This window comes from Microcebus murinus, chromosome 6 (genome assembly GCF_040939455.1).
Source record: "Microcebus murinus isolate Inina chromosome 6, M.murinus_Inina_mat1.0, whole genome shotgun sequence".
NCBI lineage: Eukaryota > Metazoa > Chordata > Mammalia > Primates > Cheirogaleidae > Microcebus > Microcebus murinus.
The window spans coordinates 60123548-60195636 of record NC_134109.1 but is presented as its reverse complement, the minus strand read 5'-3'; the positions used below and the strand labels follow the sequence as shown (position 1 = coordinate 60195636).

Below are 72089 nucleotides of genomic sequence, written 5' to 3'. Positions count from 1 at the left end.
AAGTGTGCAATAAATATATGTTAAAAGAAGAAAGGGAAAGAAGGAAAGGGTGATGCAAAGAAGGAAGGAAGGAGAAAGAGAAACAGAAGTCAATTGTTAATCTTACAATTTTTTCTATTGAAGACTGTTTATGAGCTTCTATTTGGGTGTCAAACACTCAGACCCACACATTCTCTGCCTCTTCCCCCAGGCTCAGCTTGCTCTGAGGGCCAGGGTCTCAGAGCACTGTGAAATAGTTGTTTACAACTTATGGAGAGAAGGTAATAATTGCCTCTTGCTGCTGTTCCCCTTACCTTAAATATTTCCTCCTCTAACTTCTCCTTAAGGTGAAGTTCAATTCCTTTGGGTTCTATGAGCCTTCTTTTAAGCTTCTAGTGTCCTGGCTGTTCCTTTCCTCTTGGCTTCTTAATTTTCCACAGGGAAGAGCCTGAACGGAGGATGGGAGGCAGGAGGGAAAGGAGGTGAGTGCTTAGAAAGATTTTACCTGAAATAATGGGAAAAAACATCTATAGAAAGAAGGAAACAGCTACAAAGACACTGGGGCAGGCACACAACACGACGTGTACAGGGAGTTACACATCTATGGAAAGACAGAACTGTAAAACTTTTGCTGCTCCTCACCTCCCAGGGCTTCTTCTTGCCTTTGATATTAACATTATTCTCCATTGAATTGCTTAAAATTTTTTCTTAACTAGCCCAGTAAATTTCCACTGCTTTCAAACTATTTGTTAAAGGGGCCTTGACCTTTTTATTTTTTCCTGAGACAGAGTCTCGCTCTGTTGCCTGGGCTAGAGTGTCCTGGCGTCAGCCTAGCTCACCTCAAACTCCTGGGCTCAAGCAATCCTTCTGCCTCAGCCTTCCGAGTAGCTGGGGCTACAGGTATGCGCCATCATGCGCGGCTAATTTTTTCTATATATTTTTAGTTGGCTAATTAATTTCTTTCTATTTTTAGTAGAGATAGGGTCTCACTCTTGCTCAGGCTGGTTTCGAACTGCTGACCTTGAGCGATTCTCCCGCCTCAGCCTCCGAGAGTGCTAGGATTATAGGTGTGAGCCACCACACATGGCCTGGCCTTTTTCTTTTGAACATTTTAATAACATTTGAACAAATCAGAATTTTCCATTTAAAAACAAAAAGCACACAATGTTCATCCAGTGACGTACATAAAACACCAAAGCCCACTTGTCAGAAGAGATTTGAGAGTTGGGTTTAAGTGAAACTGGTATATATTGCAACTCTTCCAGCACATAATTTGTACAGTGGTGATGTCCTTTCAAAAGTTAAAGTTATGATGGTGAAGAGTGGCTTCATCACTTATAACAGCCACCTAAGGAAGAAAGGCACTTTGCTTCCAGACGTGCCAGCAGGCTCAATATTACCATTTTAATGCACACATTCTTCTGCTTTAGACAGTAGCTAAATATTTTCTCTGGGTTCCTGTGGATTTCCTTTTGCTCCTTGTGATTACAGAATGGCAATCCAATTTGGGTATATGTTTATTCTTACACACACACACACACACACACAATGTATTATCTAAAGAAATGGAGATATTTTCTTACTAGAGGTTTACTATCAACAGGATCTTGGGCACAATTTGTCAGTGGTTTAGGTTATTCTCGTGTTAACTTGTCCAAATGTAAGCTGGATGAAATATCAAATATCACTATTGTGAAGTCACTTCCTCAGGGATTACCCTATGTGGCTGCCAATTTTAACCACCTCTTCTCAGTCCTCACCCTAATCAACCTCCACATGGCATTTGACACAGTTACAATTCACTCTTTCTTGAATCCTTCTTGATCTATAGCTTCGATGACACCACTGAGTCAGCCCTATTCCTACACAGAGCAGAAGTCAAGCTAATGTGGGTGGAACTGGGTTTGAAGGTTCTCGAACCTACAAATTGCCCATGTGGGAATAAAAGACATGTACTTTTTTGTCCAAAATGCATCTGTAGGCCTGTGCCTGAACCTGGATCATGATGGCATCCTGTCCCTCCCCAAGACGAGGGAACCAGAAGGAAAGAGAAAGGCCTAAGCAAGCCATGTGGGGGAAGGAGGTGACACGAGTCAGTGTAGCTGCAAAGGCTCTGTTCTTCTGTGGCAGCTACGGCTGAGGTTCTAGTCTCCAGTCCCCAGCTCACAGGTGCCAAGTGATGGGCAGGGGCTCTACTAGGGTTTCCACAAGACCTGTCACCTGATATGGTCAGAACTTCTTCAGTCCGCACTGCTCCTCGCTGGATACCTTCCAACCTTGGTTCTCTGGTCTCCCTGGGAATTCCAGAAGCTACTAATACCCTATACAAATCCCTTTCTATTACAATTAGCCTTCATGATTATGTTTTCCAAGATTAAGAATCCCGATCCAATACAGTTATTTAAAGTCTTATTCAATGACAAAGATTTTATTTTTGGCTTTTTATAAATGGGAGAAGCCATCACTTTACAATTATTATTGAACAAGATTATCTTATATATTGAAAGAATTGTTTATACTGGGAGGTTTTGTTTATACCTCTTATGTTTCTATCAATGGGTATTCATTTAGATAGCATTAGTCACTGTCTTGCTATTAATCATAAAAGAGTTTTAAAAACTTTGGGTATAAAGCCCTATTAACACCTAATGTATTTTCATAATAATAGCTACATCTTCAGTGCCTATTAGGTGTCAGCTACTAACATATTCACAGTATCTGATATCTGATTAATTCTCACAATCACAGAAACCAAAGTTCGAATTACACAAGTTGTTGGCAGATTTGGTGTTGTAACCCAACTCTTTCTGACCTCTTGCCTATACTGTGTTTCTCCCTGACCAAAAATCTCACCATATGCTGAGACACACACTCTGGTCAGGGCTTAGGCCTTCAGTTGACACTACGCTATCAATCAGCCAAGCTGGAATGGGGCACCATGCCCTCAGGGACACAGACTTCTCCTATCTTGCTATTCCTCTGTGGGTGGCTTCCATTCCCAAGGTTACCTTATGGCCCACAACAGCTGCTGGAATGAAGCTAACACATCTACACTCCTGCCAACAGAAGGAGAAAAGGAAGAAGAAAAACATACACAGTTCCTTTAAGAACGTCTCCTCCTGTAAGTTGCATTTACTACTTCCACTCACATCCATTGGCCAGAACACAGAGGCCCACCAGAGCTGGAAGGAGAGCTGGGAAATACAGTTTTTATCCTGGGCAGAAACTTGGTTTCAATTATTGAGGAAGAATGGGAGGACAGGCATCAAAGGATAATTGCCAACTCAGAGATCAGAGAGTGATATAAATGGTCCATTTGGTTTCTTAAACAATTCTAACATTTGTTTTGTGGAGGAAAAAAAAAAATGCCAGTTTGTCTTCTGGAAAAAAGGTCAAGTCTAGGAGAAACAGGGATGAAGACGACTCTGTCTTACTATGTCAAAAGACAGAAATCCTACAGCTTGCCTGTCAGCAACTAAGCTTTCTCAAATACCCACTCATTATATTTTCAGCTTTTCAGGAAATCCTCTCTTTTAAGATGACTCCAAAGCGACCTCTCTGCAGGAATTAGACTCAGGAGGAATCTTCAGCCCACAGGGACCAGCAGGCTGGTCAAACTCAGTGACAGAAGCTAAGCGCAGGGCAGAGGTGACAAACATCTCAAGTCTTAGAGCCATCATTTCATCTCCGTGTAGTGATTTACCCTGGACTTTACCTTCCCGTCCCTTCACTTTTATTTTTTTTAATAGTCATAATCACTCTTCATGAGCCAGCTCATTCATTCATTCATTCACTCAATAAACATTAAGCATTTTTTTAGGGACTTTCTCAGGGAAACTCACCATCTACTGGTTAGACAAACCCATGAACAAGTAATTGTGAAATCATGTGGTAAGTGTTATACAGAAGAATAAAAATGTCCTGTGGGAATCTAGAGGATTTCTAGAAGACGTCACATAGGAGGAAGTAGCATTGAGGTCATTCTTGATTCATCTTTGAATCCTCAGTGCCAGAAATAGAGTAAATATTTTTTTAATAAAAATCTTAGTTATCCTTTGACACTTGGTTCTTATACTCTTCATGATAAGAATAAAACTCTTCTCTTTGTTCTGTTGCTCCAAAGAAGCAGTCACCAGGAAAGAGAGCGGCTCTTTCCGGGTACATCCAGGCAGGTGAACAGTAGGTAATCTCCTCCCCGCCCCCCACCAACACACAAAATGTTTCTTTATTCATTCTATTTAAAGATTCTGTAAAATCTCCTATTATTGTGCATTGTTTGTGCATTATTACAGTAAGAACATCCATATAAAAGGGACTTCTGCTGGAATTCAAATTCATTTCTGATTTTAAAACCTACTCAAATACAAAAAACAAGAAATATTATAAAGATTCGTTTGTAGGTGACTGTTAAGTATTTAACATATGTGAGTTTCTTTCTTTTCCTTGGTTAAGATAACAATCTGGTCAAAAAACATAACTTGGTTGGAAATAAATAAAATTTCCCAGAATGTATTTTTGCCCATTTGACATGATTGAAGGGCATCTATTTTTAATTTTAACTCACTTTAGCTCATTTGTGTTTATTCTAAGCTGCCTATAACAGTAAGTTAGAAAATGTAGATGTTCGGTAGTAGAGAATCAATTAAAGAAATTATAAGTTACAAAATAGTATGTAAAACATACACAAAAGTTATAAAATATAAATTGATTATTATAAATTGAATTTCCTACTATTGAACAAAATGTTTCATTTTATGAAAATAAAACAGGTTTAATTTGTTAAAGATAAATCAAAATTTTTTCAAAAATCTCAGAACATTTTCTTTTGTTTTACTAAAGAATTTTTCTATTTCATACAAAAACAATGCGTCCTCATGTCTGTAATTTATAAGGGGATAAAAATGTAAAGATAATCCATAATTATACATATCAGAAATAATCAGTTAACAAATTAGCATGTTATTTTTTTCATATATATGTGGTTTTTACAAAAATAGAATCATATCAGATGTACTGTTTTACAACCCTCCAAAAATTATGTAGCCCTTTCCCTATCATACTAGCATGGAAACATAATTAATGTACTATATTTATCCTCAGAATGATTTTTAAGATGGTCTAGAGATCAGTACAGACCATGGGGTACAGTGGAGGGAGCTGGTGAACTCCTGAACTCCTGTAACAGATTAAGGATCCACCCTGAGGTTTGAGTCCCGAGTCCTACTCTGCACTGGATATGCTAGAAGCAAAGGCACAATCCTTCTCAGCCTCCAATTCCTTGCCCACAGCAGGGGAATAATCATACTTGTATCCCACAAATGCTCTAACAAAGGAGCTCAAATTTTTAATAGCCTTTGAATTTTGGAAAAATAGCATCATAGTATTCCATTGTCACCTGGTCATTATTGATATTATTATTATTGTTATATTACCTGGCTTTGAACTTGAAGCTCTCCTTTTTAGAATACCTTAGCTGATTGGCCCCATGACACTTTAATTACTCCTGAATTCTGTTGTCATTTTTGTTGCTGTTTAAAGAGTTTATTTATTTTAACTTGCTTGAATAAGTATCCTTAATTCTTTTTCATGGACTTTTTTTTTTAATAAATTCTTATGTGGACAGTATACTATTTCAGGGCAGAGGCTGGTCTTACTTTCTTTTGGTATTTCCTGCCCCATCTCTCTGCTGCCCACGGCCCCCGCCCCCCAGATGCACACCATAGTGACTTTTGCAGTGCCCGTGTCTATGGTGGATACTCTGGGTGTGGGGACATTGTTGTCCCACACAAGCCTCCCTCTGTGGAGGAATGGGAGATACAGGCCATTGAGACTCTTATGGGATGTTGTCTAGATGGGAGTTGCCAATGCTGGGAAGCAAAATATGCTGCCAGGAAAGACTGATGCAGCCAGTAACCCCTTGCTCAAGGTTGCCTGAGGCCATTTCATCAGTAACCTCTGCTAATCTGTAACACAAGGACTGAGAAAAGGAAAAAAAAAAAAAAATGAACATTAAACCACCCTGTCCCCAGCCTCTGCCACAGCCTTTATAATGTCCAGTTACTTAAGCACGACCATTCCCTTCCTTGCTCATTTAAGCCTAATTCTCTTTATCAAATACCAAGAAATCTACTTGTGGGCACAACCAGGATAATCTTCTAAAATCCAGGTGCTAGCCTCATGAGGACACACGGGATTTTTCTAAACTAAATAAGATTTTTCCTCCTCTAACTCTATATGTTTCGTGTTCTTCTAATTTTAATTATTCTTCAAAAAAATCTTCTTTTTTCCTTCTCCATGAATTCCTTTTTTATGAAATGAACTCAAGTCACCTTTACTAAGAAAAAAGTCCATGAACCATGCAGAGCCTCACTTGGGAATTCACAGGCAGGCGCTGAGGTGGCGGGGTCTTTCATAAATACGTCAGGACTTCTGTCCTTCAGGACAAACAAACCTGGCCCTCTGTCCCCTTCTCCTCACTCACAACCTTTCAGGACCAGCAGAGGCCCGAGCTTTGAAAATAACAGGCGAGAAAACAGGTGTCTTCCGGAGAGCCCGGTGCTTCCCAGATGGGAGAAGCGATTAAAGGGACAGGAAGTGTGACCGCTCCTTGGCAAAGCCAGGGACAGATTGAGAAATGTGCTGTTCTTATGAAAGTGCCAAGGTCATTATTAAATGGATGGAAGCTATTGTTCATAAAAGGCGCTTGCACAAATGTGAAACTCTCTTTATGGCCTGTTTAAATTTATCTCGAAACAAAGGGTTGTCAATGACGAGTTGGACTGCTTCCCCATCATGATTTTAATCTTGCACAAACACCACGTAAATTCCCCGGCTTTATTCTGGGTGCTCCCCAAGTGGCAGCTGACATCTCCTCCCTCTGTATGTCTGTGGCAGAGACCCCATTTCAAAAGACCCAAAAGTAAAAAGCAACCCTACTTTAGAAACTAGCCCCTAATTCTTCACCATGAAGCTTTAGAAACAATAACAAAAACAAAGTTATTAAATATATTTTTCCTCTAGGGTTCTGTAAGGGTCCAACCAATTTAAAAACAACACTTTCCAGTCACCTTCCTGCCCCCTCCTTTCCCCAGGGTGGATTCTTTATCGCACTGACCTCAAAACCTCAGGCTGGCAGGAAAGCTGCCTGGATTCCCCGGGGCACGTGGGGGCCAGTGCAGGAAACTACACAAGATCTGGCCTGTGTCACTCCTGGTCAAGTCTGGATTACTCAGGCTCCTTCTTACAAAGGTTGCATGTTACAGAATCTGGTCCCAGGTCTTGGGAACCACAGTGACTCCTGTCCCTAACACCTGGGTTGAGTGGAAGGTTCCCTAATGCAAGAAGCATAAAGAGGCTAGAGCTTCTGCTTTTAAAAAATCAAAAAGAAACAATGAAGACCTAAAGATGTCATTGTCAAAGTGGTTCTAATGTCAAAACTTAAGATTTGACTGGGTGCAATGAGGACAAGGCAGGAGGATTGCTTGAGGCCAGGAGTTTGAGACCTGCCTGAGCAAGAACGAGACCCTGTCTCTACAAAAAAATAGAAAAATTAGCCGAACGTGGTGGCGCATGCCTATAGCCCCAGCTACTCAGGAGGCTGAGACAGGAGGATCACTTGAGCCTAGGAGTTGGAGGTTGCAGTGAGCTATGATGATGCCACTGCACTTTAGCCAGGGCAACTGGAATGAAACTGTCTAAAAAACAAACAAAATCTCATGATTTTTTGCACCATCTGGCATTTATAGTCTCCATTTACTGGGAAGATTTAAGTGTACTCCCACTTACAGGCATAAATTGTACTGGCTCAGAGGTTCCCAAACCCAGCTACCCATCAGAACCCACTGGATTGCTTTTTCTGAAACATTAATTCTTAGGTCCTCAGAATGACTAAATCAGAATTTTCAGGAGTGGAACCTTGGATTCTGAATTTTCCAGAGCTCTCTGGAGGGGCCTAGTTGCAGAGTCATGTTCAGAAATGGCTGTGTTAGATGACATTCCATGCATCCTTCCCCAACCTTAGAGATCTATATGAGTTACCGAGTTTACATGGAAAGTATGGCCTGCCTGCACACTCCCAGACACACACACTAAAATGCACTTCCTTGGGAATCAATAAGAAAAAGAAAATGATAAAACAGAAAAACAAATTCATTCCTAATACAAGTAAAGACATTGCAGCTCTGGCCTCCACTTCTGCCCAAGGCAACTCTACTCCAGCTCACGATACACAACACTGAGCAGAGAGAGAGAAAGGCAGCTAGTTGCAAGACTGATGCTAGAAGTAAGTTCCACTTCATAGACCTGTGCCACAGAGGTACAGCCCCTCCCATGACCCACTGTCTACAAGGGTGCCCCATACGACTCTTGAGCTGTTAACTCCTGATTGAGTCTGCGAGAAACAGCATGGCCCTCTCACCTCCTTCAGCCCATGCTCAATTCACATACACATCTGCTGTGCCCGACACGAAGGGCTAACCTCCTCCAGAGAGTGAACTCTCCCAGTGGAACTGCCTCTCACTTTAACCCAAACCCACGTGGTTCTCCTGCCACAGCACCCAGACTTCAACCCCAAATCAGTACCATGTGGCATGCATGGGGCAGGCTCAATTTATGCTTTAGAGACATCTGTACAGTTTGTGACCAAAGAAAGATCAGGAATTCTATCATTTGCAAACTGAACTGGACCCTCTTTTCTACCCCATAGCTAAAGTTCATTTCTCAGGCCTCTTCCAAAAAGATGACCAGAAAAAGAAAAAAGAAAGAAAGAAAAGGAAACATCAAATGCTCTGAATAGTAAAAGTACTATTACAGAATGGAACAGACAGAAGTTCATTCCCCTTTCCTCCAGGAGCCCACCCTGACCCAGCACGTACATATTTATACACTTAAGGTAAGTGTATAAAAAATGCAAGACCAACAATATTCTTTTGCCCCATCCCTTAAAGAAGCAGCAGAAGGTATGACAATAAAAAAAAATTACATTATTCAACTTGAGCAGTACAAATCAATATCCATCCACAAAGCTGATTTTAACATTAAACCAAAGAAAAACAGTAATAACAGTAATCGTCTAACCTTGGATGGTTCTATTGTTTCATTCTGTAACAGCAACTTGAAAAACAAATTATTTTATAGGCACCTGGCTCATTATGCATTACAAATTAAATCTTCATTTATCTATATGCTCCAAAAAGTACCTATCCATCGCCACCACTTAAAAACACATTGCCCTTCTTTCTAGCCTTGTTAATTTCCAGATGCTAATTAAATTTAAACTCATAAAAATATCTACTTAGCATGCATGACAAGATCATCCTTCAATATCCATTACCCACTGTACATTCCAGCGTATTTACCCACTGTTTCCTGTTTGCATTCTCATCTACATGCCTCGCTTTCAAGGGACAGACTAGGGATTTAACCTGGAATTCAATCTCTCTTCCATTTCGATTCCACCCAAGTTGTCCCCTCCGCTTGATGCCTTTGTAAGCAACTTTCTTTCAAATTATTGCTGAGAAGAATGACTTCCAGATAATAGCACTTAAATATGGAACAGCAGGATGACAAAGAAATACGGAGGAGAGCTATATTTCAGCCCCTTTTCACCAGGCCATTACACAAAAAGAGAAGACTTTCGATCTCTAGAGATCCACAGTCACTTATTTATTGCCATAAGAAGGCTGACAGACAGTCTGAAAGCCACGCAGATAATGAATGGCATTGCTCACGACCAGCACCTAACATAAAACATGCCACCATCCCACGGGGGCGTCCCAAAGGCCTGAGAGAGGATTGAAAGGATTGCCCAGCAGGAAAATGATATTCACAGTCTGTTTTCTCACTAGTGCAAAGTCCTCACTGGTGGACAAATAGCAGAAGAGAGAGGGAGGAGCCCTTCCTCATGATGGCCCTGCTGGGCTCAGCCCTCTACCCCTGCAGCGAGGTGGCTCTGCTGTGGCCTGCGGTCCCCAGCCGCAGGGGCGCTCCCCTCTCAGAACTGACTCTGCCTTCGGAAGCACAAGCTTCCTTGCCCATTTTTACAGAGAAAGGCAGTGCACCGCCACAGGTACAGTTACTCTCTGCATCGGTGCATAAGCAAAGGCTCAACACGGACAAAAACAGGCTACAGTACCCACCTTACCTTCTTTGCACAAAAAAAAAAAGGTAGAACTTCTGAGTCACAGATCCGCCACGACAAAGACAGCCCTAGTCCTTTAGCCTTGATTATGAAACTCAATAAACTTTTCTGTAAGAAGCCAGGTAGCAAATATTTTAGGTCTTGTGGGCTACATAAAATCTGTCTCATATTCTTTTTCTTCTTTTTCTTCTGTATTTTTTTAAACCTTTTAAAAATGTAAAAACCATTCTTAGCTGGGAAGCCATCCAAAAACAGGCCACAGGCCAGATTTGGCCTATGAGCTATTATATAATTTGACAACTCCTATCTTATTAATAAAATGCAAAGTACAAATTATTTGAGTTCCCCAGACTCATGTAATATACAGACCCCTTTTAAAGAAAAATGTCAAGAATGGAGGTGGAGCAAGATGGCCAAATTGAACCTTCCAGCAATCGTCCCCGTGCAGGAATACCAAATTGAACAACCATCCATGCAAAAAACACCTTCATAAGAACCAAAAAGTCAGGTGAGCGATCACAGTACCTGGTTTTAACATAATATCAAGGAAAGAGACAGTGCAGAGGGTAGGAAGGACAGTCTTGCATGGCCTACAACACGCCTCCCCCATGCCCCAGCAATGCTCTGCAGAGAGAGAATCTGTGGGCCTGGGGGAGGGAGAGCAAAGTGATAATGATTGTGGGACTTTGCATGGAGCTCAGTGCTACCCTGTCACAGCAGAACACAACACAGGGCATAATTCTGCCAGCCCCCACAGAGGGAGCATTTAGACTAGCCCAGGTGGGAGGAACCCGAGTTCTAGCTGACTCCACCACCAGCTAACTAGAGTGGACGAGGGTCTGGAATAAATTTGAAAGGAAGTCGGGCCACAAGAACTGCAGTCCTTGAGCAAGCCCTGGTGCTATCTGGGCTTGAAGCCAGTGGGCTTAGGGTGCACACAACCCAGTGAGGCACCAGCTGTGGTAGCCAAGGGACTCTTGAGTCACCCCTCCTCCACTCCAGGCAATGCAGCTTGGGGAGAGACTCCTTCCACTTGGGGGAAGGAGAGAGAAGAGTACAGAGGATTTTGTCTTGCAACTTGGGTACCAGCTCAGCCACAGTAAAATAAAGCACCAAGTATGTTCCTGAAGCCCCCAGTTCCAGGCCTTATCTCATGGATAGTGTTTCTAGACCCATCCTGGGCCAGAAGGGAATCTGCCACCCTGAAGAGAAGGACTCCAGTCCTGGTAGGATTCACCACCTGTTGACTAAAGAACACTTGGGTTTTTAATAAACATCAGCAGTAGCCATGCAGTAGTTACAACAGGCCTAGGGTGAGACCAGGTACTGTACTGGCTTCAGGTGTGACTCAGTGTCAGCTGTGGTGGCCACAGGAGTGCCCACATCACCCTTCCCCAAACCCCAGACAGACCAGCAGAGATTCCTTCCAATTAGGGAAAAGTGAGAAAAGAGAATTAAAGACTCTGCCTAGTAATCCAGGGAATTCTCCCTGATTGTACCCAAGCCTACCAACGCAGTGCCTCTAGGAGTCTGCAAGAATCACAGTGTTACTAGGCTTGGGGCAGCCCTCAGTGCTGATACAGCTGCAGTGACCAAAGACCTAAATCATAACATTCAATTCCCATGAATATGTGGAAAGCCTTCTCAAGAAGGACAGATATAACTAAGCCCAGCCTGCAAAGATTGGAATAAGCTCCTAAGTGTTCAATGCCCAGACATCAACATCCACAAGCATCAAGAACATCCAGGAAAACACTGTCTCACAAAACAAAGTAAATAAGACACCAGCGACCAATCCCAGAGTCATAGAAATATGTGACCTTTTAGATGGAGAATTCAAAATAGTTGTTTTGAGGAAGTTCAATGAACTTCAAGATAATACAGAAAAAGAATTCATAGTTCTACCAGAGAAATTTAACAAAGAGATTGAAATAATTTTTAAAAATCAAGCAGAAATTTTGAAGCTAATATATTCAATTGACAAACTGAAAAATACATCAGAGCCTCTCAACAGTAGAATTAATCAAGTAGAAGAAAGAATTAGTGAGCTTGAACAAGGGCTACATAAAAATACGCAGTCATAGAAGAAAAAAGAATGACACACCTATAAGATCCAGAAAATAGCCTCAAAGGGGCAAATCTAAGAGTTATTGGCCTTAAAAAGGAAGGAGAAAGAGAGAGATAATGGTAGAAAGTTTATTCAAAGAAATAATGACAGAATTTTCTAAACCTAAAGAAAGATATCAATATCCAAGTACAAGATTATAGAAAACCAAGCAGATTCACCCCAAATAAGACTATCTCAAGGTATTTAATAATCAAACTCTCAAAGGTCAAGGATAAAGAAAGGATCCTAGGCCAAACTAGGAGGATTGCTTGAGGTCAGGAGTTCAAGATCAGCCTGAGCAAATGTGAAATCCCATCCCTATAAAAAATAGAAAAGTTAGCTGGACATAGTAGTATGTGCCTATAGTCCCAGCTACTTGGGAGGCTGAGGCAGGAGGATCACTTGAGCCCAGGAGTTTGAGGTTGCAGTGATCTTTGATGGCATCACTATACTCCAGCCCAGGTGACAGAGCAAGATTCTATCTCAAAAAAAAAAAAAAAATAGAGAGAGAAAGAAAGTGAAAAAGAAGGGATCCTAAAAGTAGCAAGAGAAAAGAAATAAATAACATATAAAGGAGCTCCAATATGTCTGGCCCCAGACTTCTCAGCAGAAACCTTACAGGCCAGGAGAGAGTGGAATGTCATATTCAAAGTGCTGAAGAGAAAAAAAATTCCATCATAGAATATTATATCCAGCAAAAATAATCTTCAAACATGAAGGAGGAATAAAGACTTTCCCAGACAAACAAAAACTGAGGGATTTCACCAACACCAGACCTATCCTATAAGAAATGCTAAAAGGAGTTCTTCAATGTGAAAGAAAATGGTGTTAATAAACAAGAAATTATCTGAAGATATAAAACTCACTGGCAATGGCTGGGCACGGTGGCTCACGCCTGTAATCCTAGCACTCTGGGAGGCCGAGGCAGGCGGATTGCTCGAGGTCAGGAGTTCAAAACCAGCCTGAGCAAGAGCGAGACCCCGTCTCTACTATAAATAGAAAGAAATTAATTGACCAACTAATATATAGAGAAAAAATGAGCCAGACATGGTGGCGCATGCCTGTAGTCCCAGCTACTTGGGAGGCTGAGTCAGGAGGATCGCTTGAGCCCAGGAGTTTGAGGTTGCTGTGAGCTAGGCTGACGCCACGGCACTCACTCTAGCCTGGGCAACAAAGCGAGACTCTGTCTCAAAAAAATAAATAAATAAATAAATAAAACTCACTGGCAAGAGTTAAGTACACAAACAAATACGGAATACTACTAAAACATTGGAGAAACACTCCAGGACATTGGTCTGGGCAAATATTTTTTATGCAATGCCTCAAAAGCACAGGCAATCAAAGAAAAATGGACAAATGAGATAACATCAAGCTAAAAAGCTTCTTCCCAGCAAAGGAATGATCAACAAAGTGAAGATATAACCCACAGAATAGGAGAAAATATTTGCAAATTACTCTTCTGACAAAGGATTAACAAACAGAATGTATAAGGAGTTCAAACAACTCAATAAGAAAATTCAAATCCAATTTAAAAATGGGCAAAGGAACTGAATAGACATTTCTCAAAAGACATATGAATGGTCAATGGGTATGTGAAAAAATGCTCCACATCACTAATCACTGGAGAAATACAAATCAAAATGATGATGAGATATCATCTCACCCAGTAAAAATGGCTTTTATCCAAAAGACAGGCAACAATGAATGCTGGCAAAGATGTAGAGAGATGGGAATCCTTGTACACTGTTGGTGGGAATGTAAACTGGTATAGCCACTATGGAGAACTGTATGGAGGTTCCTCAAGACGCTAGAACTAGAACTACCATATAATCCAGCTATCCCATTGCTGGGTATATATTCAAAAGAAAGAAAATTAGTATATTGAAGAAATATCTTCACTCCCAGGATTATTGCAGCACTGTTCACAATAACCAAGATATGGAATCACCCTGAGTATCCATCAATGGATAAAGAAAATATGGTATATACATACAATGAAATATTATTCAGCCATTAAAAATAATGACATCCTGTCATTTGCAACAACATCAATATAAGTAGAGGACATTACATTAAGTGAAATAAGCCAGGCCCAGGAAGACAAATTTTGTATGTTCTTACTCATATGTGGGAGCTAAAAAATTTTTAAATTGAACTAATGGAGATAGAGAGCAGAATGATGGTTATCAGAGGCTGGCATGGTTGTGAGAAGTAGGGTGATAAAGTGAGGATGGTTAATGGGTACAAAATACAATTAGATAGAATAAGATCTAGTATTTGGCTGCATAATATGGTGACTATAGTTAACATGATTTATTGTATATTTTAAAATAACTAGAAGAGTGGAATTGGAATGTTACCAGTACAAAGAAATGATAAATGCTTGAAGTGATGGATACACCAATTATCCTGATTTGATCATTACACATTGTATGCCTGTATCAAAATATCACATATACTCATAAATATATACAAGTATTATGTACCCATAATAATTAAAAATAATTTTTTAATTTGTAAAATCCTCATTGTCCTCTAAGAATATATTCTTATACATACTCCTGGGTACCACAAATCCCAAACTAGGAACAGCATTAAAATTGACTCTGTGACTTTCAGGAATCTCATATCACCCATGTAGATAAACATACAATGTAAACTAGCAGTTCTCAGTTATAAAGCAATGGCCAGAGAATTTAAAATAGGCTTATATTAATGTTCGTAGATTGTCTTAGAAATGAAAATCAACCTTTAAAAGTTATTAGCTAAAATATAGCTGTGCTCGCCCAGAACTCTACAGCCAATACCACACACTGAAAGTATAATTTATAGAGGAGAGAGGAAAGCTATATTACCACCATTGGCAAAACTGTAGTTAACATGATCATGAACTCACCGGGGAAAAATGTGGGACAAAGTAATAACTGGAAGTGTCAATCACCCATTTCTTTCTTCTCTCCATCTTTCCCCATCTTGCTCCACCCCACCTCCCACTTCCAACATGTTTGAATTGACTGACATTCCTTGGAGATATGAGGAAGCGGGGGTGGTAGTAGTTTGCATGTTAGTGTAGAAATCAGAAAACCAACGCATTAAATTCTCATCTTCTATGTTCCAAAAACCTTGATCCATATAAAGGAATGGCAATGATTGGAAGTCAATGGAGTAGATTTTCCACCAGCCCCTCATTCTAGACTAAAAAACTCTGTGAGTTAAGATAAGAAAGGAAGTTTAGAAAGAGGGGTAAGGGTCTTAGAAAGTTAGACATAAGCATCAAAGGGGATCAGGTGACTGAGGAAATCTAACTTCAAGTTTGGGTATCCCAAGGTAGCTGATTTGCGCTCTGATTCCTGTCTAGAATTTTGAAAGTTTCATAGATGTGCCCTGCCCATAAGTGTATAGGGTGGGGCTAGGAGCAATAGAATAGACATAGGGATGATACATATGTTGGAATTAGCCAACAAGCACTTCAAAAACAGCTACCCACAGATCCAATAAACTCTACAAACCCATAAGCACAAAAGAAACCAAATCTATTCATATCATAGCCAACTGCTGAAAACCAAAGAGAAAACTTTTAAAGCACCCAGAGGGAAAAAAGATGCATAACATTTAAGAAAACAACAATAAAGATTACAAATGACTTGTCACAAGAAACAATGCAAGTCAGAAGACAATGGAATGATGTCTTTACAAGTGCTTAAAGAAAGAAAGAAAAAATCTCAACCTGGAATTCTATACCCAGTAAAATATTCTTCCAAAATAAAGGAAAAATCCAGACATTTTCATATTTGAGATAATTGGTTCCCAGCATACCTATGCTGCATTTAGAAATGATAAAAGAAGTTCTTCACTCATGAATTGGTAGAATCAACATTGTTAAAATGTCCATGCTATCCAATATGATTTGCAGATTCAATGTAATCCCCATTAAAACACCAATGTCATATTTCACAAATCTAGAAAAAAATAATTCTATGCTTCATTTGGAACTAAAAAAGAGCCCAAATAGCCAAAGCAATCTTAAACAAAAAGAATAAATCTGGAGGCATCACACTACCTGACTTTAAATTATACTACCAGGCTATAATAATGAAGACAGCATGGCACTGGTATAAAAGTAGACACATAGATCAATGGAACAGAATAGAGAACCCAAATATAAAACCACCCACGTGTAACCAACTCATCTTCAACAAAGCAGACAAAAATATACATTAGGGAAGCCCTATTCAATGAATGGTGCTGGGAAAACTGGATAGCCACATGCAGAAGAATGAAACAGGACTCCTGTCTCTCACCATATACAAAAATTAATTCAAGATGGACTAAAGACTTAAATGTAAGGCATGAAACCATAAAATTTCTAGAAAAACATGTAGGAAAAACTCTTCTAAACATATACCTAGGCAAAGAATTTATAACTAAGAGCCCAAAGGCAAATTCAGCAACAACAAAAATTTGGAAAGACAAATGGAACTTGATTAAATTAAAAGGCTTTTGGACAACAAAGGAAATAATCAGCAGAGTAAATGGATAACCTGCTGAATAGGAGAAAATATCCACAAACCATATATCCAATAAAGGGCTAATATCCAGAATCTACAAAGAACTCAAACAAATCAGCAAGAAAAAACTAAGTAATACCATTAAAAAGTGGGTAAAAGACATGAACAGAAGTTTTTCAAAAGAAGGTAAACAAATGGCCAACAAACATATAAAGAAATGCTCAACGTCACAAATCATCACAAAAATGCAATTTAAAACCACAATGAGGTATCACCTTACCCCTGTCAGAATGGCCATTATTAAAAAGTAAAAAAATAATTGATGTTGGCATGGATGCAGAGAAAAAGGAACACTTACACACTGTTTGAGGGACTGCAAATAAGTATAACCTCTATGGAAAACAGTTTGGAGATTCCTCAAAGAAATAAATGTAGACTTACCATTCAACCCAGCAATCCCACTACTGGATATCTACCCAAAGGAAAAGAAATCATTTTATCAAAAAGACACCTGCATTCATATGTTTATTGCAGCACATTTCACAATCGCAAAGATGTACGTGGAATCAACCTAAAGTGCCCATCAATTCATGAGTGGATTAAGAAAATGTGGTACATTTATATCTACTCAGCCATAAAAAGGAACAAAATGATGTCTTTTGCAGCAAGTTGGATAAAACTGGAGACAATTATCCTAAGTGAAGTATCTCATAATTGGGAGCTAACCAATGGGTATACATAGGCACAAAGGGATGTAAAGGTCACTGGAAATCAAGAAGGGGAGATAGGGGAAAAGGAGAGGGGTAAAACCTACTTATCAGGTACAATGAACACTATTTGGGTGATGGGTACTCTAAAAGCGCTGACTTAAGCATTGTAAAAGGTATCCACATAACAAAAACATTTGTACCCCCTTAATATTTAAATTTTTTTTAATTTCTTCAGAATGAAAGGAAATGATACCACATAGAAACTTAGTTCTGCGTAAACAAATGAAAAATTCCATAAGTGATAAATATGTAAGTATATAGGAGCATTTTTTCTTGTTTCTTCATTTCCTTAAAAGACAACTAGTCCATTAACAGATAAATGGATAAAGAAAATTATCTATTCAATGAAATATTATTTAGCCTTAAGAAAGAATGTCCACACGAGTAGAGTTTATATGAAAATTAAAAAAAAATAAAAATAAAATAAATAAAATAAAATAAAATAAAAACAAAAAAAAAAAAGAAAGAATGAAGTTCTCATAAATTCTACAATACTGATGAACTTTGAAAACATTATGCTAAATGAAATAATCCAGACACAAAGGACAAATATTATATGATTCCACTTGCATGAGGTACCTAGAATAGGCAAATTCATAGAGACAAAGTACGTGAAATGTTTTCAGAGACAGGAGAGATGTAGGGATGAGGACTTACCACTTAATGGCTACAGAGTTTCTGTTTAGGATGATGAAAAAGTTTTGGCAATAGATGGTTGCTGGTTGTGGTTGCACATCATTGTGAATGTGATTAACGTCACTGAAATGTACACTTAATAACAGTTTAAATGGCAAATTTTGTTATATGTATAGGGATGTGTCACTTAACTACAAGGATATGTTCTGAGATATATGTCATTAGGCAATTTTGTCATTGTGCAAACATCACAGAGTGTACTTACACAAACCTAGATGGTATAGCCTGCTACACAACTAGGCTATATGGTCTAGCCTATTGCTCCTAGGCTGCAAACCTGTACAGCCTGTCACTGTACTGAACACTGTAGGCAATTATAGCACAATAGTAGGCATTTGTGTATATAAACATAGAAAAAGAATTTTTCAGCCATCATTAAAATCTTATTGAACCAATGTTGTATATGTAATCCATCATTGACCAAAACATCTTTATGTGATACACGACTGTACTTTGAACTGAAGAATATTAGGAAGACTTCAGAAGCAAGGTCTTTCTAACCTTGTTCCATCCTTCTGTCTCTCAACCCTCTCTCTCCCACAAATCAAGTCATAGAAACCAGAATTCCTCTTCCCTAAAGCAGCTCATACAAACTTGAACTCTTCCCTAAAGCAAACCATAAAACCTAATCATCAAAGGTCACTCTCTCCTTTCTCCCTTGAAAACTCACATTCCAAAAGTGTCCTGCCCCTGAGGGGTGGGGGGAGAAATGCTACACAAAGAGGCCAAGAAGAATCTGTGCAGACAGGCCTTGCTGGGTTTCCCCCCTCAGCCTATCACTGTTAGATCATACCCTTTCATCCAATCACATTTCTACATGTCTGTCCATTCTTCGTTGAATTTAAGCATAAAAATAGACGATTTTCCCTGGGTCTTTGGGTCTTCATTTCTGAAGTCTCCCATGTCATGTAAAACTTTGCTTAAATAAATTTGTTATGCTTTTTCCTAGTTAACCTGCCTCTCGTTATTGGAGTTTGGCCATGACCCTTATGATAGGTAGGGAAAGATATCACAGCTTTCTACCCCTATAGCAGTTTGAGTTGGGTTTTCTTTCCCTGACCAAAAGGGTTCTAAATGAATTATTCCTAGGGGGAGGGGTCTTATAACCTGGAGAGTAGATATATTTGCAAGTTACATTCTCAGAGGGGCAACCACTGTTAGCAGGAATTTTATTGCTTAAATCAGAGGTCAGCAAACTTCTCATGAAAAGGTCCAGAGAGTAAATATTTTAAGTTTTCCGGACCACATGGTCTTACTTGCAAATATTCAGCTGTGCTATAGCACAAAAGCAGGAAATATGTAAAAGAATGAGTGTGGCTATGGTCTGATAAAACCATGAACACTGAAATTTGAATGTTATATAATTTTCATGTCACTTAATATTATTCTTTTGCTTATTTTTTAACCATTTAAAAATGTAAAACCCATCCTTAGGTCGTGAGCTATACAAAAACAAATGCCCAACAGGCTGAATTTGCTGACCTCTGGCTTGGATTCTTATCTCTAGGTGAGGCATGATCCTTTATTGCCCTCCCATTCAGGGTAGGAAAGGTAACAGGTCTCCCTGGCTTCAACTATAATGAGTGCAAATAAAGTGGAAGAGACTTTCTAGGTTTCCTCCAACACTATGATTGAATAGGAAAACAGCCCAATGGGAAGGGTAAAAAAAAAGTGCCTTATCTATCTTCTGAATTCCAGGTGTGTTTGGGATAAACTGTGAGTAGGGGTGTATTCTTTCCGAAAACAGATTCTTCCTGTCATCCCCCTCCAGGAACTGCAAGGCTTAGACTGTAAGATTATAATTCTTTCTTAATCCTAAATATTCTTGCAGAGTGAGATCCACAGAGGTACCATTCCAATCTCTCCACTATGTGAAGACATTGAGGGGAAAGATCTTCTTGGTTAGGAAGCAGCAGAAATTCTCTGAAATAGTGGGATAACCATCAAACCTTAGGGGAAAAAGTCATGAAATAGATGAAGAAAAGAGAAGTACATATCTTTCCTCCTTAAAATTAGACCATAGGTCGTGAAGAAGGAAGATCATCACCTAACACAGGTTCTTCTGAAGTAGTTGCAGGGTCCAAAGGGAAAATTCTCCTTGGCCCTCTGAAGTGGCACTGAATAATCAACTCATGAAAGGCAGATTGATTGGAGAAAAGGCATACAACTTTATTTAACATGAATACCCTGGAGCCTTCAGAATGAAAACCCAAAGATAAAGAGGAAATTGTCCATTTTTATGGTTAGGTTCAACAAAGTATGGACAACTGTGTAGAAATATGATTAGACGAAGAGGGCAATGATTAATGCTAATAGACTGGATGGGAAATCTCAGCATGGACTGTCTAGATTCTTCTTGGCATTTCTTCCTTCTGGACATGGGGCAGGACCCTCTCTGGAATGGGGGTCTAATGACCTGCAGCCAAACAAGATAGGTCGGATCATTTTTTATGGCCAGTTTTTACACAAAAAGGCAGAGGGAACGTTAAAGGAATATTTTTAGGTTCTATGGTTGGCTTTGGGGAAAAGAGATTCTGGCTTCTATGACCTACCTTGGGGAAGACAGGCTCTAATTTCTATGGCTAGCCTCAGGGGACAAAGGGATTGAGAGACAGGAGGGCAAGAGAATGTCACAGAAAAACTTTTGTTTCTGAGGGTGATTCTGAGGCCTTCATCTTAGGGTTTTTTTTTCTGGGCCCCAACACAGTTATAAGTCTTAGGGTGATGCCTTTGACTTAATCAGAATAAGAAAAGAAATTGGGGGGAGGGGGGGACAAAGGCTGCATATTTCAAAAACATAGGATCGCCAGAATTAAGAAATAAAAATATACCCAGTTAAATTTGAATTTCAGATAAACAACTGTCAACTGAAGAATGACGAGGTTCATAAATTTGGAAAGGAGAGCTTTATTTCTCGTATGGGGTTGCAGCCTGCAGTCTGGCCATCTTGCAGGCTGAGAAGCACAGCCTCCAGCTAGAAGCTGAAAAGCAAGCATTTCCAGGAAAAAGTAAAAGGGAACAGGAATTTATGCTGAGCAGGGTGGCTGAATATACATATTTAACAAGCTATAGGAGGAGTCATGAATATTTATGAAAGGAGAAACATGCGCATGCGCAATTGAGCTCCATGCAGCTTCATGGGACCTATGTTCTAAAAATGACTAGGTTGGCATAATCCAAGGGTGGAGTTTTGGGCCCTCTGAGGTCAAAAGGTGAGGCAGAGGACACAAAACCCCTCTCTGCACAGCCCCTATGGACTGGTCAGAATCACTGCCTGGTCGGTGGTCTCTTATCAGGAAAGATGCAGGTCGCTTGTGCTGAAACCATAAAAAGGGAGGAGCAGTCATGAGGTTGGTTGAAATTAGCAGTAGAGCAAGTCTTTCCAAAGAGTTGGTTTCTGTTTAACTCTTAGGGAAGAAAGCCTAATGGCAGTGAGGGAGGGAATGGTTATAAGAAGCCGCGTCTGACCTCCTATCTCGTCATAGTTGGAAACTCATTTTTAAGGTTTCTCTGGGATTCTGTTGGCCAGAAGGGTGACTGTTCAATTAATGGGATTTTATTTTTATTTCTCACAACAAATGCTTTTTTAGTCCAAGTATGCCCCAAATATTACATCCTATATTCTCTCTGGCAACCTTACTGGCTGTGGTGAGGGAAGAAACTGAAGTCTCCCAGCTCTGTCTGCAAAGAGGGAAGTGGGATTCTGGGAAGCATCAGCTTCTGGGGGGCCCCAGATGGCTACCAGGATCCTCTGGGGACTCATCAGTCCCCAGTTTTTAGTTCTGATCTCTCTTACAAGCGTGGAATAAACACTTGCCATTTTGTAAAGGCACCATGGTAACTGTGAGGCTTTTATGCCATGTGGGTAAAAGCGTGTGGCCCTCAATACCTTAGAAGAGTGTGGAAGGTAAGGAAGGCTGTGCCAGTAAACTTCACCCATTTCCTCTGTCTCTTTGTCTGTCTACCTCCTCTCCCCTCCCCTTTCTTCTCCCTTCTCTCCTCCTCTCTCATTCCCTCTCTCTCTCTTCCTGCATTTTGGATATGGTCTTAACTAGTTTCTGCTTAAATCCTTTCTCAGATAAAGACTTGAAGAACCTCAAAAATAGCTACTTGGATGGTTAAATTCCTTTTAAATCCCCACCGAGTTCCAAAATAACACTGATTTCTTCATTGACTGAAACAAGGATTTCCCTTCCTCCAGCCCTGCACTAGCTATTCCCAAACTATAAATGTTCAATTACTTCCTAGACAGCAGATGTGCATTTTGCTTCCTCCGTGCTATATATTTTCTGTGGTTTGCATTATCGTTCGCTAAATACACTCAGACACTCTATTTACCTCTGGCCGCAACTCTGAGACCTTTATGTGACTTTTCACCCTCTAGGAGCAGCCCAGATAAATCACTACTCAGCCATTTAGCACACAAAGAGAAGATTCCAATTTTCCAAATAAGGCCATTTATTTAATTTATCTGGCTGCTAGGGAGTTATGGAAATGATGCTCATGTAGACTGGGAAAGACCACCACAAAGCCCTTCAGGTTTTATCTCACCTCTGATGGGACAGTCCAAATATTCTTACCACTTCCTCTTTTGAAAATTTATGAATCTTCTATTCTTTTGACTAGGTGGTAAATTCATGAGTGTTCATTATACTGGTATTCTGTATTCCTTACACGGAAATTATAAGTATTCTTGGCATCTGTTCATTTTTTAATACAAAAAAAATATTTATTCGCAATTCCACACACCCCCACCCCCAAAGAAAGAAATAAAATGCCTTAACCTTTATGTCAACTGGCAAAGCTATCATTATACAGAAAGCTAGTCAGATAATATGCGATTCTTCACTGGTGGTTAAATTTATTGTATATCCAAAAGACAGATCAATCGCTGCACTAGGAAATTGGAAACCTGAGTTCTGATCCCAGCTTTGCCCATAGATAAGGCCATCATTAGTCAATAAGTTCCTCAAATTCAGGAATTGTGTCCTGTCCCCTATTTCTCTCTAGTTAATTTTTAACAAATAAATTAAACATGATCTATTAACCTAAAATGTGTAATGTTATAGATATAGATGAAGTCCCCCTTAGAGCTATTCAGTCCTTTCCCCACCAAAAATACTATTATAATTTGACATGTATCTTCACCAAGCTATTTACCCACACCATAGAAAATATATATATATATATATATATATATATATATATATATATATATAGTATTGATTTTTTTGTGTGGTTTCTTTTTTTTCACATAAGTAGTCATAGAGTACATATAACTCTACAACTTGCTCTTTTTATTCTATATTTTTTAGGTCAATCCATGTTGATACGGATAGGTCTAATTTTTTTCCTCTGAATTTCTATGTAATATTTCACCATATAAATATACCACTTCCTATCTATCCACTCCTTGAAAAGGAAGCTTTAGACTGTCTCCAATTTTTCTTGATACAATGCTACAGTCAACCCCTTCATATTCTCCCATACACGTGTGCCAGTTTTTCTAGAGCAGATACCTAAAGGGAAAACGCTGGCTCATAGGATATGAACATTTCCATTGTAAGAGGTAATATCGAATTGCTCCCCGCCCTAAAAGTCAGGGATCATTATACCTTTTCCACCAGAAGCACAGATTAGCCTTTTTCCCCACAACTCAACAACACTCAATATTAATACTTTTCATTTTTGCCATACTAGTAGGTAAAAATAAAGTAGCATCTTAGTTTACATTTCTTCATTAGCTTAGTGAGAATTAATATTTTATAAAATGTTATTTAGCCTTTTATGTTTTCCTATTGTGTGAACCCCATATTTATATCATCTACTTATTTGTTGGTTTATTTGTTCTTTTCTTATTGATTTGTAGATACTCATCCTCTGTTATACCTGTTGCTTTTGTTCATTTTTTGAAACACCAACAGCTAGCAGAATGTCTGATCCTTAGTTAAGAGATGGTAATTATTTGTTGAATACATGAGAAAATTAATGTGGCATAAAAGCCATATATTAAACAATCACTCTGTGGCTCCCAAAAGGGCTTATGGCACTTCTATCATTTAACTATAAAGAGCAGGTAGAGTAGGAACATTAACTGAGCCTTTAAATAGTGTGCCCTACTCAGTTTTGAATCCCCAGTTCTTAGGACCAGGCCTTCTATAGAATAATCACGTAATAAATGTGGAATGAATTAAAGACCAGAATGGAAGAAATCCAAAGAGCCTCCACCCTCTCACATATTTGAGAGACCAATTTCCCATCCCATAATAAGTTAACAAAAATTGTAATAAAACCTGGCATGCAGCCAGTACAGAGGAATGTATTCCATCTCTGCTCCATTCAAAATCTCTTAATCTCCACAGCAAAAAATAGAAAATGAGGTAGCCAGAGTGGATACCTCACAAGAAAAGCGAATAGAAACAAAATGAATACTCCAAACCTCTTGACTGAATGTGGGGAATTCAAGCTAAAATCAGATTGCTTCAGTCTGCTGTTTCTTCCACTAGAGGTCAGGGAAAGGACTGAGGGGCCAGGATTGCTCTCTTCCCACTCCTCTATTCCTGCCTTCCCTCCCCCACCTCTGTCTGCTCAACACTCCTTTTTTTTTCTTTCCAGATTATTGTTCTTTTTAATAAAGTGTTGATCCCTGGATTTTCCTGGATTGTCATAATTTCTGTTGAAAGACTCACAGCAGAAATGCCACCCACATTCATATACATATAAATATGTTTCTTTTCTTCTGCTTTCTTGCTCCATCAAGGCTCTGTGGAGCTATTTGGTTTAATTATTTCTGGCACTTTGCCCATCAAAATGTGCAATTCTTCAAAAGGATAGAAATGACAGTGAATCTGCCTCCTCCCGAGCAATTGAGGTTTTCATTTGAATCCTGTTGTCTTGGAAACAAGTGAATTTCATTGAACATACACCCCCCCACCCCCACCATGGTGGTTAAAGCATCAGCTAGAGGCACATTCCCCCACAAGGCATTCCCTGCCTTGTCCAACTCACAGGTTGGTTGGCTCCTGGAGTGGAAACAGAACCTAAGCCAAGCCTTACCTTGGATCCTATCCACGTGGTTCTAAGCAAAATATATGACTTTTTGAGGCTCTATTTCCTTAAGAAAAAAAATGGAAATAAAAGCAGCACCTTTCCAACTGTCTCAGACTCACTGGGAAAATCGAAAGAGAAGATAGATATGAAAGAGCACTTTAGAAACTGTACAAAAACTAAACAAATATAATCACATACATGAATTACTGTTTTCCTCTAAAGTAAATCATTAGATTTCAGCTCAGAGATGTATAAATAAGTTCTCTGGGTATTATCTTTTCCTAAGGATAAAACAGACCACCCTTAAAGACCTACACACCTGTGAGCTGAAAATAAGCATTTGTAACCAGTGGTTTACTCACATTTTAGTCCATTATGCTAAATGAAAAGTAACTCCACGCGGACAGGAGGCAGAGGTGCGTTCCTGCTGTGGCTGACTGCTCCGTGTGTAGTCCTAGGCATAGCCTATCATTATTTCCTTTCAGTCATCTCTTGCTGCGTAACAAACCACCTCAACACTTACATCTAAGCAATCCTCCTCTTCTGCTCATAATTTTATAAAACAGAAATTCAGAAAGTTCTTACTTTCTGGGCAGTTATTTTATGTTACTTGTGGTGTCAGCTGGGGTGGCTTGGGCTATAGGGTCTACTTCCAAGATGGCTTCTTCATTCACATGTCTGACTTCTCACTGTTCCTTGGCCTTTCTTTCTCTCCACATGGTGTCTCAACTTGCAACACCTATCCATATGGTTGAAGGTCTCACAGCATTGTGGCCTCAGGATAGATGCTCTTATGACGTGGTGTCTGGCTTCCAAGAGGCAAGAAGCAAAAGCTACTAGGCCAGTTAAGGGCTATGCCCAGAAATCACACAGCATCACTTTTGCCATGTTCTACTGGTCAAAGCAGAAACAGAGCCTATTCATATTTAAGAGGATAGAGAAATCAACTACACCTCTTGATGTAAGAGTGGCAAAGACACTTTGCAGAAGAGTATGTGGAATGGGAGATACTGTTGTGACCATCTCAGAAAGATGCACTCTGCCATAACTTCCTTGCCACTTGTCATCCCTAGCAAAGCATCTCCCAACTCAACTACACCAGGACTAAAAGTACTAGTCAATAAAGCACCAGTACTAAGACTTCAACCATTTCACGTTCTTATCATCAGAGCTTGGAGCTATCTAGGAGCCAAGGGAGCACCTGCACATCAGATACAGACTCCTAAGACACTCAGTCTGGATCACTCACATCTGGAATCACATGAGGTACCCCAGTCCTCTCCACATCTAAGCACATTTCTAGGCACACCTTGAACACAGAAACCAGCCTGGTACCATGAAAATGCAATACCAAAGACCATGTGTATGTCTTGCTACACACATTTAACATGGGTATGATCTTGGGTTAATTACTTAGCCTCTCTGGGTCTCAGTTTCCTCATTTGGACAATAAATTCCTCTACCATTTTACCTTCCCATAATTATTGTTGTTATCAAATAAAATAATGTACATAACCTGCTGCTTAAGTTGTAAAGCAGTATATCAATGTCAATTTTTGTATCAGAGAGGCAATAGAGGCAGATCCTAGCTTTGCCTCTCCATGGATTTGTGACTCTAAGTGAGTTTAATTAAATAATCTGTGCCTCCATTTCATCTTCCAAAAAGTCTGGTTTAATATGCCAGATTTTAAGCTATATCATAAGTCAGCATTTACATGAGAAAGCCCAAACTACCTACCAGAAGAAAATGAATGCATATTGTAGCCACCATGGGGTAGACCTGTGGGTGTATTTTTTTCATTTAAAATATTAAGCCAACATGGGATAGCTAATAGAGTAAGATACATCTTCCATAAAATAGTACATATAACATATGTGGCTTAGAGAGGGCTCTGGAGCTAGATTTAGGGATTTATATCTTGATTCTACCTTTGATCAGCTGTGTAATCACAGCCAAATACCTAACTTCTGGCCTCTACTTCCTCATCTATAAAATGAAGGTAATGATGTCACCTTCCTCATAGGGTTTTTTTTTTTTTCAATTTTTCCTGGGAAACACTTCCAAGTTGCCTTAGGAAGTGCTCCCCCTCATAGGGCTTTTAAATGACTCAATGCATTGCAAACAGTATATAAAAACATAATAAGCATTAATAACTGTTAGCTATTATTATCCACCTGTCTTTTTATATCTATAATGTATCTGGAAAAGCAGGAAGGATCCCCACCCAAAGTTTGATTCAAATATCAAGACCAATGATGCCACACACACAAACAAGAGGGTATGAAGAAGTTTATTCATTACCTAATCGAGTCTCTAGGGAGGTCAGGGTGGGACTTTGAAGCGGGTCTACAACTGCTTGAGAAGGCAAGAAGAGACTGATGTGGGTTTTCACTACCAATAGGGCAGGGCTGGTGTTCCTGCCTGGGGGCCAGAGCTTGTGTAGTTTGAATCTCCCACCATCACCAAAGCAAGGTAGGCACTTTCTTATCAACTTGCCCATATGTGCGGCACAAGGGGAAAAGGGAAGAGTAAGGGTTAAAAGTTGTCAGAAGTTAAATGTCAAAAAATAGAGTCAGGTTCTCATCATAACATGTAGGCCCTGCACATTTCTTGGTAGGCTTACAAGCAAGCATTAAAAAAAGACTTCATAAGTAGTCCCTTTTGTAAACTCTGTTTCTAAATTTAATAGTTTTTCAGCTAATGGTCTTGGGTTTTCAGAATAGACAATTTATACTATCTGCAAAAGAACAGAATTTTCTATTTTCCCTTTTTAATAATTATACCTCTTATTTCTTTTCCTTATCTGAATGCATTGGCTAGAACATATAAACTTAAAAAATAATGGTGACAGGCCGGGCGCGGTGGCTCACGCCTGTAATCCTAGCACTTTGGGAGGCCGAGGCGGGCGGATTGCTCAAGGTCAGGAGTTCAAAACCAGCCTGAGCGAGACCCCGTCTCTACCAAAAATAGAAAGATATTAATTGACCAACTAAAAATATATATACAAAAAATTGGCCGGGCATGGTGGCGCATGCCTGTAGTCCCAGCTACTCGGGAGGCTGAGGCAGGAGGATCGCTTGAGCCCAGGAGATTGAGGTTGCTGTGAGCGAGGCTGACGCCATGGCACTCACTCTAGCCTGGGCAACAAAGTGAGACTCTGTCTCAAAAAAAAAAATAATAATAATAATAATGGTGACAGTGGACATCCCTACCTCGTTTATGGCTTTAATAGGATGGCCTTTAGTATTCTGCATGAAGAATGATCCTAGCTATTGGTTTGAGATTGACTTTTTCCTAGCATATTAAGAAAAAATCTCCATCTACCCTCTTAGATGTTATCAAAAATAACAATTAGGCCGGGCGTGGTGGCTCACGCCTGTAATCCTAGCTCTCTGGGAGGCCGAGGCGGGCGGATTGCTCGAGGTCAGGAGTTTGAAACCAGCCTGAGCAAGAGCCAGACCCTGTCTCTACTATAAATAGAAAGAAATTAATTGGCCAACTAATATATATATAGAAAAAATGAGCCGGGCATGGTGGCGCATGCCTGTAGTCCCAGCTACTTGGGAGGCTGAGGCAGAAGGATTGCTTGAGCCCAGGAGTCTGAGGTTGCTGTGAGCTAGGCTAACGCCACGGCACTCACTCTAGCCTAGGCAACAAAGCGAGACTCTGTCTCCAAAAAATAAAAAAAATAAAAAAAATAACAATTAATTTGTATCAAATATTAAAATCTATCATGATAACCTTTCATTTTTTCCATCTAAACTAGTTGTCATGATCTCAAATATAGTATTTTCCACAAATTAATGGAATAGTTTTCATTCAAGTGAATATTGTTGGACATAGAACTTAGGAAACGTGGACTTTAATTCTAGCCCTATTTTATTTATCAGATCCAAAATTTAAGACCCCCGTATGTTATGTACTAGGACCAAAGCTGAGGATTTTTTTCTTTATGCCATATTTCAGGTGAGGGAAGAGCTATAGGGACAAGGGACATATATTTTAGACCTTTGCATAATCTATCATGGGATTCAAAGGAAAGTGTCCAATTTTTTACTTCTAATTATTAAGGACTCACTTAAAAGATGTTCATTCAGATTTTTACAGCCCGCATAAAAGGATTCTAAAATTTTACTCCTCTCTAAAGCTACCATAGCTTCAATGATTCTGTCTCTGAATACTGCTGGGCTTTCTTCCTTTTCCTGAACTACTTCTGCTAACTTAGAAAAGTTGGCTGGTTTCACTTGGATAGTTTTCCTGGCCCCTGTAAGGCACACTAACGTATGGTTGTAACGATGGGACCCTCCTCGGCCTTGTTGATAATTCCATCCTGGATCCCTCTGCAGAACTGCCAGATTTCAGGTTGGGAGATTTAGATTTAAAGCATTAAGTTGGTCCCCATAAACCTATCCAGCCACCCAAATCCTCTTTCTCTCATCTAATGAGCAACAACATGAGAGCAAGACCCACACATCCTTCCACGTCAAGTCAAAAACTACAGAACAACATTCAAGTTCTTTTATAAACCTTTCTCAATAAGCTGAAACATGGGTTTCAGAGTAACTTCACAAGGTCTATGTACTCCAACTAGGTATGGTCTACACCTTACATCCAAGATATAAAAAGTAAACATAAAGGAAAGCAAGAATAATATGCAGCTATTTCATCTGCATTATAATTATATCCAATGAAATGTAATAAGCATTTAATAAACATCCACTAACCCCTTCACTCCCCCTAGCAACATGCTGTGAGTTGTACCAATGTGCTATGAGGAGCACCAAACATGTATAAGACAAGGTTTCTGCCTTCAAGAAACTTATGATGAATAAATCACAGATTTGTTTTTAAAAATGTTTTAGGCAAATTGGTTTCTTCAATTGACTTTTGGTGAATTTAATTTGCCTAAATGACTTTGGGGAATTGATCTTCAGCAAATTGATCCGCTGCCCATGTGAGCAGCTAACTTCAGCACGTCACAAGAGGTATAAAAGAAATACAAATAATCTTCTTTTGGAGGGGAGAGGTGGGAGAAAAGGATTTCTACAGGGACACTTGAATGGGTCTTGAGGAATGAGTAGGAGTTTAAAAAATACAGAGAGTGGAGTAATAGCATAACACAGAAGTGACCAAGTGGCAGGCCTTCTTTGTGATATCAAATTCCAAGATGGGAGCAGACAGAAACCCTACTCATGCTCCTAGGACTAAAAAGTATTCTAGTTCCTGCTCTCATTTCACAACTGACTATTCTAGTCAGTCAGAAACAAGCACAAGAGCAAGTCCTGCCAAAGGAAGCCAGCCACCTTCCTTTCAGTGGTTCCATAAGGCCCACTGTTTGCCACCCTAGTTCCCTCTCTCTGGCCCCTGGGAATGCTCCTCAGACTAAGAATCCTCACCCAGGCCAATACGAAGGCAGACAAATAGTAAGGCCTTGCTGTGCCCTCATTCCTCCAGCTTGAGGGAAGCCCTCAGGATCCCAAGTCTGGGATTTCTCTTCAGTTTCTTGCTTGAGTCATAAAACAACTCTTTCTTAAAAGAAACATGCCCTTTAAAGAAAAAAAACAGTTCATCCTTGAAGTTAATCAAATAAAGTTAGCTAGGAGTTTGCCCTCTCTGGCCTTTTTTCGGAGGAGGGTACACGGCAACCAAATTCCCTCAGCAGATAGTTAAGGTTCCTGAACATCCGGGTAGTTTATCATGTCCCTCAAGTGTATCCTTTTTTTCTAAATACATTTTTTTGTGTGTGTCTTTCTCTGTTTCTTTCTGCATTGGAGCCTCCACCCATGAAATTGAAAGATTTCTAGTAGAAATTCCTTTGTTGCATCAGCTTTGGAAATATGGATTACAGTATTCTGTGAAAAACATTTATTACCCTGAACTGTGACTCAGACGTTGTTGCATTTCTAGGGTTATAGATTTTCTTTCAGCTAAACTAAGGCTCTAAGTCACAGTGACAGTTGTAATGTGTGTAATACCACAGTACCAGATTCTATTACACACATATTTTTGCTAGAGGTTTACGATGTTAAAAATATTTCTTCTTTTTTCCAATACCTTTCTGTACCTGTTGTGTAAATATATTAGAACCTATAACACCAAAGTCAATTTCCAGATGAAATGTGCACAACAGTAGTTTGTCCTTTAAGGAAAAAAAAGTGGGGGGAGGAATGTTGCATCCAAGCTAATGATATTCAAGCACAATATTGAATTGTAATAAAAGATGAATGAGAGAAAGTGTGTGTCATTGTGAGGGATGGAGAAGGTTACAGAAAGCTGAGGCCAAGAAAGGATTTATCATGGATGTTGCTGCAGGCATTGTGTTGAAAAATCTGCAGGCTTATTTGCAAGTGTATTTAATGGAAAACCAGAGCAGTCTACTGAAGAAAGAATTTCTAAAGATTATCTTTTATATAAGATTAAGATAAAACTTAAGAAATATGTGAAAGAAATCTCAATTCTCAAGGGTGTGGAACATCAAATTCATCAGTGGGTCCTGTCAATGCCATAAATACAGGAAGAGGTCTTTGTTAAAGTGCCATTGGTACTGTAATTTTTCAAGGTAAGTGAGAAAAGCCACGCATAGAAGAACGAAGTGGACTTAATTAGCAAACCCAGTTGCAAAAAGCCTTAATCTGTTAGACAGTCACGCCAACAGATTCTTCCACTTTTCTTTAGAATCAAAATTTTATTTAACACTCAAAACAGTTCTTCTGGGTATTTAACCATATTGCTGTCTTTCTCCTAAAAGAATCCAGTGTGACTAACACCTTTATGAGGAAAAAATCTGATTGCCTTTGACCAAATTATCTGAGGCAGAGAGTGAAAAGATACCAAGAGCAGAGATATTTTTAAAATCCTTCTTTTTACTAAGTTTTAACTTCTTACACACTTTCGAATAGTCAATAAAAAAACGCAAAATTAACTGAGTTTCATATCTTTTCTTCCTTTCCATAGCTTCTATATTCATGTGGAAATGGTAAACAATGAAACCATCTAAAGGAGAAACAATGAGAAGAACTAGGAGACAGATCAGCCCAGACGATAAGCTCCATATTCCTCGAGGAGAGATGATGGCCACCTCAGAGTTGCTCTCAGTGACAGAAAGTGCAATTATGATTTTGTCCAATTTCACTTCATTTAGCAATTATTGAGAATATATATGGATTTGGGATTTTTTTAGTGATGTTTGCTTTTGTTTTGTTTGTAGGGCGGAATCTGTTATCTGTGTCTTGTTTTGAATGTAAATCTAGAATACAGTAAGAAGAAAAACATTATAATTCCTGTTAATAATAAGTAGCTAGTACCATAAAAATATTTATACACTTTGATCTAGTAATTCTACTTGTATGAATCCCTCCAAAGAAAATTATCCAAAATGCAAAAATACTTAAGCTCAAATATTTGGTTTGAAAGACTATTTCCAATACAAAAGGAGGAAATGCTCTTTTGATTACCTACCCAATAGCCACATCCCCCTTCTTATTCTTTTGATATTTGTTTTGGTTGCAGTGGACCAAACCCAGAGGTAAATCATGGCAATGATTAGTCCAAAAACAGGCATGAGACCCAGTTCATGGTCAAGGAGATGTAAGGGAAGGTCTCCTTTGGAAGAATTCCCAGAAGTAGAAGTAGTCAATCAAATGGTATAAATATTTTTAAGGCTCTTAATACTTGGCAAAGTTTTCCTTTTCTTCCCAACCACCCCCCAAAAAAACCACAATTTTTTAAAAAATCCCTTTTCTACCTGTGGCATTAGAAAGTCCTAAGGAGCTGCAGAGGTATCAAGTTATCACCCTAATCAACCTTGGAACCACCTTTCAGGCTACAGGCAAAGGCATTCTAACTGAAATATATCTATGTAATAAAACATTACAGTTTTTCAAAATGATGTTTATGAAGTTTTTTTACATGATGGAAAAGCTTATGATATAACATTAAGTAAAAGAATAGCAAGGTACAAATCTGAACTTAGAACACGATATCAGCCATGTTCAAACATACAGAGAAAAAGAAAAGTGGAAATGAATAAGACAAAATGTTAAGAATATCTGCTTTGCACTTTGAGAAGCCAAGATGGGAGGATGACTTGAGGCCAGGAGTTCAAGACCAACCTGAGCAAGAGCCAGACCCCATCTCTACAAAAAAATAGAAAAATTAGCCAGGTTTGTTAGCACATGCCTATAGTCCCAGCTACTCAGGAGGCTGAGGCAGGAGGATTGCTTGAGTCCAGAAGTTGGAGGTTGCAGTGAGCTATGATGACACCACTGTACTCCAGCTCAGGTGACAGAGTGAGACCCTGTCTCAAAAAAAAAAAAAAAAAAAGGATATTTGCCTGGGATAATGGCATTATAAGCGATTTACCTCTCTGCTTCTTTGTGTTTTTCTATATTTTCTAAATTTTATACAATCAGTATACATTGCTTTTATTATCAGAAGAAAAAAAGATAAATAGAAAAAGACTCCTGTGAGTGCAGAGAATTAAATTGAGAAATTATATACCAACTCAAAAATAATACCCAGGGTAAATATGGCCGAGTGTTAATATCATTTTCTAGCCTATGGGCCATGGATTCTGATCATCTCCAGAGCCCTCACTTATCTCTGTAGGTTGTGGGGTAGATTATCAAATTAAATACAATTGCTGATAACTGGATTACCTATCTTTACCAGTAACAAAACAATCACTTTTTCTTTTAGAAAAATAAAATTGATTTTACTATTTTTACAAAAGTAGCTCTAGTTCATTATTAAAAACAATTTTTTCACGCAAAACAGAATATATGGTAGAAATAAAAGCTCCCTACCTCCCTAGTCCTTCCAAGTAACCACTATTACCAGATCAATGTGCATTTTCCCAAACGTTCTGCTAGGGCATATACAAACTTTTTAAAACAAACATGAGTTCTTGTATGTCAACTCTTTACAAAAGTTGCCTTTTATCCTTCCCTTGGCATTGGTCATAGACATTTTTCTATGTCTATACATAAGATTACCTCATTCTTTGTAATGGTAGCATGCTGTTCTATTGAATGGGTATACTATAATTCATTTAATGGATATTATAGTTGTGTTGAATTTTTCTCTATTACTGATTTTGAAGGGATTATTAATAATGCGCTCCATTTTCCTAATGGATTTCAGAACAAACTGAAAGACACAGGATCCAGATATATAAAATCAAATATCATTTTCATTACTGATAAGCTGATCCTGGACAACAGTTTAGAAGTCAGAGCCAAATGAGCTTACTAATAAGACCTTTGTCACCACCAGAATTTAACTTAACATCCAAAACTGCAAATTGCCCCACAAGGGCAGAGATCATGCTGGCACCAAGAACAGATGAGAGTACAATCTGACTGAAGGTAGGTAAATCCAGCCAAGGGAAGGAGGAGGAAGGAGCCACAGAGAAAGTGCTCAGCAATTTGTCCCAAACACACACAAGAGAAAAACACTGCTCCCCAGAGTTGGGGTGAGGAAGGGATTGGGGCAAAAGGCCAGGAATGTTAGTCTGGTGGAGTTCCCTCCATGTGGAAACATGAAGTCAGGAGAAAGGATACCTCTGCCCTCCCAAACTATTACAAGTACAGTAAACATCCTTGTGCAGATACATTTGTGCTATTATTTGAGTATTGCTGTAGGATAAATTCCTAGATTGCTGGACCAAAGGAAATGTATTCCAAAATACCTTCCCAAAATGTGGCATCAATTTACACTCCCACCACCAGAGTATAAGAACACTTTATTTTGCCCTTCCTAGTCAACTACCCTCATATGTTAAAGTCTATATAATGTATTACACATAGATGGTTACAATTTATATGTCTTTGGCTACCAATAAAGGTGAGTATTTTTTCATAAATTTATGGGGTACTTATATTTTTTCTTCTGTGGCTGCCCACTCAGTAGTATGCACTTATGTCTCTAGCAAAAATTTTCCATTAGTTTACACCTTCCACCCTCTTTCACCCAGTCCTCTCGCAAACAATTGTACAGATTTGTGAGATGTTCAGATGGAGTTAAAGGTGGCACTTCCAAGAAGGAATTCAGGTGTTCCTCTGGAAATATAAGCCAAGCAAACTTGTTCCTTTGGCTTCCCTAACACAATATTTGTGAGATTATTTAACTAGTCTGGACACAACTATAATAATAAAACACCAAAATACTGCTGGAAGCCAAGAGGTCAAACCTGAGATTTAGCTTTGCCATTTAATAATTGGGTTAACTGAGGGAAACCTGCTGAATCTCTCTAAGCTCCAGTGGCTTCTATCAAATGGCAGTAGGAGATGTACCAGATCAGTAGTTTTCAATATTTCTTTAAAGAAGCAGAACCGTTATGTGAGTATAAAATGTAAAGAGGAAAAAGTCAGAATGACTCTTTGAAGCCAAGATGAGAGACCTCGAGCTTCAAGCTACATGGCCGCCAACTGGTCACCTGCAGTCCCCATACTGTGTACTTCCCATGGAATTCTTAGGACCCCACTGTGCCCAGCTTAAAAGGCACTGGGCTTTCAGGAACTGTAAAGTACCTCCTAGCACTACCCTAGACAGTCAGGATTTTAATGTATGAAATTTTGAATCACTCTAGTACACATTAATCCCTCAGTATCCTTGGAGGATTGGTTCCAGGACTCCCCTCAGATAGTAAAATCCACAGATGCTCAACTTCCTGATATAAAATGCTGCCATATTTGTATATAACCTATGCACATTCTCCTGTATACTTTAAATCATCTTTATATTACTTATAATACTTAATACAATGTAAATACCATATAGTTATTACACTATATTGTTTTTATTTGTATTTTTATTGTGTATTGTAACTGGCTCCATGAACCCCTGTATGTTTTTTGTTTTTTGTTTTTTGTTTTCTTTTTTTGTTATTTTGGCATATTATGGGGGTACAGATTTTAAGGTTTCAATAAATGCCCATTTCCCCCCCTCCCCCCAATCCCTGTATGTTTTTTTATAATCCTCTCCTATAACTAACTACTTGACCCTTTGTTTCCCAGAAATGGTGGACTTGAACTCCTGGCCTCAAGTGATCTTCCAGGCTCAGCCTCCCAAAGTGCTGGGATTATAGGCCTGAGCCATCACACCTGGCCTGCATTGATGGATTTTCTGCAAGACAAAGGAGTTGATTCTGAAGATCACTGGGCAGAATTCCTGACACCTACCCCCAGTGCCTGTAGCCCCTCATGAGATACACCACAACCTGCACCAAGGCATATGGCCCCTCTTTTAAAAGCCCACAATATCCCTTAGTTGGATAGATGGATTTGAGATAGCTTCTTCCCTTCTCCCAGCAAGATGTCTGCCATATTAAAGATTCCTTTCTTCTTTGGCAATTTTCATTGTCCCAATAATTGTATTTTTGTGCAAGAAGCAACTGGACCTAGACTGAAACCCTCTTGTGATTTTGACAACAGCATTATTTTATTTGGGGGAGGGTTGTTTATGTGTTTCAAATATTTTCAATCCACAGTTTGTTGAATCTGTGGACTCAAGATATACTGGAAGGGGCCAACAGTATAAGCAAGTGCTTCTGTATTTCCCTCACTTGGGTATACTTCTAAACTAACTAAAGTTAGTAAAACTAACACAAATAGCATTTTAAACATCTGTAACAGGATAATCCTAGATTAGAATGGACTTTAGGATTTCTTAAACCCTTAAAATATTCAGATTTAGGGAAATGTCTAATATCACATTTTTATAAGATTACCTTGTTATGTTATTACCTTGATATGCTCGAGCTACAGCCACTAGGTAAGAGTGGGGTTTGTCTTGGTCATTTACATTGTTAATTGGCTTGAGGTAACATCAACCCAACAGTAGCAAATAAAGACTTTAGGAAGTAGTGTTAAAACAGGTAAGGAAAAAGCATCCCCAGGACTGGCTATATAATTTGTGGGCCCGAGGGCAAAATAAAAGCACAAGATCCCTTTTTCTTATTCCAAACGTCTTATCAGTGTTTTTATCCCAAACAAGCAATCTGTGCATTCCACAAAAGGAATTCTGATGAGTCCAAGTATCTCCTTACAGGAGGATAGAGATTGTCCTTTATGGAGGACTGGAATTATGCATATTCCCTTGAGTTTATACAAAGTGTTCTTCCTATATTTACAGAGCTGCATCATGCCTATGGCCAAGGAAAGTTTTGCCTACAATCAGGACCTCAAGAAAATTCAGCCAGGCCTTTAGGAAATTAGAGTCACTGCATTTGCAAGATTAGGTTATAGGATGGTTAATTTTAGGTGTCAACTTCACTGGATTAAGGGGTACCCAAGTAGCTGATAAAGCATTACTTCTGGGTAGGTCTGTGAGTATGTTTCTGGAAGAGACTGGCATTTATTTGAATCAGTGGACTGAGTAAGCAATATTTTCCCTGGGTGGGCACTCTCCAATTGGCTGAGGGCCTGGATCAAACTAAAAGGCATGGGGAAGGCAAATCCACTCTCTTCTGGAGCTGGGACACCCTTCTTTTGCCTTTAGGCATCAGAATCCAGATTGCCCAGCCTTTGGACTTGGACTCCAAGCCTTACACTAAAAGCTCTCCGGGTTACACTAAGAGCTTCTCTGATTCTGGGGCCTTCAAATTTGGACTAAGCCATGCTACTAACCTTCCATGGCTCTCCAGCTTGCAGATTGCCCATAGTAGGATTTCTCAGCCCCAATAATCGAGTAAGCCAACTCCCCTAATAAATCCCCTCTCATATATTTCTATTTCTGTATCTAGATATAGATATCCTATTGGTTCTGTCTCTTTGGAGAACCCTAAGTGATGCAGGTTGTATCTTCACTTTGAGGTCCCAATAATTGATGGGAGAAAGGTGGTTTAAGCAAAAGGAACTTTCTGTAGTACAGACCCATTTTGTAACATAGAGGGATCTTCTTTGCAGACAAGAGTGTTCTTTAAAAGCTCCCCTAAAATACTCTTCCTAAAATACTTCTTTCATGTAATCACTCTTGCCTAAACATTGTCAGTGGCTTCCCAACGCCTACTTGATGAAGACCAGCATTCAGACCCTCTACCATGTGACCCCACCTTATCTCCCACCACTCCCCAAAAGGACCCTCTGCTTCTGCCCACTACGTGAGCACCATTTCTCCACCTCCCTGTCTGGGCCACTGCTTCCTCACCATATCTATCTACCAAAGTCTCATCCATGCTCTAGAGTTACACGTATTTTTTTTCTTATTTGGCTTTGTCTATTTATTATCCATATTTGTCTGTAATGAACATGTATTGCTTATGTTATTTTTAAAGTTATTTTTAATTTTAAAAAAATATTTAACCCATCTTTCAAAACGCAGTTTAAATTTTCTTTCCTCCAGAATTATCCCATATGTTAACAAGAGCTAATGTTAATAAGAGCTAACACTTATTACACATGGACTAGGGGCCCACCACCATGCTAAGTGTTTATATATAAATATATTATTTCATTTACTCTTCACAGCCAACCTATGAGATGTTCCCAACCTACAGATTAGAAAACTGAGGGCCTAGGAGAATGTTATGTAACTTATACAGGTCTGATTGCTGGCAAGTGTCAGAGCTGAGGTGTGAAAACCCAGCTCACTGACCCTCTCCTTGCCCCAGTTGCTAACCTTAACAACCACTTTCCTTCAGTTGCTCCCTAAGGCAGGGGCCACAGTTGCCTTATATTGTAGATAACTGTGTATTAGTCAATTTTTCCTTGCACACTTTCCTTGAAGGCATTCTGTGGTTTTTCAGAATGTATAGCACAAAATTCTACACATAATAAATTTATTGGATTTTCCAGATAAGAAAACCAAGACCCAGAGAGATTAAGCAACTTACCCAAGTTCCCACAGCCATTCTGCAACAGAGCTGGAATTAGAAAACAAGTCCTGATTCAGCCCTGCTATCTTTCCACCACACACATTGTCAATGCTTAATATTAATATATATTATTGAATGAGTTTATTTGGGGGGGGGGGCCTTCTTTATCTGATCCCCTCAGGCCACATAGTTTGGTCATAAATTCAAACCATTAAGAATATTGGCTGGGTACAATGGCTCATACCTGTAATCCTAGGTCTCTGGGAGGCTGAGGCGAGAGGATAGCTCAAGGTCAGGAGTTCGAAACCAGCCTGAGCAAGAGCGAGACCCCATCTCTACTATAAATAGAAAGAAATTAATTGGACAACTAAAAATATATATACAAAAAATTAGCCGGGTATGGTGGCGCATGCCTGTAGTCCCAGCTACTCGGGAGGCTGAGGCAGAAGGATCGCTTGAGCCCAGGAGATTGAGGATGCTGTGAGCTAGACTGACACCACGGCACTCACTCTAGCCTGGGCAACAGGCTGACCTTGAGCAATCCTCCCGCCTCAGCCTCCCAGAGTGCTAGGATTACAGGTGTGAGCCACCCATGCCCGGCCCCGGGTAACATTTTAAAATATAAACTGTTCAGGCTGGGCGTGGGCATGAGACTCTGTCTCAAAAAAAAAAAAAATTTAATAATAATTGGGCATACAAATTACAATTTGATAACTTAGTTTTTCAAGTTGGTTGAGTAGGCCAGATAAGACTTAATGCCTAATATAATAGAGTTCTCTTCCAATGTTTATTTTATTAATGCAAAATAAATTTAAAGCATTGTAAAAATAGCAGCTGTATTAGTGGTAAGAGGTAGTACATGAAAGGTTTGCTTAATTAAATTGAGCATCAGATTTTTGTTAGAATAAACATTTAGTCAAAGAATACCTAAATTCAAAAAATTTTAAATATGTATATGTTTAATGACTGATATTACTGAACAGTTATATATATATATATATATATATATATTTTTTTTTTTTTTTTTTTGAGACAGAGTCTGGTTCTGTTGCCCAGGATAGAGTGCCATGGCATCAGCCTAGCTCACAGCAACCTCAAACTCCTGAGCTCAAGCGATCCTCCTGCCTCAGCTTCCCAGGTAGCTGGGATTATAGGCATGCACCACTGTACCCAACTAATTTTTTTCTATTTTTAGTTGTTTGGCTAATTTCTTTCTATTTATACTAGAGACGGGTCTCGATCTTGCTGAGGCTGGTCTCAAACTCCTGGGTTCAAAGGATCCTCCCACCCCGGCCTCCCAGAGTGCTAGGATGACAGGGGTGAGCCACCACGCCCAGCCTGAACAGTTATATTTTAAAATGTTACCCAGAGCCGGGAGGGGTGGCTCACCCCTGTAATCCTAGCACTCTGGGAGGCTGAGGCAGGAGGATCGCTCAAGGTCAGGAATTCGAAACCAGCCTAAGCAAGAGCAAGACCCCATCTCTACTAAAAAGAGAAAGAAATTAATTGGCCAACTAAAATATATAGAAAAAATTAGCCAGATATGGTGGCACATGCTTGTAGTCCCAGATACTCAGGAGGCTGAGGCAGAAGGATTGCTTGAGCCCAGGAGTTTGAGGTTGCTGTGAGCTAGGCTGACACCAAGGCACTCTAGCCCAGGCAACAGACTGAGACTGTCTCAAAAAAAATAAATAAATAAAAATAAATAAAATGTTACCCACACCCAGAAAAAAATAGAGTAATTCTGTCACAAAAACTATGTTTTACCCTCTTTTACCAGAAGTAGCTGGAAACCCTGGCCCTGGGTTGTGAGCCCCCTACCAAGCCTTAAACATAAATTTGATAACCAGTTTTCAAAGTCATATAAATTTGCCCGTGGGGGCAAATATGAGAGTGAATAAAAAGAGAACTATTAGAGCTTTAAAAAGATCACACAATTAATACATGTTCATTATTTTGAGAAATTTGTGAGAAAAAAATGAAAATCATCACATTCCTGTTACCAAATGACAGTTTAAAGATGCTTATGTATCTCCTCCTAAGTTTCTTTCCTATGTATATAGAATATATTTTTCACAAAAAAATAGGACTATACACACAGTTTTGTAAGCTGTCCTTTTTAACATATTCTAAACATCTTTTCACAACAGTCAGCTGACACACACATTACTGTTCACTGTCTGGTCTACCATCGCAACTGGCGCCCTAACCGGAAACAGGCACCGGCACGTGACTTGCACCCTAACAGGAAACAGGCGCGGGCACGTGACCACAAGCGCGGGAGTAAAATGGCGTTGCTGGAGGCTCCGGGCTGCGGTACTGGGTTCAGATGGTGTATAATAGCAGCTGCTCCTGTTGCCCACTTTGGGCCACTTCTCTGTCCTCCTGTAGCTGCAGCAGACAGTTCTCTGTCCTCCTGCAGCTGCGCAGCCCCACTGGGGTTGAGCCCCTGTTGCCCGCAGCTGGCTAAACATACTCCTGCCACTCAGGAGGCTTCGTAAGTGCAGCTTCTTAACAGAAGGTTATTCCTATTGCAAATTTCTTTCCCACGCAGAGAACAGATGGTACCACAAATATTATCCTCTCCATCAAGTCACCTGTGAATTCACCCAGCACCCACCCTGGATCACACAGGGCTCGCACAGGTCTCTAGTCTCCATCCCTCTTTCTTTCCCCACACATCCCCTCAGGCTCTCCCACCTCTCTGTTTTGCCCCCTAGGGCCCCAGCTGCAGCTTAACCAAGAAGAGACTGTGAGCAGAGCTCTGGACCCCATCTAGCGCCAGGCATCAGGTCCTGAGGAAGCTTTAGATCTTCTGAGTTCTTTGGGGTAAAATATCTACAAAGCAAACAACCTTTCTCCTGCTAATATTAGTTACATCTAATACCACATCTCCCATACTTCATTTCCAGCCCTTGCCTTATCCTTTTACTAAGTGCTTTTCTATCAATATTTCTCTTTAAATTGACTCATTTTTTTTAACTGAAAGAATGAGCCTGCATCATAAGCTACAATATCCACAAAATTATGAGTTTGTTATGCTGGTTATATTTTTCTAATAATTATGGAAATAGTGCATCACTATTAAAATAAGAACTGTTTATCCATGTACCACCTGAAATCATCCCTGTGGTACACACATCACAATTTGAAAAACACTATATTGTGTAAATAAGGACCACAGACTCAAAATTTTAAGTCAGGCTCTATTATTAACTAAAATCTACAGTAAAGAGGAAGAAAACATATACACACAGCAGTGTCTCAACTCCTCACTCTTCTTAAGAGTTTGAAATAACAATACTCTTTTATATATCTTTATGTGGAACAAAGATGCAGAACTAGCTGAGTGACCTGAGCAAGCCATATGAGGAGTCTTTTCCAAGAACTGCTTTTCTCAGCAGTCAAGGGTCCTTTGGAATCAGGAGGCCTGTGGAAAGAAATCTCTCATGACCAAGGAGAACCAGATACTTCTAGCAGGAGTAGGGGAGTAGAATCGTCTTCTAATCAACTTGACCTTTTCACAGCATTATTATCCAATAAAATCTCTGTATTCTTCCTTTTTCGGTCTTGCCAAAGAACTTGTCTCTAGAGGAAAAGGAGACGAGATGGGACAAAAAAGAAAAAAGAATAAGAAAATCCCATCCTGTCATATATGAATTGCATGGTCCCAGCCGGTCCCCGGGCCTTGTTACTTCTTGGCTTACAGAACAGAAAATGCTGCCAACACACTGCATTGTGGCCATGCCACAATATAAGATGGAATTCAGACAAAACCCAATGGCAGGCTTTGTAGCAGGGTACCCACCTCCTCTCTGATGACTGATGCGGTCCAGAAAGCAAGTGACTGATCTGGGTAGGAATGGCCTCCTGGGATGTTCCACCAAATCAGTAGAACAACATGCTGCCACCCAACACCTCGGCCTGCAACGTCCAGACCTGCCGTCTCTCTCAGGTCTCACAATCATGTGTCCCTTGACTTCCAAAAAACTTGGCTAGACATGAAACAAAGTAAATTTCTTATATATTAAGTATTTAAACTCCCCTCAGATTTTTGTAGGGCTTTTAATAATTATAAATGCTTAATATAGAAATATTTTAATATTTTTTAATTTTAGATTTTTTAAATCTATAAAATATAAAGGAGAAAAAATAATACCCAAACTTAATATCATTGCAGCCATTTTAATATTCTTCTCTCCAGTTTCTTTCTGTACATTTTCACATCCTTAAAACCATACTGGATTTGTTCTTTTTTATAAGTTTATAATTTTTTGAGACAGAGTCTCACTCTGTTGCCTGGGCTAGAGTGTCATGGCATCAGCCTAGCTCGTAGCAACCTCAAAGTCCTGGGCTCAAGTGATCCTCCTGCCTCAGTCTCCCAAGTAGCTGGGACTACAGGCGCACACCACCACACCCAGCTAATTTTTTCTATTTTTAGTAGAGACCAGATCTCACTCTTGCTGATGCTGGTCTTGAACCCCTGACCTCAAGTTATACTCCCACCTTGGCCTCCCAGAGTGCTAGGAATACAGACATGAGCCACCATGCCCAGCTAATTTTTTCTATATATTTTTATTTGGCCAATTAATTTCTTTCTATTTTTAGTAGAGACAGGGTCTCATTCTTGCTCAGTCTGGTTTCAAACTCCTGACCTTGAGTGATCCACCCACCTCGGCCTCCCAGAGTGCTAGGATTACAGGCGTGAGCCACCATGCCTGGCCCAAAGTATAATTTTTATGTAGTAAAATTTGCCCTTTTTAGATGTATAGTATGATGAGCTTTGATAAATGTACACAGCTGAGTAACCACTCTCAAAGTCAAGATATGCTTCATCAGTATTTTCATCACCCCAAAAGTTTCTTTCATGCTCCTTTTTCTGGTAGTAAACATAATTTTTAACAGCTGTAAAACACTCTATTTTGTGTCTATACCATAATTTACTGTTGTTCCTATCATTTAGTTATAAACAATGATGCAATTAGCATTGTACTGAATAAACCTTTATTTATTTTCTATTATTTTCTTAGGACAGCTCTCCAGAAGTAGGATTATTGGGACAAAATATACAAAGAATTTTTAAAACCTAACAATAAGAAAATTGACAACCCAATTAAAAAGTGTGCAAAAGATCTAGATGGACACCTCACTGAAGAAGACATACAAGTGGCAAATATATTAAAAGATGCTCAGCATCATACAGCATTAGGGGATTGCAAATAAAACAACGAGATACCTTTATATACCTATTAGAATGGCTAAAATCCAAAGCACTGACAAGATAAAATGCCAGCAAGGATATGGAGCAACAGGAACTCTCATTCATTGCTGGTGCAAATACACAATGGTACAACTCTTTTGGAAGTCTGTTTGACAATTTCTTACAAAGTACACATAGTCTTACCAAAACAAGTTGAAAACCTATGTCTATAAAAACTTGCACGTGACTGTTTATATCAGCTTTATTCACAATTGCCAAAAATTGGAAGCAACCAAGATGTTCTTCAGTAATTGAATGGATAAACAAACTATGGTACATCCATTCAATGGAATATTATTCATCAAAAAAAAAAGAAAAAGAAAAAGAAATCAACCATCAATCCATGCAAAGACACAGAGGAACCTTAAATGCATATTGCTAGTTTGTCCAGAAAAGACAAAACTATAGAGACTGGAAAAATAAGTACCACATGCACTCACCAGCAAATTGGTTTCACTGATCAACACCTAAGTGGACATAAAGGAATAACATTTATTGGGCATCAAGCAGATGGGAGGTGGGAGGAGGGGATGGATATATACACACATAATGAGTGCAGTGCGCAAAATCTGGGGGATAGACACACTTGAAGCTCTGACTCCAGGAAAGAAGTGGGGGGAAAGGCAACACATGTAACCTAAACATTTGTACCCCCATAATATGCTGAAATAAAAAAAAAACTATAGAGACTGTAAAAAGATCAGTTGTTGCCAGACGTTGGGAGAAAGGAGAGAAGAAGTGAATAGGTAGAAAGAACATGAGATTTTTAAGGCCAGTGAAACTATTCTGCATGATGCTACAGATACTCCTGAATACCTGACATTTGCATTCAACAAAACCCATAGAATGAACAACACAAAAAGTGAACCCTGATGTAAACTATGGGCTTTACTTACCAATAAAGTATCAATATTGGTTCATCAATTATAACAAATGTGCCACAACAACAGGAGTTGTTAATAGGAGGGGCAACCATTATGGGAGTGGGGAAAAGTATATAGAAACCCTCTACTTGCTGTTCAATTTTTCTGTAAACCTAAAACTTCTCTAAGAAATAAAACATATTGATTTTACTTACTGTCTTAGTCCATTTGCATAGCTATAAGAGAATACCCAAGACTGGGTAATTTATAAAGAAAAGAGGTTTATTTGGCTCACAGTTTAGCTGTACAAGAAGCAGGACACCAGCTTCTGGTGAGGGCTTCAGGAAGTTTCAATCATGGTGGAAGGCAGAGGGAGGCTGGTGTGTTGAGTCACACAGCAGGAAACAAGAGAGAGGAGAGGGAGGTGTCAGGCTCTTTTCAATAATCAGCTCTCCCAGGAAAGAATAGGGCAAAAACTCACTCATTATCATGAGGACAGTATCAAGCCATTCTCATGAGAGATCCATTCCCATGACTCAAACTCCTACCACTAGGCCTCCGCGTGGAGGATTAAATTTCAACATGAGATTTGGAGGAGACAAATATCCAAACTATATCACATATAGAGAAATAATTTCCATATATGTAAATCAATCATATATATATATTAACCCCTCTCTACAGAAAGAACCACTCTGAAAAACCTTCTATCTGCCTCAAATAGTCCTCTGTATAAGGTAAAAGCTCAATAACAGCAAGATAAACTCACTTGTGTCAATCTAGTCTTATAATCATAAGAAGCTAAGACTGATGTGGCTCTTTCCCAGCTTGCAAGATGGCCAGTGAAAACGTTGAGAAGAAGCCGGATACTAAAGAGAAGAAACCTGAAGCCAAGAAGGCTGATGCCAAGAAGGCTGAAGCCGGTGGCAAAGTAAAAAAGGCTAACCTCAAGGTTAAAAAGGTTAAGAAGGGGAAGCCACACTGCAGCCAAAATCCTGATCTTGTCAGAGGAATCAGCAGATATTCCCGATCTGCCACATACTCTAGGAAGGCCATGTACAAGAGGAAATACTCAGTGGCTAAATCCAACGTTGAAAAGAAAAAGGAGGAGAAGGTCCTCGCCACTGTTACAAAACCAGTTGGTGGTGACAAGAATGGTGGCACTCGTGTGGTTAAACTTCATAAAATGCCTAGGTATTTTCCAACCAAAGACGTGCCTCAAAAGCTGTTGAGCCACGGCAAAAAACCGTTTAGCCAACACGTGAGAAGACTGTGAGCTAGCATCACTCCCGGGACCATCCTCATCATCCTCACCGGACGCCACAGAGGCAAGAGGGTGGTTTTCCTGAAGCAACTCGGCAGTGGCTTGTTACTTGTGACTGGACCTCTGTCCCTTAATCGAGTTCCTCTGCAAAGGACACACCAGAAATTTGTCATCGCCACCACCACAAAAATTGATATCAGCAATGTGAAAATCCCTAAGCATCTCACCGATGCTTACTTCAAGAAGCAGCAGCTGCGGAAGCCCAGACACCAGGAGGGTGAGATCTTCGACACAGAAAAGGAGAAATATGAGATTACAGAACAGCGCAAAGTGGATGAGAAAGCTGTGGACTCCCAAATTTTACCAAAAATCAAGGCAATTCCTCAGGGCTATCTGCCATTTCTGTTTGCCCTGACAAATGGAATTTATCCTCACATATTGGTGTTCTAAATTTTTACAAAGAACCTAATTAAATAACTGATGTGGATTTGAATTCTCTTTCTCTAATTATTGTGTGAATTTGGCAAATTATTTAAACTCCCTAAGCTTCAATTCCTCATGTATAAAATGAGGAAAATAAAAGGTACCTGAGAGGAGTATCTTGAGTATAGCAAAATAACGCATGGAAACAACTTAGAGTACACTCCTGCACATAGGCAACAACTGGTCAATGATAGTCATCGCCATTTTACAACAACAATCATATCAAACAAGCAAAATAATCAATATTGTTGCATCTTGGAAAAAGTCAAACCAAACTGGGTTTGATTTCTGGATCTTCCTCCAAGTAGCTGATAAATCTTTTGCTATGTGATAGAACTTGAGAAATAGAATGAGGTTTAAATGGGATACATTCATTCATTTATTCAATAAACAATTATTAGGTACCTAATGTGTGCCAGGCTCTGTTCCAGACACTGAAGGTATAGCAGTAGACAAAACAGAGTGTCACTTCTAATAGAGATTATTCTATAGGCGAGAAAGGCAACAAACTAATTGAGATATGATAAACTCTTAGATGGGGAAGTGAAGAGGGAAAAAAGCAGGGAAAAAGAAATGAGGGAGGAAGCCATACATGTATCTGGGAAGAGTATTCTGGACAGAAGGAACAGCAAGAGCACAGACCCAGGGAGAGTGAGGCTGTCATGTCAAAGGAGGAGTGGCTGGGGAAAAAGTGATGGAAGAAGGGAGCTTAAGGAGGTGAAAGATCAGAGAAAGACCTGGGGCCAAATCACTTAGGCCTGAGTGGGGATTTCAGATTCTGTGGGAAGCCCTTAGAGAGTTTTGAGCTGGAGCAAGTTGTGATCAATTTGCATTTTAACAGGATCATTCTGGGAGCTGTTTAGCAAACAGCTGCAGGAAGATCTGGTAGGCGGCCTGAACTGATCTACCCTGTGCAGGAAGTGCCATGATACAGGATCAGGTTAGGGGGCAAAATCCAAACAACTTAAAAATATCTATGACCTGTTATGGGTTGAATTGTGTCCCTCCAAAAAAGATGTATTGAAATCCTAATTCCCCAGTACCACCCAATGTGATCTTATTTGGAAATATGGTCCTTACAAATGTAATCAGTTGAGGTCACACAGGTGTAGGGTGTACCCCTAATCAAACATAGCTGGTGTCCCTGTGAGAAGACAGCCATGTAAAGATGAAGGTAGGAACTGGAGTTATGCTGTCACAAGCCAAGGAACACCAAGGAGCTAAGAGTCACAGTATTCTCCCCTACAGGGTTTAGAGGGAGCATGGCCCTGCCAACACCTTGATTTTGCACTTCTAGCCTCCGAAACTGAGAGAATAAAATCCTGTTGTTTAAAGCCACTCAGTTTGTGGTACTTTGTCACAGCAGCACAAATAAACTAATACAATACCTATGAATGGTCTTCCTCCTCCACCCACTGCCTTGCAAGCTTGGAGGATACTGGAGTCAACTAAAATCCCATCCTTTAGCACCAACACAGTCCAGTATTCATAAAGATGATTAGAGAACACTGGTGCCAATGACGACGGTGATTTACTTTTCTTTTATTGTTTCCAATACACAAAAGGCAAGTCTGCACTGAATACACCAGAAATCTTTCCAATTAATGCTAATGGGCGACCAGCCTCTGCTTCACTCCTTGGGAAATGAGGCCACTAAGAGGAAGTTATCAGTAAGGGATTTATGTTTTAGTAGCATGTTTAATTATGATACAACCACGACCGTCTCTTGCACGGGAATTTAGCATGCAAGATTTACAGCTCTTAGCACAATTTTTGCCTTTGTTGTCTCAAAGAGCCTTGTTTCTGATGTTTTATTAGACCATCAACCTCTGTTCAACTGTGTCAGACTGCCCCCTACTGCTTTGGTCTCATAATCGCATCTTGGCTGCTACTATTTTGAGTTGGTTTGCAGAATGTGTCTTTTGCTGGGGTCTGTAAATCTGCCCCCTCTCCTGCCTGGAAGCACACAAAACACAGGAAGGGGAGGGTGGGGGAGCAGGTCTTTTTTTTCCTTTTAATAAAACCACTGAACAAACCACAAATATATATATATATATATTTCAAAACACACCATCTGGCTGGCTTAAGCTTGCAAGAAAAATTAAGTTTCTAGAATAAGAGTGCATCCGATTCTTATTTCTTCAGGGTGACAAACACCTTCAAGTGATATCCTCTCTTTTCATGATATGACAACAGGGAAATTTTTTTTTTTTTAAGGAAGCTGATGAAATTTTAACTAATCCAACCAGCCAGGGGAAAGCAATATTACAAAAGGGGCCTCAAAGGAAGGGTGGGATGCCTTTTCCGCTTCAAAGGCAGGGCGCAGCGCTGTGAAAGGCGGCCTGCGGGCGGGTGGGCCAGAGCCCCGGTGCCCCAGCCAGCTCTGCCGCACCTCCTGTGCCCCACTGCCCTCCGCCAGGAGAAGTGACAGAGGGTCAGGAAAAGGATGTAGAGATACATTAGTAAGGAAAGAAGAGGGAGCCTGGAAATGGGGCTTATTAACACAAATTGATTCTCAAAGTATTCCGCAAGCCTCTCAGCCAAAAAATAACAAGTCAGAACAAATTCCCCCAACTCTGTGCTGATGGTTTTAAAAAGTTTTTTCAACAAAACCAAAAAACCCACCTGGCCTCATTGCAGGGCAGCTTCCCTACTTCCTGATCTTTCCTTTCTGTTGCCATGTGCATCACTTCAGGTGTCCCCAGCCTGAGCTGCTCTCTGCCAGGCCTTCCCAGGGATGACTGCGGGATCTGACCATGGGGGCTGCGCTGTGTGTGCCCACATGCATGATCCGTTCCCGGACCTGCCGCCTTTGGTATACACTGTAGGCCTGTAACTAGCTCTCAGGAGAGTCTGGTTTCCTGTGACCCTTGTCATGCTAGGCCTTTGTTCATATCCCCCAGCCACATGCACACACCTTTATTGTCTGTGCAACTGCCTTGTGTCCTGCCCTGTCTGGGCTGGCAGCCCCTGGAGGGGATGGTGGGAGTGGGGTGGGGGTTAGGGCATTCTGTTTCTCTGCCTGCACTGTTTACTCCTTGGCCCGGGCTTGGGCCAGTGCTCTCTCCCAGGGCTCACAAAGAACAGGGATGGACATGGGGGTGGGGAATGCCACTGGAGAATATTTACCCTTCGTGCACCGTGCCAGACAAACTCAAAACCTATTCCATAAAAGATTTTTTATGTTGTACGGTCCAAGAGAATAGCCCAGCTGCTGTCTTTGGCTCTCCTCCATTTCTCACTCCCATTCATAAAATCTTTAGAGAAGGCCATGTGCTGCTTTCTCCCAGGGAGGATCACGCTATGCTCTAATACAGAATGAAGCTGGATTTGGATGCAGGTGGCTAGAAGGGTCTTGACCAGTCTGTCTTTCTAACTGCTCTGTCTACTCTAATGCTCCCTAATTATCCCCACCATGAATTTAAAAATCCTATGCTGAGCCTCTCTGAAGATCCAGCCCCACACCAGAAGTGAGAGGATCACAAAACCTTACCAAACTTTGGTGTTCGTGGATTTAGCATTCACAGCAATCCCCAAGACCCACAACTAGAGCAATTTGTCTTTTGCTGAGGCCCAAATTTGAATGTCAGACATAATAATACCAGTGTTTAGGAAACAGCTACCTAAGTAAGGTAAGCCTAGTTAGCCTAGTCACCTATTCTATTAACAAAATCACATTACATTAATAATTATTTTCTTGGCCGGGCGCGGTGGCTCACGCCTGTAATCCTAGCACTCTGGGAGACCGAGGCGGGCGGATTGCTCAAGGTCAGGAGTTCAAAACCAGCCTGAGCGAGACCCCGTCTCTACCATAAAAATAGAAAGAAATTAATTGGCCAACTAATATATATAATATAAAAATCAGCCGGGCAAGGTGGCGCATGCCTGTAGTCCCAGCTACTCGGGAGGCTGAGGCAGGAAGATTGCTTGCTTGAGCCCAGGAGTTTGAGGTTGCTGCGAGCTAGGTTGATGCCACGGCACTCACTCTAGCCTAGGCAAGAAAGCGAGACTCTGTCTCAAAAAAAAAAAAAAATTATTTTCTTAATTTGCCATGTGCCAGGTACCATACTAATTACTTTCTCTATTTTATCTCATTTAACCATGATTATAACAACTTCATCCCCATTTTATAGATGAGAAAACTGAGATTCAGAGGTTTAAAAACTTGCTCAAGATCCTACAAATAGCTAATTAGTGTGATTTGAACAAGATCACAAAGCTAGTTAGTGTGATTAGGTGATCCCAGAGCTATTAATAATACTCTTGAGGCTAGCAGAGCAGGGCTTGACCCCAGGTCTTACTCCACAGTGAAGCATTAACCATCTGAATCCCGCCTCCTGTGGCACTCTGTCCTCACATCAGACCCATAGCAATGATCATGAAGCCATCAGAATTTTGTTACCGTGTGGAAGGTGGCCCCAAGTGCTAGAGATCCCTTTAGTGAACACTGGAAAGGTTGTTTGTGGCATGAGAATACACAAAGATTACACATGGCTTTGGATAGAAATACAAGTCTGGAAAAGTCCAGGAGCCTGAACAAAAACAACTCCACTTTTATGAATTTGAGAATTTTTAAAGATGTGGGGTGTGAGGGAGAGAAGCAGGGGTATATACACAACTATTAATATACATGTGTATGAATATCCTTATAGATGTAGATAAGGCATATTTCCTGCTTTCAAGAGTCTTACACAGCTAGCTCATGGTGAAAAGAACAATTTGAAGATACAGCCTGCAGTGGTGACTGTGCTCTGAAGACATTCACGTCATGAATAGAAGTGCATGGAAGTGGCTGGAGAATGTGCCCGAAGGAGAAGTAAAGCTTGAGCTGGCCCTTAGGTACCGCACACAGCTTACCTGCGTGGAAGGGTGAATGGAGAGGCCTCAGGCAGGTGAAACAGACTAAGACAAGACTCAGAGGCATAAACAAGTGTAATGGACACAGGAATTGTTACCTAGATCATAAGCTCCATGGGGGTAGGAGCTGTGTCTCAGCTCTCTCAGTTACACCTCCAGAAACCAGCACATGGTAGGCATTCAGAAACTAGTTGTGGGTTGGAAAAAGGAAAAGAGGGAGGAGTAGAGGGGAGCAAGAGAAAAAAGGCAAATGAAGAAAGACTAAACAGCGAGTCAAAATGTTTGCACAGAAGGTGTGTGTTGGGAGTGAAGGGGAATGAGGTCGCTAAGCTTGGGTGGAGCAAAGGTAGGAAGGGCCTTGACCAAAGTCAAGGCAAGGAATCCTGTGAAAGTAGTAGGCAAGATGGAGGCAAATAGGGTACTCATGAGCTCTTGAGCATAGGAGAGGCACATGGAAAGCTGTGGAATATGAATCAGCGCATTGGCAGTGTAAAGGCTCGATGGGCAAGGACATAGGCTTGAGGGTTGGGAGAGTCTTGGGATGCCACCGTGGCAGTCTAGATACATGAAGAAATGAGTGTGCATATGACCCATGGCTGTGGAAGAAGGAATGAAAGAAGGGATAAAAAATTTTTGAAGAACTTGTCGAAGGGGCAAAATCTATACAACATTGATAACAGTTGGGATACTGAAAATTTTAGGGAGAAATAGGCCAAAGTTTCCAGTGGGCAGCCTGGAAAAGTGGTGGTAGCATGCTTAGAAATGGGGACATTAATGTGGAGAAGTAAAGGAGATACTAAGCTCAGTATGTCATATATAACTTTAAAAATTCAAATACAGGCCAGACACAGTGGCTCACACCTATAATTCTAGCACTCTGGGAGGCTGAAGCAAGAGGATTGCTTGAGCTCAGAAGTTCAAGACCAGCTTGAGCAAGAGTAAGACCCCATCTCTACTTAAAATAAAAAATTAGCCAGGCATGGTGGCATGAACCTGTAGTCCCAGCTACTCAGGAGGCTGAGGCAGGAGGATCACTTGAGCCCAGGAGTTGGAGGTTGCAGTGAGCTACAATGACAGCACTGCACCCTACCCTAGTGGGACAGAATGGGATGCTGTCTCAAAAAACTCAAATATAGATCTAAGTCTATAGATAACATTCTGCATGGTAGAGAGTCCAAGAGTTTGCTCATGTTTTCATACATGTGTATATTTGTGGGATCAACATATATAGCCACTAAGCAATTTTAGTTGAACTATAGAATTTCAGAATTGGAAGAAATATAAGATTACCCACCACTTATATGCTATCTAGTATATATGCTCAGAACACTTATACAGTGCACAGCAGCATTTGACAACCAGCATATGTTTGAATCACCTATAGTGAAAATAGCTCACTCCTCCTTCTGTGGTTGGAGAGCTCTGTTTATAAGAAAGTTTTCCCTAATATTGACATCTTTTGACAAAATGAAGCTCACTTATACCATCATGGTCAAGAGCCTAAATCTGGCAATCTTACAAAATAGGTGAGGAAGATACTACTACTTGTCCAATATCTACTCTCCCTTCTTCCTTAGGAAAAAAGAAAATTTTAGTGGGACACATGGCTACTCAGAATAATGACTCCCTTCCCCAGACTCCCTTCCAGCTAATTGGCCATATGACCTAGTTCTAGTCAACCAGATGGAAGCAGAATTGATGTGAGATTTTTAGGGTCTGTGCCCTTAAAGGAAGGAGCCTGCCTTATGTTTGCTTCTTCTTCCTCCTTCTTGCTGACTGGAATGTCAGTGGGAGGCTGGCAGCTGGAGCAGCCATCTTGAATAAAATGGAAGCAGCGTGTTGAGGATGACAGAGCAAAAAGCTAGAAAGAGTCTGAGACTCTAACTATTGTATAAATGCATGTGCACACTGTCTCAGCCACAGACCTTCACAAGAGAAGAATAAACTTCTATTTTGTTTGAGCTGTTTTATTTGGGTTTCCGTTATAGTAGCCAAATTATATGCTACCTAATACTGCGGGTTCTAATCTCTAGCTCTGTCATTTATTAACGAGTTGCTTAACTTCTCTGAGCTTCAGTTTCTTCACCCACAAAATTTAGCCTACCCAATGGGGTTACGGGAGGAATTAAATGAGATAATGTACTTACATGTACTTAGCACAGTTGGTACTCAATAAATTGTAGCTGTTAATGGTTACTACTGCTATTTATTTATACAAAAATTCACTATCTCAAAAATAAATCCAACAATTAAAACTCCTTAGAAGTTAAGAAAAACTTTTTACTGCACTTTAATATAGTAGTTGAGGATTAGTATATTAATCTGAGCAACACTGACATTGAATAAATATCTTCATTTCATAGTCAAGAAGCCCAGAAAGGTATAGAAACTAGCCTGGAGGAATACAACAAGTAAGTGGCAAAACTTGAATTAATTCTATATCCTTCACCCCCTTGAGGGTCAATCATTTGAGAAAAAAGCAATAGGATAGAAGTATGTGCGTGTGTGCGTGTGCGTGTGCGTGTGCGTGTGCGAGAGAGAGAGAGAGAGAGAGAGAGAGAGAGAGAGAGAGAGAGAGAGAGAGAGAGAGAGAGAGAGAGAGAGAGAGAGAGAGAAGAAATACTGTCCAGGAATCTCCATGTGTCTTTTCAGTCCCAAACCTAAGTTCTTAAAATACCCAAAGGTCAGCACCATGGGACAGAGTTGGCTCTTTCCTTTATCAAGAGGCTGTTTCATCACTATTCCTCAAGGTATCCTTCCAGCACTTGGCAAGTCTCCTCTCTAATTGAGAAGATACTAATTGTCCTTCCATGCAGGGAATATCAAAACACACGGTGCTTAGGCTACCCTAAATCACTGTCCTAACATCTCCCCAAAATTTCTCTGTCTTGTCAGTTTCACCTCTTTCCTTTCTTTCACACAGCTAAAGTCTTAAAAGAGACAGCTACCCTGAGAATGCTGCCAAGCTGTCTTTTTTAAAAAGTTACTTTTATTTAGGTTATAAAATTCATTAAGAGACACAAAACACCAAATATGTGAGATCCATGAATGGTTGCAGAGACAGAAGGAAGGAAGGGAATTTACTTGATTCAATGCTAAAAGCTCCTTAAAATTAACCATATCATCTGGTAGAATCAAGAAAATGTTCTGTTACGAGAAGAAAAGCATGAAAAGGAGCAGTTACATCGTTAAAAGATAAATCTGGGTTTCAAAGGGAAATTTTGTTATAAAACAGAAGGCATAAGGCATTCTCACTGCAAAACATATTCTCATTTCACAAAAAGAATAAAGTAAGAAATAAAACTTGCCTTTTTTTGACTCTATAGCTTTATTCCCTAGAAGCAACTATGCCTCATATTATCTATCCTCTAGAAATTGTCCTGCATGTAGCAGATTATATATATTTACACATACGTCAATACATATGCCCATAAAATTATGTATTTTTTCTTTTAATATTATTTCTAAAATTTACAATGAAATAATTACTTTTAAAACTCCTATTCTTAAAGCAAAACTCCCTCCTAATAAGAAGTAAAAGCCTCACATGCAACAATCTCAGGTCTTCACAAGAATCAACAAAAAGTCCAGGTATTCTGTGAAACAGAAATAATCAAATGCCTCAAAATATTTAATTTCCTATTCCAGGAATGCGAAACAGGTGTAATTAAAATAACACTTTTTTAATTAAGTGACCTCTCTTGACCAACCATCTGTGAATAATTCAGATTTCCCCCTTATTATTACTGTAAAATTAAAACGAGGTCATATAAACAGGAAGATCCTCTTTAACTATCTTTAAGCACCAGCAATATATATTTTCCACCAGTTAAAATCCTTAATGATACAAAAACCCTGTCAAGCATAACTCCCCCAATTCATTTGCCTGAAACCATCAATATTTTATCATGCACTTGCAGTTGGCTTTAATTTAACAGTCCAGGTTACTAATCAAACAAAACACCCAAGTCATTAAAAGTTAGCGTGCCATTTAGAAAGTGCATTTCACGTTTATTAAAATATCTTTCATGCAGCCATTAGAAACCTAAAGTTTTAATTACAATCAGATATTTAGTTTTACTTCGGCTATGCATCTGGCACTCTCTTGCAACTGCCCTGATTAATCTTCCAGACCAAGTTCATCCATTACCTCCTGAAATTATTTTCCTCTCAACTTCTTCAGAATTCATCTTTCTACTCCACCCACCACAAATAAGTAAAATGCATTTTAAAGGTGTGCAAAGTCACTACCCAAAAGATAACTCATTTAAAAGATTTCATTTCAAATGTAATTTACTCTTCATAAAATTCCAAAGAGGCATCATTCAAAAAGACAAATTGAAATTGAAAATTAGCTCTTCGTGTCTTTATTGTCAATTTTCATTATTTATTTTTCTTTCTAATGATGGAGAAAGCTTAACGAGCATTTTCTTATAATTTTCTAACTGAATGATTCAACTAAGTGTTCTTTTTCTTTTTTTTTCTTTTTTTTTTATTTTTTTGAGACAGAGTCTCACTTTGTTGCCCAGGCTACAGTGAGGGCCGTGGCGTCAGCCTGGCTCACAGCAACCTCAAACTCCTGGGCTCAGGCAATCCTCCTGCCTCAGCCTCCCAAGTAGCTGGTACTACAGGCATGTGCCACCATGCCCGGCTAATTTTTTGTATATATATTTTTAGTTGTCCGATTAATTTCTTTCTATTTTTAGTAGAGACAGGGTCTTGCTCAGGCTTGTTTTGAACTCCTGACCTCGAGCAATCCGCCCGCCTCGGCCTCCCAGAGTGCTAGGATTACAGGCGTGAGCCACCACGCCCCGCCTAAGTGTTCTTTTTCTTTAGCTTTCCAATCCTTCCTACTCCTGTTTCTGCCCTGGCTTGTGCTGAAGTTGCATGTAGGGGATGACTAACATGTAAAACATCAGATTTCATGTTAATTCCAGCAACTCTGAAATACAGCATTTAGACCCACCATCATCATAGTTACGGTGCACATTGTTATTAACTTATTTCAGACTTAGGGATGACAGTGCATATAAAATCACTTTTATTTTTAAACTCATTAAATCTTGGCTACTTTAAAAATTGTTTGAAAACTGGAAATTTCCTTTTTAAGCTTATCTCTCTTTCTCTATAGCTTATCATAAGTGGTTCAGAGAAACCAATTGGCACCTTCCACATTCTGCCAGGAAATCTCTCTAGCCAAATCCACCAGTTTTCTGGGTTTATTTTCTGTTTCTCACATTTTTGCTAATAACAGTGCTGTCAAATTTTCCTCCATTACATAACAAAGATGTTTCTTTTCTAGCCTCCAAATCCAACTTTCCTCATGTCCTTCCAGGCTTTACCAATAGTCTCTCTTCAGTGGCCTTCCAGGTTTTATTAACAAGAGCCTCAAGGCCTTCCAGCTTCTGCCAATTGCCTAGTCCTAAAGTCAATTTCATGTGTTTTAGGGTTTTATTAGAGCAGCACCCCACTCCTAGGCACCAAATTCTGTTCCAGTTATCTATTGCTTCTCACTGAATGGCTTAAAATAACAATCATTATATCTCATGATTCTGTGGGTCATGAATTCAATCAAGACTCAGTTGGGGCCGGGCGCAGTGGCTCACGCCTGTAATGCTAGCTCTCTGGGAGGCCAAGGTGGGCGGATTGCTCAAGGTCAGGAGTTCAAAACCACCCTGAGTGAGAGCGAGACCCTGTCTCTACTATAAATAGAAAGAAATTAATTGGCCAAGTAATATACATATAGAAAAAATTATCTGGGCATGGTGGCGCATGCCTGTAGTCCCAGCTACTCAGGAGGCTGAGGCAGAAGGATTGCTTGAGCCCAGGAGTTTGAGGTTGCTGTGAGCTAGGCTGACGCCACGGCACTCACTCTAGCCTGGGCAACAAAGTGAGACTCTGTCTCAAAAAAAAAAAAAAAAAAAAGACTCAGTTGGGCAGTTCCTTTGGTCTATATGACATCAACTGCAATCAGTGAGGTCACTTGCTGGTATTCAGCTTGTGCATGGGCTGACTGAAGAGTCCAAGATGGCTTTACTCATTATGTCTGTCACCTTGGTGGGGATAGCTAGACAGCTGGGCTCAGCTGGGACAGTTTCATACTGACTCCAACATGGTGGTCTAAGGATGCATGGACTTTTTTTTTTTTTTTTTTTTTTTCCTTGAGACAGAGTCTTGCTCTGTTGCCTGGGCTAGAGTGCCATGGCGTCAGCCTAGCTCACAGCAACCTCAAACTCCTGGGCTTAAGCGATCCTCCTGCCTCAGCCTCCTGAGTAGCTGGGACTACAGGCATGCACCACCATGCCTGGCTAATTTTTTCTATATATTTTTAGTTGTCTGACTAATTTCTTTCTATTTTCAGTACAGACGGGGTCTCGTTCTTGCTCAGGCTGGTCTCAAACTTCTGACCTTGAATGATCCTCCTGCCTTGGCCTCCCAGAGTGTTAGGATTACAAGCGTGAGCCACCGTGCCTGGCCTCTTTCTATTTCTAGTAGAGACGGAGTCTCACTCTTGCTCAGGCTGGTCTCAAACTCCTGACCTCGAGCAATCCTTCTGCCTAGGACTCCCAGAGTGCTAGGATTACAGGCATGAGCCACCAAGCCCAGCTTAGACTTCTTACGTGCTGGCTCAAGACCCCTAGTGAAAGCTTTCCAAGACAGGAGAAGTAGAAGCTGCCAATCTTTTATACCCTGGGCTCAGAAACTGGCACATTGTCACTTCTGCCATATTCTATTGGTCAAGCAATTATAGAGCCCAGGTTGAAGGAGCAGAGACAAAGATTTTTTCCCTGTCAATAGAAACAGTCAAAAAATTTGGCAGCCATCTTTAATATATCACAAATTCTAAAAGCTGGGAGTTCTCATTCTTATTCTATAAATAAGGAAACCAAAGATTAGAGAGGTAAAGTAATTTGCCTAAAGTCAGTTAGGTTAGAGCCAGAATTCTAATTTAATCATATATATGCATGGGAAAGTAAGTAAATTACCTGACTACTCCCAAAAAGTGGTGATTAAAATGGCATTATTTTCTAGAGAAACAAGATATGTGCCTATGTGGCCCTGTTTTCTGTCAGCTCAGGCTACGAGCTTCCTCTGTTCCTTTCATCCCTACTCTCAGGTGGGTTTCTGCAAGTTGTACCTCATGAATGTTTATAAAAGAACAAATGATCACCTACCACAAAGGTCTTACAAAGGCGATGTCCTATTCCAGTCATAAAAGTACATCTGACAAATTCAGCCTGACAATATGAGCTCTCAGAGGTAGGGGAAATAATGAAGGAAACTGCTCTTCTGCACCCACACCAAACAGGAGAGCTGTTTGGTGAAGATGAAGTGATGAGAACCTTGGGGAACAAAGGGACTTTGTCATCCTGGAGGGGTGACCATCAGGGAAGGGAAAGCTGGCATCACTGGAGGCAGACCCTCTCTGTGCACTGCCAGGAAGAGAATATAGCTATGGGGCCTCGGCCTATGGCCCTACAAGGAAAAATTATGCAGGGAGGTAGGGCTTTCAGAAATAAAATTCTGAGCTAATTCCTGAAAATTATTTCTGGGAAGAAGAAAAGAGAGCAAAGAGAGATGTGGCTACATAGAAAGTGCCTTAGCAATCTCAGGACACATGTACCACAGATGAAGTCAAGAAACCCATAATCAAGATTCAACACAAAAGGGGGCACAAACCAATAGGAATTGTGTCAGAAAGGCCAACGCTCAGAATGCACAAGTGCTGCTAAGGACAGTGAGGAAAAAATAAAAAAGTTTTTGTGACTTCATTTGGAGCAAGAACAAGGAAGATGTAAGTTTGTTTAGTAGAGGTTACGGTGTTATGTTAACAGATCAGAGAAAGCAGAATTGTGCAACTTCTATTTTGCTTCTTTTAAGAGAATGGGTATTTGGAAAGACTAGTATGAATATTGAAGACATGGAGGTCAAGATGGGAGAAATGGTGACAAAAGCCCCTTTTGCAAATGGGTTCATCACTTCTTAAAAATCCAGTATAATTTAATAGGTGAGATATTAGAGCTCTAAATGAATGATCTTCCTCTGCACAGTTTAGGAAGAAAAAAAAAAAAGTGCCAGTCAGCTACCAAAATGGAAGGTTCAAGTGTGCACACATATGTGACAGCAAGAAGTCAGAAGTCCAAACAGGGATAGGGTAAGTGGAATAGAGAGTGACTGTTAACTGGTACGGTATGGCTTTGGCAGTAATGAAAATGTTCTAGAATTAGGTCGTGGTGGTGGTTTCACAACTTGCTGAACATGCTAAAAACCATTGAACTGTATACATCAAAGAGTATAGATAGATTTTATGGTATGTGAATTAAGTCTTAATTTTTGGGAAAGAATATATTATCACATTTTATCTATCTCCTAGGTATCAATTTTTTTCTATGTCTACTCATCTAAAAACCAGTGATCAGGGCACATCTACACCAGTTAAAGAACAAAAACAAATTCCATTTGAAAGTTCTTATTCTTTGTGACTAATGGCAAAATATACAAACAAAAAAGTTTTGGGTTTTAGTTTTATGGAAAAAATAAAGGGCTATAACCAAATCTAGAACATAAAAAAAATATTTAATAATGAAAGCAAATACAGGTTTGTGTCATTTTAAGAAAAAGAACAAGAAAAATGGATGGAATCATGGCTGTGCCAATGTCACATGTTTTACAGTTTTATTAGAGCGGCACCCCACTTCCAGGGACCAAATTCTGTTCCTGTTATCTATTGCTTCTTACTAAACAGCTTAAAACAACAAGCATCCACATCTTCTGATTCCGTGGGTCAGGAATTCAATCAAGACTCAGTTGGGCAGTTCCTTTGGTCTATAGGACATCAACTGTAATCGGTGAGGTCACTTGCTGGTATTCAGCTCATGCAAGACTGGTTGCAGAGTCCAAGATGGCTTCACTCATATGTCTGTCACCCTGGTGGGATGGCTAGACAGCAGGGCTCAGCTGGAACTATCTCATACTGAGACTCCAGCATGGTGGTCTCAGGGTATGACGACCTCTCACATGGTGGCTCAAGACCCCTAGAGAAAGCTTCCTCAAAAGAATGGATGGGAGAATAAATTAGCTAACGTAGTGAGTCTAGTTCCTCAATGACTCCCCAGGAACCAAGTGTCACGTGCAATTGTTAAAAGAGATGACAAGGAGCAAGAACAGGAAAGGCCTGGAGACTTCAGTGGCCACAAGCTGTACAAGCAGCAAAGTGTGGGGACTGCTGGGCTCTTAGTGAATCTGAGTGGAGATCTAGTTTCCAGTGCGGGAGGGCTGGGGGCAACGGCCCCACTCTAGTTTACGTGGATCAGAATGATATCTAGAGTACTGTGTGCCATTCTAGTAGCACTGCCTAAGGAGAGCATAGGAACACTGGAACCTGGCAGAATATGGAAGTTCTGATGCCATGACCCAGTTGGAACCATTAAAAGGACAAATACTGTTTAGCTTGGAAAACTGAAGGCAAAAGAGAAATATGAAAATTATCTTTTTAAAAGTTATCAGAAGAATTTATATTTGGACTCCAAGAGAGAAAGGAATATTCTTCAAGAGTTTTATTAGCAAGACCTCCAAAAAGAAAATCTTAAGGTTCCCAAGCATTTGAGGATGGAATTGAGTAACCACAGACAAAATAGCTATGTGAGCCAGAAGTCATAATTAACTGATGTCACAAATAAACATAAGGAAGCAAGAAAGGGGGCCTTCAATTCAAAGTGGAAAAGGAACCTGTCAGGGATAAGGCAAAGGGAAAAGACAGTTGACAGAGATATATGTGTAGTAACTACCCTAGGCGTGTCCCAGGAATCCGTGTTATAAAATGTCCCCAAGTGATCCTCAGGCAGCCAGGCTGGCATCTGCTTACCACCCAGCATTTGGAAAGCAATCTTCTAGAGAGCTCCTTCAATCACACCACATCTGTCCTTAAAAACCCTCCATCATCCCCCGTTGTTGCCAAAAATGAAATTCAAAATTTTAAACTTGGCTTTAGAACTCTACCTAGTATAACCCAGACCTACTTTTTAAAATGTATCTCCCATTCCCTTCCCATAACCAGTCCTGATCTCCAGCCAGACTCGCATAACTATCACTCCCCACGTACACATCTCTACTTGGTCCCTGCATACCTGTTTATCCCACTCCCTCCGCCTGAAACACCTCTCTACAGCCACCAAATCTGTTAGCCATCCTTCCTTCCTCGACGCAAAGGATCAAAAGCCAATTCAAAGTTATCCCGTCACTGACATCCTCTTCTGCAGCCTGATCTCTTAGTTACTTCGACTTGGGTCTCAGTTTCATCACCTGTAAAACTATCATAACATCACTACTGACTTCATAGGGTTTTGTGAGGATTAAGTGAGTTTACAAATATGAAGCACCTAAAACAGAGCCAAGAACATATGAGCTTTATAAATTACGATTATCCTTATTATTAGTATGATCCTCTTGAGAAGAGCAAGTTAGAAAAACAAGCCATAGTTCCTATTGCTGCAGGTGGTTCCTAAGCCGTAACTGATACCAACCACTCTAGATTCTTCTCCCTTTGGCTCACATGATGGCTGGTCTAGGTCATTGTCCTGGTGGGTGACCTAGACCTTCACCCCTGAGGGATCTGAGCTCTTAGCTACTGTGTCCTTGGCAGGCTGCAGCAGCTGTAATTCCTTATTCACATAATAGCACCGAGAGACAGCCCAGTGGATCCCCTGAGTCTGAGCACACTATTCCCTTTGCCCATTATGGGGTAGCAGGCCCACCTCCTCTCGACAATCAGGTCACTCACTCCTGCCGATATGGCTCCTTTCTTAGCCTGCTAACCAATGTCACGAAAGGTATAAAATGACAAGGTATAACCATTGTTTTAGGTTTAGTAGGACTCTCCCCGGGAAGCCCGATGTATCCCCCTCTGAGAACCAGCACCTCTAGAACCCCAGAACCTAAAATTGCAGGACAAAAAGCACAAATTCCCCAACCAGGTCACTGGATTAATGGTGATCAATCCTTCTTCCACCCCTTGGAACCCAGACTCATGCTCTACACAAAACCACATAACGGCCGCTGACTCAAGAGAAATACTAAACCTTGAAGGACAGTGTTCTAAACTTGCAGATTATCTTCTTCAAGGTGACACTTTAGCCATACCTTCTAGAAGTTATTCCAAGGCTTAAGCCAATCAGCATACTATGCAAAATAGGAAAGATCAGTGACTCTGGGATCATACGTCCTCTCAAATTTAAAGTGAGTACACACTGGTCTGGGTAATATGTGGATTTCCATGCTGGCAAATCAGTCTGTGAGACCTTGGATAGTGGTACTAGCTGAGAAACTAAAGGCAGGAAAGGCAAATCCATACCTATATACATTTCGATTCATTCCAACTAAGACAAATTGTTACGCTTTCCAGGGTAGAAGGGATCTGATACAATCAACTTGTGACCCAGTGTCTGCCTGGTCTCCTCAGATCTTCACCGTATTGAGGGCTCAGACCCAGTCTCTGCTGCTGAAGGATCAAATATTCAGCAGTGGCAATAGCTAGATCAGCCTTGGTAAAAGGAGACCCAACACATGGATAACCTCTTTCTCTGCCATCATGGCTACTCCACTTGTGGGCCCTTTGTACAAGCACTGGGTGACTGGGGACAAAGGCTGGCTGATATCTATTGGACAAGTCCTCTGACAAACTGGTTGACCATGTCTCTTCTGCAGTAGATGTTCACTAGTGGGGAATCATATGCAATACAAATATGCTGTCACTTTTTGCCCACTCCCACAAGTGCACCCACAAGACCAGGGGGAGGATTTTGGTGAATCTACCTGGTCATCCATTTTGTGGGAAAAGAAAAGTTGTCCAAGGTAAAGATATACCTGTATTCCTAGACTGCAGAGAATGGTTTGGCTACCAGTCAGGGTCCTAGAAAAGTGAGGGTGTCTTTTTGGCCCTTCCAGGTATAAGCAAACTGCTTCTGGTGGTTCTTACAAATTGATAAGGAGAGAAAAGCATTAGCTAGGTCTACACCAAGTGATAGGGGCTATATTCATTTGTTTCAGTAAAGATTCAGTATCTGAGACAGAAGCTACAATCAGAGTCACCACCTGATTAAGATTACAATATTGGGCTGGGCATGGTGGCTCATACCTACAATCCTAGCACTTTGGGAGGCCAAGACAGGACAATTGCTTGAGGCCAGGAGTTCAAAACTAGCCTGAGCAAGAGTGAGACCCAGTCTCTACCAAAAATAGAAAAATTATCTAGGCATGGTGCACACACCTGTAGTTCCAGATATTTGGGAGGCTGAGGCAGGAGAGGATTTCAGGAGCCCTGGAGTTTGAGGTTGCTGTGAGCTATGAGGATGCCACTGCAATCTAGCCCAGGCAACAGAGCAAGACCCTGTCTCAAAAAAACAATACCATTAGTCATTCTTCAAGGTCTATCCTGTCTTTGTCCCAATAGAGGCCGCCGTATCAGTGCTCTGGGACTTAGACCCTAGCTCGAGCTAGTCAATAAAACTCCTTTTGATGATTTCAAAAAAAAAAAAGATCTATCCAAACTCTGTACAAGTAAACCTGATGAGTTAAATGGGAATGACAGGTATTACCAATACTGCATCTTGCAAGTCTTTAATGGAGGCAATAATATCTGTCACCAAGAGATATAGCATTGCTTCTCATTTACTACCATGGTAGGGAGAGGAAATTCCAAAAGTTTCTACTTTGTCCTGCCTATCATAATGGCCAGGTGGGTATTCTGACAATAACAAGTATGTTTATTCCAATATTGTACTCAGGAATTGGAAAAGTAACCACAGAAGTGTCCATGAATCACTGCACTATTGTAAATTGGAATTGATTGAAGTTTCCATTTATTACCTGACTACCATGAGCCCCCACTTTGACTGTGGGGCCACAGTAGCATTTTGCTTCCCTGGGAACTAGCATCAGTTCAGAGCCAGTGCCTAGTAATACCTAGGTATTGCCCTTTCCTCAGTGCACAGTGACTCTAGTAAATGGCCACAGGTCCCATGGGGGCAGGCTTGAGGGGAGACTGATAGTATATACTTGTGGCAACATTGCAAGGTCCTTCCCAAGGGGATGCAGCTACCCTTCAAACAAGGGATTCCGAGTCTTTGAATTGGCTTAGGTCTGGAAAATGGATGAATGGCCATGACTCTCCATTGTAGCAATTTGAATCAAGTTACTGGCCACCAGATCTTCAATTTTGTTCTTTGGATTTTTTCCCCTGCTAGACAAATAAAGTAATATTCTAGTAGAATTTTTTTCAAAAAACAGGGTGTCACTCTGTCAGCCAGTGTAATAGCATCATCACAGCTTACTGCAACCTCCAACTCCTGGGCTCAAGCGATCCTCCTGCCTGAGCCTCCAGAGAAGCTAGGACTACAAGCACACGCCACCAAGCCCGGCTCATTTTTGTATTTTTTGTACGGATAAGGTCTCATTATTGTCCATTCTGGTCTCAAACTCCTGGCCAAGAATTCCTCCTACCTCAGCCTCACAAAGTGCTAGCATTGCAGGTATGAAGCACCATGGCCAGGCCATTTCCTTTTAATTTCTAATAAAACCATGATCAATTGGGCTCTGGCTTTTAGAACCCTGTAGGCACCCTCCTACCCTTGACAGTGAAGTCAGCAATGGTGAACCGGAGCTGACCCACAGGAAGCAGCTAGCTGGAGTACTACAGAAACTCACAGGGGAGTGAGAGCCAGTGGGCCTCTGCCCACTGTTAGCAGCCACACCATTAGAGGGGGGAAAAAAGAAAAATCACACCAAAACCAGGAAGACAAGCTCCTTCCCTCCTGACACTTTGCAGCACCTCTCCAGCACCCTCTATTAATGAAGCTTAATATTGTACTAGATGGCAAAGGAGAAACGATTACATAGTCTAGCTTCAAAATCACAAAGCAGAAAAGAAAAATAGAAAGGGGGGGGGATTTGGAGATGAGAAACAATAAGTTGACAACTGACATATTTGCTTGCTTGTTAATTCCGTGCTTGATGCTATGCCAAGGCAGTTCTGGCCTTTCTACCTCCTTTACTGTGAGCCCTCATTTTTTGAATGTTCCAGGAGCCATCTAGCAGAATATTGAGACTGTCTCCAGGAGCCCTTGCCAGAACATTAAATCCTAAATCACAAGAGAATATATTCATATTAACAAACTGTCTCTTTATCTAACTCCATACAGTAGCTCACACTGCCAGCCCACCACTCTAGAGGTCCTTTCCCTGGCTAACATGTCAGTTCCTATTAGCCAGGCCCTGCAGCTCAGCTCCTTTCTCCTTCAGCAGGGCCGGCACTTCCCCAGTTGGAACATGACAATATTTGACCCAAATTATTAGTATGATGGCCAGGAAGGGAGGTGACAGCAGATTATGAGGACAGCACATAAAGTATCTGCTTCAGTCACAGCCTTTGCATAGTCTGCAGACAAGGGTAGGTGCTACTGTCCTCTAGCAGGAAGAAATGGTCCATTTCTGCAGGCCCAGACAGTTCAGGGGAATCTGGGGATCCAATGTCCTCTAGTGCACTCACCTGTCCCCATCCCAAGTCTCAGGGTGTTACAGCTTCCATATCAGGACCTTGACTTTAGCACAGGAGACGCTACTAATTTAGTCTCTCTGAAGTTCTGTTACTCTTCTACTCAGACCCTGAGCCTTATCTTAAGCACGCTCTGCCTTCTGGCTGCTTCATTAGAGGCATTCAGACTTCACACCATGCTCTATTTTGGTAACACACTTGTTATTTTCTCTCTTCAATACATCAGTAACCACCCAAAATCAGCCAATTTCACTTTCTTTTTAATTACCACTTCCCTCGAATTTCTCAAATACTAGAGATAGATAGTACATCAACCAGAACAACCCCTTTACCTATTTCTCCATCCTAATTCATCATAGAGGAAAGTCTTAGTATTTGTGAGGCTATAATATGCCCACAACACTGCACTTACTACAATGATGGTCCTGTTGCCATCTGGCTGATGAGTTATCCAATTTTAGAATCCCATCATTAGAATCTTCTGCCTAGGACTATATGTCTTAGAGAAGATTCATGTGCAAGTAATTGATTAAGGAAGGGTCTCAGGAAAAACTGATAAGAGAATGGGGGAAGCAAGACACGTAATGGAAGGAAACCAAGCAAGGCACTGTATTGGCCTACATAGCAAATTAATCCAAATGTTGGCATCTAAAAATGTCCCGGCCCGCGGGACCTTCTGTTACTCGCGGGGGCGAGGGGGACCGTGCCTGAAAGAGATGAGCGAGAGAGAGAAACGAGACCAAGCAAAGGGTTGTCAAGGTCTGCTTTACTTAGATTTTTAGTGGGTTTTATAAGCATACAAAAACAAGGAAGTCAAAACAAAACATAGAGTGGTGACGATGAGGCTTGGGTCTGGGTTGATTAGCCCTAATCAGTGTCTTATCGTATCTTGTTTTTGACTGATTACTCATCTCCAACCGGAACATTTGCAGTCAACACATCCTGGAGCATTCCGTGGTCAGCACGTCATGGACTGCGTTCTTCTCGGAGCTATAGCTGGAATTTTCCAGGGCGAAGTTCGTGCGTAGGACGAGTCATAGGGGAGTTGAGGGTCTTTGAGGGTCCTTGCCTCTAACATAAAAACAATACATATTCATTATCTCGCCGTTTCTGTGGATCAGGAATCCAAACACAACTTAACTGAGTCCTCTGCTTCATGGTCTGTAACAAGGTCACAATGCAGGTGTTGGTTGGTTCAGGGTCTGCAGGCTCATTTTCTATAATGAGCATGCATTACATTAATAATCAGCAAGGGAAAAAACAGCCAAACTGGGTTTTCTCCACCTCAACACAATCCTCCACCACCAGCACCCTCTTTATTTCTTCACCTCACCCCTTCCTGGTAGATGATTTTTGGAAAGCTATAGTATGGTTAGCATAACACAGCTGAGTTAAGCAGTGGGAGGCAGTTATTATGAGCAATAGAAAGTTTTGTCTTATGTGTTATTTGCTCTGAGGAATCTGAAGAACCTGAAAAGTCATATGCCATTCCCCCAGGATGAAGATGGGACCCGGGGTGGGGGTGGGGGGCAGAGTCACAGTTCTGTGTGGCAGGAGAGGAAGAAAGGAGACCAATCCACCACATACTCACTAGATGGACTTTGGGTGCTTCCGGGCAGAAAGTCAAGTTTGGCGCCCTCATGTGGAGATGGTGTGTAATCATGAATATGTAACCACCATATTCATCTACCAGATAGAACAGGTATAAGTAAAGAATAGCAAACAAACAAAACAAAACCACAGTCTAAGAGACCATATGATAAGTAACAAGAGAGAGGTCCAAAATATAAGTGTCAAGGAAGATATCTGTTATTCTTTCTTTGCCTGCTGTTGTTTTCTGCCCTCTAGCGAAACCCTTATACATTTTAGAAACCAAGAAAAAATGCCAGTGACTCCTATAGATTTCTAATATAATGAAAAGATATATACAATAATGGGACACATTTGAAAACACTGCTAATCCTGTTAAGTCACATCGGTCCTAGCCTGTGCCAGTGGTCTGCAAGAGCATTATCCTAGCCTATGTCATGCCAGGGTTCAAATAAGCTTCATAATAAGAGAAAACATTCCTCCATCTTCTTGCAGAATGGCAAATAATCAAATCTGGATATGTTGAAACCTTGCCTAATTTGTTTTTGATATCAATAAAGAAAAATTTGACAATTTTCCTCATTATGATATTATACTCTGTTCCCGAAATTCTTCCCTGTGGCTAACATCTCCCATGTGCTCATATAAGTCCATTTCTTCATGTTCTATTCTTCCCTGCAGTGGAGCATAATAGCTGCTTGCCATCTTCCCTAGAAACCCTTCATTGTGAGAGCCCACCATGACATTGCCTACCCATTCTTTAAACACAAAGCTATCCACTTTTATTTGACCTTTCCTCATACATTTCACTTTCCAATTTCAATCAAATTTGTGGCTTCCCTTTAAATCTACTTCATGTTTTTCTTGTTCTCCTAAACCATGGAACTAAATCAAACACATGAACTTCTGGGTGATTTCTAAGCATTACACTCTTCCTATTATAAATGAAAGAAAAACACAAAAATGTAAAGGGATTTCTTTAATGTGATGGAATATATGGCTATGCTAATGCATATGATAAGAATTCTGGGTTTTTTTAGTGCAGGAAAGAGGGTTCCAATTTGTAAGCGTTATTGATACTTAGTAAAATGGCTCCATCTACTGCCCTGGACTAGTAACAACATCTGCAAGGGAAGAGTAGGAAGAAAACTATAAATCAATAACAGTGCAAAATGACAACTCCAGAAGTTTGCAGGGCCAAGGCAATTTAATAACAATAGGTCGATTGACTCTGGGGACCATAACTCTTAGTCTGTTGACTGGGCCATTGGAGCAGCTTAACAAACACCATAGCCTTTTTCCAGAGAGACACTAGCACTGTTTTCAAAGTCCTAGGTCCCACTGGAGGTTTGGGAGGATGAGAGAGGAGCAAGACGAGCACCTAACTGCATGGCAGGCTCTGCTCTAGGTATTTTTGCATGCATGTTTTAACTTAATCGTTACATCTGCCTTAGGAGGCAGGTACTGTTATCCCCATTTTACAGATGAGAAATTCAGCTCTCAGAGAGGCTAAAATCTTACCCTTAGGTAATACAACACAGCCAAGCCTGACTCTGAAGCCCACATTCTTAACCCCCAGAAAGGATGCACAGAGAACCTTCCCAGCCCCCTTCCTTCTCTACCACTCTCCACAAAGAGGACCAGGGAGACACTCCTAACACCACAGCCCAAGGATTTGCCAGCCCCAGAGCTCATGCTGTGATGTACAGCTCTGCTGAAACCCACCAAAGGAAACTTTGGAAGTCCTAGAACACAAAGGGACAAACAGTGCTGGAACAAGGACTAGGTAGCAAAAGAATTTCTTGCAGCCCAGTTTGAACATTATTTTTTGTCTTGCCATTATTTTGTCTGCCTTAAATCAGGACCCCCTAGGGACCAGGGTTACACTCTTGATATGTCACAGCAGAGCTAAATAAGTATTAACCAACTGACTGAACAAAAAGCACAGTGAAGTTTCCTCATTTACACCTACATCTCTTTTGCCATGACAATGCTCCTGGCATTGACACAGATGAATCCAAAGAGGGAAGCCAGCATTCTTGGACAGAAGAATTCAAATCAAAGAACAAGAAAAAGCTGCCAGAGATTAAGTCCCTTTCAGACACAGGCTGACTACTGTCACTTGGCTGATGGAGTCACTCCCCAGGTTAACTAACTAGGACATGTCTTAAGAAAGGCATGGAATAGAAAGAAGGGGTGAAAAAAAAGTACCTATTTTTGTAAAAGTTCAACCTTGTGTGAAGAAGTAGAGGATTTGTAAGATATGACATTTTCATTCATGTAATTATTTTTAGTTCAGCTATTAAGTCTATTAGGTAAATTGAGGTGGCAATTAGACAAAAACATAAATAAAACAGCAATGATAGTATCAAAAAATGCAATGATGAGCTTCTGTTATAAAGAACATTAAAAGACATGGAAAATAGAATTGAAAAGAACAGAAAAATAATGAGTTTATTAAACCCTATGGGTAATTTTTGTTGTTGATTTGTTTTGTTTTGTTTTGTTTTGTTTCCTAAAGGAAATATCACTCGAAGTATGAGTGCATCCAGGAAAAATTTGTTGAGAATTACATTCTACTTGGGAATATAAACCAAAAGGCATTAAAAGGAATTTATATTTCTTCTCACACACACACACATACACACACACACTCCCTCAATTTTGATGATTTGTAGACAACTATAGGATATTCTCAAAGAAAGGAAAATCTTAGCCTGTTACATATTCCAGTTAAGTTAAAGAAATAAACTAGTATTCTGTAAGGGATTGAGTTAAATTGAGTACCTTAAAGGCTTCCCAATGAGTCAATAACATCTTCCAATACAATCCAGGCCACTTAGCTTCTAGGTTTACCCTACTATCTCTATACAGCAAAAACTCATTCTATGTGGCCTTACCCTGTGTGTTGCAGTAGGGGATAGACTGGGTCTAGAATCTAGTGTGATAGCTTTCAACTGTGAAGATGAACTCAGTGGCCCCATCAATAAAACAGAAGGTATGAAAGGTTCCAGAGCAGTTACCCATCCATCGTCTCTTGAGGGGTCTCTGGAGAAACCACAAATTTGCAAAACTCCTGCCTGTGCTAAGGGGTACATTCTATGCCCTGGAATACAAAAGCTTTGCCAACTAGCCCTAATTAGGGCACAAATAACTGATGGAGAAGGAGAAAAGGAATATCACATGTAAAGACACAGAAGGATGAGAACATGATTGCTCAAGTGAAAGCAAATCATTCAAAAGAGTTGACGCAAGGGTATGTTTACGGGAAGACATGATATCGAACAGGTGAGCAAGGCATAGATTAGGAAAAGTATTGTATGAATGCTAATACAAGTATATGCAAAGTGCTTTACACACATCATCTGGTTTCATCCTCAAAACAAAAGGTTAACATTACTCCCATTCTCAGTGGCAGACCCAAGACTGTCCTGACTCAAGTTCTCATTCTTAACCAGTACACTATGCCCCCTTTTAGAAAAGGAAAGACTGGGCCGGGCACGGTGACTCACACCTATAATCCTAGCACTCTAGGAGACCAAGGCAGGAGGATCACTTGAGATCAGGAGTTCAAGACCAGCCTGAGCAAGACCCTGTCTCTAATAAAAATAGAAAAATTTAGCCAGGTGTGGTAGCACACATCTGTAGTCCCATCTACTTGGGAGGTTGGGGCAGAAGAATCTCTTGAGCCCAGGAGTTCAAGGTTGCAGTGAGCTTATGGTCATGCAGCTGCACTCTAGCCAGGGTGACAGAAAAAGAAAAGGAAAAGAAAGGAAGCATTAAGGACTTCCTAAGGATAGGCCATGTTTAATATCTTATTACCTCTCTAAAAGGAACTTCAGTTTATACTTCAGATTAGTGTTTCTCAAATATAAGTAATGTGTGAAACTCTTCAAAAGTAAAAAAAAACTCTCACAAATCCCATGTTGGCTTAAATGCTCATTAAATACTGTGGCAAAGACTGCTAATAGTCCCCTAATATTTATTCTCCCATCTTCCTTCTAGTTAATAGAATTCCTAAAAGTTTACCCAGAGCCTACCTTTTGCAAGCTCCCTTGCAACTGGGTGTGGTCATGTGACCAAGTTCTGGCCAGTGAGAGGTGAAGAGAACAGACACCGCTTCCCGTCCTGTGCTCACAGAGCAGCTGCTTGCCCTTCACCT

At 40.3% G+C, this 72089-nt stretch overlaps 1 long non-coding RNA gene and 1 pseudogene across 1 annotated transcript; one reads left to right on the top strand and one right to left on the bottom strand.

The window, feature by feature from the left end:
- Positions 1–42266: 42266 nt before the first annotated feature.
- Positions 42267–66973, bottom strand: LOC142871383 (uncharacterized). Its single transcript, XR_012919634.1, has 4 exons — positions 66332–66973; positions 45481–45562; positions 42871–43057; positions 42267–42650 (listed from the first exon to the last, which is right to left on the bottom strand). It is a non-coding gene; the product is annotated as an uncharacterized LOC142871383 (long non-coding RNA).
- LOC105868036 (large ribosomal subunit protein eL6 pseudogene) lies at positions 46021–46930 on the top strand (annotated as a pseudogene).
- Positions 66974–72089: the final 5116 nt, after the last annotated feature.